Source organism: Pistacia vera, unplaced genomic scaffold (genome assembly GCF_008641045.1).
Source record: "Pistacia vera cultivar Batoury unplaced genomic scaffold, PisVer_v2 Contig393, whole genome shotgun sequence".
Classification (NCBI taxonomy): domain Eukaryota; kingdom Viridiplantae; phylum Streptophyta; class Magnoliopsida; order Sapindales; family Anacardiaceae; genus Pistacia; species Pistacia vera.
In genome coordinates, this window is record NW_022196216.1 from 291031 (window position 1) to 363119 (window position 72089).

At 40.5% G+C, this 72089-nt stretch overlaps 2 pseudogenes; both read right to left on the minus strand.

Moving 5' to 3' along the window:
• Window positions 1–18353: 18353 nt before the first annotated feature.
• On the minus strand, window positions 18354–19507 carry LOC116141138 (annotated as a pseudogene).
• A 269-nt stretch (window positions 19508–19776) lies between these two features.
• Window positions 19777–40773, minus strand: LOC116141119 (annotated as a pseudogene).
• Between the last annotated feature and the right edge of the window lie 31316 nt (window positions 40774–72089).

Genomic DNA, 72089 nt, shown 5'->3' on the forward strand with positions numbered 1-72089 from the left:
GCGAAACCTTATCTTTGTGGTGGCAGGCGAACGATGGGTGTAATGAGGGTGGAACCTTAGGGGTTTTGATCAATGGAGAATGGGGAAACAAATGGTGGTGATGGGGATGTCCAATGGCGCTAGAATCTAGCTTGAGCCAGCAATCGCGTGGGGTGGAGGTGGCTTAGGGGAAAGGGAAAAAATCGGTCAAAAAGATAGATCTTTCCATTTGGGTTGAAAAAGATGGTGGAGGAAGGTGAGGTCAACTGAAATGGGGAAGAAACTCGATTGAAAGTCGATAAGAGATGTTGACAGCGACAACTTTGAAGAAGAAAGGTGGAAGATGAAGAGTTTGGAGATGTCATCTCATTAGTGCATTTTTTACAATGTTTTAAAAATCGACCCAGGACAAAACCCGACAAGAGGGCCGGGTACCAGGTCGACCGGTTTAACAGGTTGAACCAGCTGGTTCATCCGGTGAACAGTAATTTGATGATGTCATCGAAATACTGTTCACAGAATACATTTCTTCCCCAAATATGAGCATGCATGCTTATTTCTTTTTGATAGACAATATAGTATAGAGGTATATATGCGAACAAACACATTAATCATCATGCTTCTTTGACGTTGTTTTCCTTGGAAGGAACAAATTGAGGTTCAACAATATAATTGAAGATCCTAAACTGATTTTCCCTTCTAAAGTGTGAGAAAACGTAGGATAATAATTTCTTAGAGATGATTTTAAAAAAGGTGTTTGCCCCCTATTGACGATTGGTTTTCTTTTCTGTGTCCTAAATGGTTTCAAGAGGATAAAATAGTTTTCCATCTTCTTTTTAATATATCAATATCTATTAAATTCACCTTAAGAATGTTTTAAGTTTCTAATTAGGGAGAACGACTTACATATACCCAAGGTTTGTCGAAACAATAAGTTGGTACCCAAAAGGTTTTGAAACGACAAATAGGTACCTTCTGTCATGTTCTGTTACTGATTTCTGTTTATTAACAGTGAAAAGACTAAAATGCCCTTGAAAGATTAATATTTTAGTATTTCATAAATTTAAAAATTTCTAAAAAACCCCTTAGGTTTGCTAATTTGACTAAATACCCTAATATATAAAATTTTTATAAAATAACAAAAACACCCCCGCCACCCGCAGTACCAGATTCCGGCCACCACCGTCGGAATCTAGCCAAAAAATTGTTTTACAACACAGACCCATCGGATCTGTGTCTGGTCTTTTTTGACATCAATGGCCAGATCTGGCCTTTTCCGGAAATGCCAGATGACGTGTTACGACATAGATCCGATGGATCTGTGTCATAACGTAATTTTTTGACAAGATTGCGGCCTCGGCGGCCAGATTTGGTCGTAGATTTGGCCTTTTTTGGCCAGATCAGCCGCGGATCTTGCCAGAAAATGCCAGATCTACGCGTTACGACACAGATCCGATGGGTCTGTGTCATAACGCAATTTTTCGGCCAGATTCCGGCAGTGGTGGCCAGAATCTGGCATTGCGGGTGACAGGGGTGTTTTTGTTATTTTATAAAATTTTATATATTGGGGTATTTAGTCAAATTAGCAAACCTAGGGGGTTTTTTAGAAATTTTTAAATTTATAAAAAACTAAAATATTAAACTTTCAAGGGCATTTTAGTCTTTTCACTATTATCAAATGAAAATCAGTAACAGAACATGACGAAAGGTACCTATTTGTCGTTTCAAAACCTTTTGGGTACCAATTTGTTGTTTCTGAAAACCTTGGGTATGCTAAGTCATTCGGCCTTCTAATTAAATTGATTTTAGGTGCAAAGATGGGTGTGATCACTACCTACGAAGGAACCCACAACCATCCACTTCCCATTTCAGCCACGACCATGGCTTCCACCACTTCTGCTGCTGCTTCAATGTTACAATACTTTCCACCCCTAACTCTACCTCTTTCCTATCTAACCTCCATGGATCCAACTACTCTTTCTCCCAAAGTGAAAGACCATATCAATTGTATTTCCATAACTCTACAATCTCTGCAACCAACTCTCACCCAACGGTTGTTCTTGATCTCACCACCTTCTCTCATTTAAATAGACTTAATCTTCAACTCCAAGATTTTCTTCAATAAGTCTCAAATTGTCCACTCCAACATATACTAATTTCTTGGATTCTAATCATGGGAGACTCTCGTACAATAAGAACCCTATTGGGTCTTTAAATTTAAATTTTTGGAAAGCAACATATTTCCCAATCAGCACCTTACATGAACAATCTTCAGCAATCCTTAACTGAGACAACGAAAGTTATCACATCAAATCCGAATTTCCAATCGGTTGCAATCACCACATATATTGGTAATGGAGGCAGTAAAGCTCATCAAAATTAGAGTGCAGGTGATAATTGTTGATTGAACTTGAAATGGAGTGAATCAGGGCAACTATAAAGAGCTGAGTCAGATTCAAGCAATGTGAAGAAGAGTGTGTGCAGCTCCAAGATCCAGATCGATTGTGCACTGTGCAGCTCCGAGAAGAATCAAGAATGAAGACGATGGATTACGGCATAGATCGACGGTGATGAAGAGTGGACGCCAGAGAAGATCGTGTAATGAGCGGCACCCCAACTGAGACGAAGCAAACCGTTGACGGTGAAGGCTGCAGCGACGAGTTTCGACGGTGAAGGGAAGACTCCGACAGTAATTTTCAGAGTTCAGTGAGAGTGAAGCTTTAGAGTTTAGACTTTCAAAGCAAAGGTGGGAAACGCGTGAAAATGGGTGGGAAACACATGAAAATGGGGGGAAATGAGGGAAAGGAAATGATATTGGGGTTTACTGTTTAAGTATATATTATTAAATTTAATTATTTTATATTATAAATGTTGACCCGAATTTTTTAAAATGGACGGTTGGACCGGTGGGTGCTATAGTATATCGATCCAACCGCGGGCGCCAGCAGACAGAACAAAAACACCGGTTTTTAGGCTCACCTGACCCGGCTTATCAGCCGGGTCCCGGTTCAACCGGCCGGGTCGTGTCGGGTTTTAAAACATTGATTTTTTATGCATGACACCCTAAACTTGATCTCTAACTGATTTAAGGAATTAGAGAAGACTTCAAAAGGAAACAGTTTTAGGAAGTAGGGTTAACAATTTTTTTCATGGGTACTCGCGGTATACCTAGCCCACCTGCAAAAAAATTGGGCTAGGCCAAGTACGAGTTAAAAAAAAGGAGTCCAAAAAGTTGGACGACCCTATATTTTTTAATGGGTACGGGCCTATTTTGCCAAGTCTACATTGGTCCCCTAAATTTTTTCGAATGCATGCTAAGGGTGTTTGTTATGACTATAACATGCTAATAAAGATAAAACTGGTGAGTTGTAAAATAAAAACCCTTAAATGAAGTCTATTAAGTCACATACGCCTTCCATCATCATGACTTTAATCAAACCACTGTTTGTTGGAACCTTGTTCGCCAGACAAAGGGTACACTTCTACCAATGAGAGGTTAAAGCTTATTGGAGTTTTCCTTAATGGTGATGGGTCGACTTAAAATGACGTGTTTTGCTCACCAAAGCGAAGGTTGATAAGCATGTCATAGGCATAGTAGAGAAGTACACTTATTCTGTGTACGTGGTGACATGTAGTGTCTACTCTACTTATATTGAAAATCACACTTGAGGATGGTGGTGTAGGCCATTGAATTGTGCGATTGGCTTGCTTCGCATTTGAGGTTGATAGTGGAAGCTATCAAATGGTGTGAATTAAGTTTGTTGGCCTACCTAATCAACCCATTTTGGCTAGTTCACCAAAGAGAAGGTTTGAAATGGGCTAGATGGGATCTCAGTCCACTAGGAAAGCCAACGGGCTTTTTCAAGTTAATGGTGAGGGCTATTGGCTTGAGGAAAATAGTGGGAGCGATTATATGATGAAAGGTCTTATTAAATAATAATAATAAACATTGTAACAACCTTTACTTATTCTGCACTTGTAGATTCACTTAAAAATTAAGCAATATGATCTCATCATCACTACAACAAATCATCGAATTGGGAAACAAATGGAATGGTGAGAATTTCGTTGATTGGTATAGAAGTACAAACAATATACTTCAGTCAAGCAATAGATTATACACCATTGAGTAGGCTTTGTCACCAGAGCCTGTTGATAGTTCTATCCATCAGATTGGGTATGTATATATGAATCATACACATGATGCAAAAGCAGAAATGAAAAGATACATTATGCTTGCATCAATGACACCATTATTGCGACAGCAGTGCCAGAAAATGGACTTAGTTTCTATTCTTTATTTTGTCTAGAGAAATGAGAAGCATATGGTGTCTCGGTCACTATTCAGATGCAAGATGGAAGAGGGTATCAAAATTGGTGATCATATACTCAAGTTGATCAAGTATATGAACAAGCTTGAGATTTTGGGATGCAGACTTAATGAGGGTTTAGCGATGGACCTATTATTACAGTTTTTGCCAGATTCTTACTCTCAATTTGTCTATGACTTTATTGAGGATGATAAGAAGAATACCATTTTTGAGCTTCTGGATATGTTGAAGGCTACTGAGTGAGGCATGAAAATGTCAAAAACATTGACGTTGGTTAAAGCTAACTCAAGTAAGAAGGAAAAGGCTCAGAAGTCGTTGGAAGAAACTATTGTAGATAGGAAGGGCGTTTGTCCTCACTGTGGGAATCCCAGCCACTAGAGGAAACTTTACAAGGCCTTCCAAGGAAAAAGGAAGAAGAATGTTACTTCTTCGTCAGGTACGTTCTTGATTGAGATTAACTTCTCATGTCAACATCTTGCGTCATTGACACATGATGTTGTACTCACATTTGTTTTGATGTGTAAGGACTACGGCAGACTAGATTGCTCACCGAGGGAGAGGTTGACCTACTAGTTGGAAATGGAGCATTTGATGCCGCATTTGTTGTAGGATCTTATCGTCTAATTTTGCGTACGGGCTTATTACTTGGAACTTGTGGATTATTATGATCTTTCTTCAGTTTCTAGAAATTATATTTTTGTGTTCACTTAGGATAAGTGAGAATATTACTTTGCTTATGGATTGTTGTCCTTAAGTATAAATAATATTCTTTATGGAACTATTTCATAATAATATGCTCTTAAAATAGACAACGAGGATATTCTCAAAATAACAACTATGCCAAGTGTGGTAAGTTGAGTTAAACATACCTAAAGGAATGTGGGATAGTATCAAAACTCACTTATCCGTATACACCCTAGCATAATGGTGCGTCTTAAAAGAGGAATAGAACCTTACTTGAAATGGTTAGGTTCATGATCAGTCTTAATGATTTGCCCACATAATTTTGGGGTTGTGCCCCAGAGACTATGACTCACGCACTGAATCATGTGTCATCAAGGTCTGTTGATAAGACTCCCTATGAACTATGAAGTGGGCAAAAGCCCAACTTGTCTTATCTAAGGATTTGGGGTTGTGAAGCTTATGTTACGTAGGTCTGGCAGAATATGTTGTGAGCTCGAGGGATATGGTTTTCTCGTGACTCAACATGGTGACGTACTAGTCTACCAAGACAATGAACCCAAAACCTATAAAGACGTTATATCAGATCTAGATTATGTTAAATGGCTTGAAGCCATGAAATCTGAGATGGACTCCATGTACTAAAACCAAGTATGGTCTCTAGTGGATCCACATGAAAGGGTAAAACCCATAAGGTATAAATAGGTCTTCAAGAAGAAGACTAACATGAATGGCAAGGTGCATACTTATAAGGCACGACTGGTTATCAAAGGTTTCAAACAAATTCATGGTATTGATTATGAAGAAACCTTTTCACCAGTTGCCATGACTAAATCCATCCGGATTATGCTTGCGATTGTTGCATATCATGATTATGAGATTTGGCAAATGGATTTCAAAATGACTTTCTTGAATGGAAACCTTAAAGAGGATGTGTATATGGCACAACCCGATGGTTTCATTCTTGATGGATAAGCTGATAAGGTATGCAAGTTGTAGAGGTCTTTTTATGGACTCAAGCAAGCTTCAAGGAGCTGAAACATTTGTTTTGATGAAGCCATAAAAGAATTTGTTTTTATCAAGAACGAAGATGAACCCTATGTTTACAAGAAAATAAATGACATACTTCTAATCGAGAATGATATACCAAACTTGCAGTCAGTAAAGACTTGGTTATCCAAGTGCTTCTCCATGAAGGACTTAGGAGAAGCAATCCACATTCTCGGAATAAAGATCTATCGTGATAGATCGCATAGGTTACTTGGTCTAAATCAGAGTATATACATTGATAAGATACTAGAGATTTAGAATGGAAGAATCCAAGAAGGGATTTCTTCCAATGGCACATGGTGTCTATCTCTTTAAGGAAACCACATGATAAGGGAGATAGAATGAAGAAGATCCCATATGCGCTAGCAATTGGATCCATCTTGTATGCTCGGATTGATGTCTCATGTGCATTAAGCACTTATAGTGGATATCATTCGGATCCAAGTGAGCAATGCCATCTTATGCTCAGATTGATGTCTTATGTGCATTAATCACTTGTAGTGGATATCAATCAATTTGAGTGAGTGATACCATGTTATATACTCAGGCTAATATCTCATGTGCATTAAGCACTTGTAGTAGATATCAATCAGATCCAGGTGAGCAATGTAATGTTATGTACCCAGATTGATGTCTTATGTGCATTCAACACTTGTAGAAGATATCAATCAAATCCAAGTGAGCGGCACTAGATGAGTGTTACGGACATCCTTAAGTACCTGAAAAGGACTAAAGATATGTTCCTGGATTATGGATGGAAAGATGAGCTCACTGTAAGAGGATATAGTGATGCTAGTTTCCAAACGGATAAAGATGATTTTCGCTTGCAATTCAGGTTTATATTTTGTCTCAATAGAGCTGCAGTGAGCTGGAAGAGCTCAAAGCAAAGTACTACAGTGGATTCTACAACTGATGCTAAGTATATCGCATTATTTAATGCAGCCGTGTAAACGGTTTAGACAAGAAGTTCATTGCTGAACTTGAAGTTGTTCTAAGCATTGCTGGTCCAGTAAAGTTCTACTACAACAACAATGGAGCCATTGTTGTGGCTAAGGAATCATAGTCTCACCAGTAATCCAAATATTTAGTTAATTCAATCTAATCTAAGAAATTGATCAGAAAGGGAATGTACAAATTTGCAGAATACCTACTAACCCACTACTGAAGTTTTTGTTACAGCATAAGCATGATGGACACTTAAGGTCATTCGATGTTAAATACATGAATGATTGGCTATAGTGCAAGTGGGAGATTCTTAGAGTAGGTGCCTCATAGCCAATCAATTCTTGTGGAATTGACTCTTTGCAATATTGTTTATTAATCAATAAAAGGTGTTTTCTACTATATCATGTAAATCATAATTGTATGTATTGATATATATCCTTAGGATGGTAGAACTGTGACGAGAGTATCAAGTGTTTCAAATCTTGATAGTGAGGACCCTATGATCACATATGGTGGCCATTCTAGAAATCTCCGTAGCCCTAGTATTATTCTGATCAAGGACATAGATAATACGGTAAGGCTATCATAGTGTTGAACGTCTCTATCGAAAGACAGTAACTAATCTCACTTGTCAAGTTATTTGTCAACAACCTAGTGCAACACATGGGTGCTTGCTGTAGGCAAGTTCACTAGACTGACCCCCCAGAGGATTCCATATAGATGGTAACCTCAGTGTCTATGGAACAAATCCTCTAACGAATGGTGGTGCATGTGATCCTTAGACTTGAGATCACCAGAGTGCCTTATGCATCGATTAGTATAGTTTGACACTAGCCTAACGTAATTCTATTTAGAGCTATCAGTACGGTAGTGATTGGCTGCATCAAGGAGTGTATCAAGACTATGGTGGATCGACAGAGGATTCACCACTCCCAAGTACGGAAGAAGTTATCTCACGGTTCAACTCAGTGAATGGCAATGACACTAAAGCTATGGCCACAATGGGATTGAGTTGTTGCTCAATCTAATTTATTATTCCGTTCATTAGTCCAGTAATTGAATACAAAGAACTCGAAAATAATTAAGGTTGACACTATTTATGTATCTCAGCCTCGATGAGATAACAGATGGTGAAAAGATTTGATTGCACGGTAACCATATCGTTGATAGGTAGCTGTTTCGCTAAATCCGAATCTATCAGGTGGCCATGATCCCTTGTTAGGGGCCAATCTTAGTTTGTGTGTAGGGAGACGATTAATTGGTGTTAATCGCAATACTACTCACTACCGATATGATAAGGAGTTTACGGGTCACACATAGAAGACAATTTAAGGATGGTAAATTTTGAAAGGGCATATTCATCTTTTAGACGAACGAGCATATTGGTAATTTTGTTTTGTAATTAAATTTACTGAGGTTGTAGCCTAGTCCAATTTTATTATTGGAGTAATTTAGCAAAATTACAAATTTAATTATTAGGGTTAATATTAATGTTTAACTAAATAATTAAATAAGGACTAATATGCGATTCCACATAAGTTTGGGTTGTTGCTAAACTTTGGGGTGGAATGGAAATTTGCTTCATTATTTAAATGAAGCAAAATTAGGTGTTATTCACCTAGGTTCATTTGCTATTGTAGGTGAAAATTTTGAGAGAAAATTTTTTCTCTTTTCTCCTCTTCACTCTATCTTCCTAAACACCATCCTTAAAGCCAAGAATTAATTCTAGCAAAATTAATTCCTGGTCTCTAACTTACTATCTTAGTGTGGACAGCGTGTGTTCAATTCCGTTCTCGAATCGGTAGCGAATCACATTCAAAGACACTGACAAAGCCTCCAATCGATGGTATAACCTAATCCTTGCATGGATCTTTATTGTTTCAATTTAAGCATGTAAAGTGTATATATATAAGACCTTGATCTTGGCAAAATCAAAGTAATCGATAGCCAAATTTTTGTTTTTCCTCTACCTCTGTTCATCGATATACTAACACCAATGCCCTAAAAAATTGTTGTGCTATTTTTTTTTTTTCCTAATTTCTGTCTTGCAAGACTTCGCTTCGAGGAGGATGATTGGCTTGGGTAAATAGCGAGGTGGTCTTTATTACATGTCCCTGCTACAACAAACAACTACCTCTCACCAAGTCTCTCAACACCCAAACTTGTGGCACATGCGCCTTGGTCATCCATCTCAATTTTGCCTTCAGTTAGCTTCTTCTTTCTTATCTTCTAATAAAATTTCCTTTAATAATAATTGCAATGTTTGTCCTATTGCCAAACAAACTCGATTGCTATTTCCTTCAAGCTTTATAACGACTAAGTCTCCATTTGAATCATTGCAATGTGATATTGAGGCTCCTCATAAGGATCCAACTCATTCAGGGGCATGTTTTTTCTCCTTACAATTGTTGATGATTTTAGTAGATGCACATAGGTCTGATGCAATATAAGTCTAAAACTCAAAAAAAATCTACAATCTTTCATTACCATTGCAAAAACCCAATTTCATGCATGTTAAAGCTATCCGGGTTATAATGGTTATGAATTTGTTTCAATGAAAAATTATTTCAAAACACATGACGTAGAATTCCAACGAACTTGTGTTTACACTCCACAACAAAATGGAGTTGCTGAACGAAAACATCATCATATCTTCACCATTGCTCGTGCTCTTCTTTTTCAATCCAATCTTCCTCTTATTTGTGGGGGTGAATGTGTTTTAACCACAATTTATCTTATTAACCGTCTTCCCTCACCATTACTATCCAATAAATCTCTTTTTGCATTGCTCTACATCACCCTCCATCTCTTGATCACTTGAGAGTTTTCGGTTGCTTATGTCATGCCACCATGTTCATCCTACTCATAAATTTGACCCTTGTGCCAAGCAATGCATTTTTGTTGGATACCCAACTGGCCAGAAAGGATACAAACTTTATGACTTGGTGACACACAAATTTTTGTAAGCCAAGATGTTAAATTTCGTGAAACTACCTTATCTTACCCTTTATGTGCACCCACATATTCTCATAATTCCATATACCCACCTAACTCTCAAATTGTCCCTTTGTCATCCTTTGAAAATCTCACCGAACCATTTTCAAATGCAACAAATCTGCAAGAAAAAATCACCCAAACCACCAAACCCACCACAGGGGGCAACACTTCTTGTTGTGACGCCTTCAACTAGGTTTCTCTTGCTGCGGTACCCAACTTGCCATCTTGCGGCACTACCTCAAAAAACTCACAAATTTTTCCACCAACAATTTCTCCTCCCAAGAGCACTAACAAAACATCCTCTGAGACCGACAGTCCCCTCTCTAATTCCACAGACTCCACTAATCCTCCCATTCAATCCTTACACCATTCAGCCCATTCTAAGCAACCCCCGACATGGCATAAAGGCTACATTATGTCTACTCAAGTCAACCATTCAACCTCGACACCAAGATCTGCAAAAGGTACTCGTTATCCTCTTTCTCATTTTCTTTCATATTCATGATTCTCTTATCTACCCATTGTTCTTTTCTAGCTAACATTACAAGTCACAAAGAGCCTAACTTCTACGCTCAAGCTATCCTCAATCCTCATTGGCAAGACGCTATGAAAATTGAATTAGAGGCATTAGAACACAATAACACCTGAAGTATGGTGCCTCTTCCTCCTAGTCCTAAACCCATCGGTTGCAAATGGGTTTACAAGATCAAGTATGATTCAGGTGGTGCTATTGAATGATACAAAGCTTGTATTGTTGTTAAAGGCTATATTGAAGTTGAAGGTATTAACTATCATGAGACTTTCTGTCCTACAACCAAGCTCACTACTCTTCATTGCCTTCTTATCGTTGTCATTGCTCGCAATTGGTTCATTCATCAACTTGATGTTCAAAATGCCTTTCTCTATGGGGACTTACATAAAATTGTGTATATGGAACCTCCACCTAATCTTTGCTAATAGAGGGAGAACATTGTATGCGTAACAAATCTCTTTATGATCTTAAACAAGCATCAAGAAACTGGTTTTCTACCTTTTCAAACTCTATTCAGCAAGCCGATTATCTATAATAAAAGGCCGATTATTCACTTTTCACCAAAGCTAAAGGTACTTCTATTACTACAATCCTCATTTATGTTGATGATATAATTCTCACAGACAATGATCTTCAAGAAATAGAACGTCTCAAAGGGTTCCTCCTCATACACTTTCGCATGAAAGATCTTGGTAATTTGAAATATTTTCTAGGCATTGAATTTTCTCGATCAAAGAAAGGAATTTTTCATGTCTCAAAGAAAATATGCATTAGATGTGTTAGAAGATTCAAGACTTTTTAGTGCAAGCTTTGACAATTTTCCAATGGAACAGAACTTGAAGCTTACTCTCATGGATGGAGTAATGTTGAATGATCCAACCAAGGATAGAAGATTGGTGCGTAGATTGATCTATCTTACTGTCATGAGACCTGACATAGTATACTTTGTTTGTACATTGAGTCAATTTATGCATGAGCCCAGAAAGCCACATTGGGATGTAGCTCTATGAGTTCTTAGATATGTCAAGAGTATGTTCTTAGATATGTCAAGAGTATGCCTAGTCAAGGTTTGTTATTTCCTTCTACAAACAACCTTGCTCTTAAAGTGTATTGTGATTCAGATTAGTTAGGTTGCAACATCACAAAAAGATCAATTACAGGGTATTGCATTTTCCTTGGAGATTCTCTCATTTTATGGAAATCCAAGAAGCAAACAAACTTCACAAGATCGTCTGCAGAAGCCGAATACTAAGCCACGGCAAACACTTGTTTGGAGTTGACATGTTTGCAATACTTACATATTGACAAGAGATTGACTTTTTTCTGCTGGAAGGGTACCATTTAAGTTATTATTTCCAAGAAACCTGAGTAAAATAGAAGCAATTCGAGTTTCAATATAATGAGTACACTCTGTGAAGTAAATCACACAACAAAGCAGAAATGGTAGATTACAGGAATGTCAGCAAACCCAAATTGAAAAGCGGGCTGGGAATCTGTCCACTTATATTGTTGAAACTTAAATCACTGAAGAAAAGTATTAGAATTACACAATTATAAGATGAAGAAACTTGCTAACATCCAAAAAATAATGGAGTGAAAAATAAAAAAGAGACAAGGGAATAAATAACTTATAGAGGCATCAAACTCTGGTAGTCGCCAATGTTAGATGGAATTGAATCAGAAATTTTGTTATTCCTTAGTTCTTTGCAGCATATGGAACCAACAGTCTAGATCAAAAAAGGAAGAAGAAGAAAAACACAAAAAGTATATATAAGAGGTAACTGAGCACAAAATTTTTGAACTTTGACAGTATTGCCTTACAAGATAGTTAAAGATTTCATATTCCTTATAAATGCCAAGGACGAGCTCCCATTGGATAAATTGCTTATTCTCCTAGATTTTCACTTCTTATAAGATTAATAGCACTGGTTATTGAAAAACTCAAATATAATCAATGAAATATTGCAGGTGAATATTCACAACTCAGTTAGATTAGTCAAACTCTCAAACATTATAACTACAGTGTTTGAAACTGAATTCATAATGAAGAAACCTAACGCTAAAATAACTTGAGGATACAAATAACTTGAGGGTTGGGTGACCTAGATTTGACCTGAAAATTTTTTTGGACCTTTGCCCAAATTAATAAAATCGTATTAATTTGTATCGATATTTTTAAGGATACAATACTGTTTATATATTTCAGCATCCATTTTAAAGCTGTCCAATGCTCCATACCAGAGTTAGACATATATCTACTCAACATGGAGATGGCAAAGGCAAAGTCTGGCCTAATACTAATCATGGCATACATCAGTGACCCCACAACATTAGCATATTGGACCGACTCCATTCTTAACAATTCTGACTCAGTTTTGGGGCATTGGGACTTACTAAGTATAAACTAACTGGTTAGGGGCATTGAGACCAGTTTGGCACCAGCCATGCCAAACTTTGTGACTAATTTCAAAAAATAGGATTGTTGCTGCAACCTAAGTTCACACCTTCTCCTATCCCTATTTATCTCCATGCCTAGAATTTTCTTGGCATTCCCTAGGTTTTTCATGCTGAATTCAGAGTTTAACTTCTTCTTTGATTCACTAATCTGGTTTTTTTACTTGCTAATCAACAACATATCATCAACGTATAACAGTAAGTAAATAGGAATATCATTGTCCAATTTAAAGTAGAAGCAACTATCATATTGACTTCTAGTGAATCATATCCCCATTATAAACATGTCAAACCTTTTGTACCACTGCCTAGGGGACTGTTTTAACCCATATAAGGACTTTTTAAGGAGACAAACATGGTCTGGAACCTCAGGGTCAATAAACCCCATAGGCTAGCTCATATAGATTTTCTCCTCAAGGTTTCCATGAAGGAATGCAGTGGTAACATCCAACTACTCAAGTTCCAGATCTTGGTATGCAACTACTGACAACATCATCCTAATTCTTTTGTATTTGACCACAGGAAAGAAGACTTCATTGAAGTTTATCCTCTCCCTTTAGGTATACCTCTTTGCTATAAGTCTGGCTTTATACCTAGGTGGGTCTGCTATGGAAATGCATCTTTAAGTTTGAAAAGCCACTTACATTAGGTTAGCTTCTGGTTTCTTGGTTTTGGAACCAGTGACCATGTTTCATTTACTTTTAACGACTGCATTTCCTCCTTTATAGTTGTTCTCCATTTGTCTTTATCTCTGGATTCCATGGCCTCTTGATATGTCTCAAATTCAGACCTTGTCACCTCAGTACCTGCAAGAAGAGCAATGTAAATCAGTTCTGCATATGAGTATCTTGAGGGTAGCCTTACCTCTCTCCTTGTTCTATCTCTGGCCAGCTGGTAATCTGTTAGTTCATTTTATTGTGGTTCTAGGAACTCTTCAATTTCTTCATATGCACCTTGATCAGATTCCTCAGGTGTTGCGTCAATTTCAGGCTGCTGTGGTGCTTATGCTTGAGCTTGAGATGGATTTAATTGTTGGGTGGTGGGCTCCACCTCAATCTGAGTAGCACTTGTTTGAATGGTGGTTATTTCTGTGCTTTTAGTGGTGCCTACATCAAGGTTAGTTCCTTTGCATGGGAAAACTCTCTCATTAAACACAACATCCCTACTTACTATGATCTTGACCCCTGGTGACTCTCTATCCCATAATCTGTACCCTTTTGTGCCCTCAGGATATCCAAGGAACACACGCCTAGTAGATCTAGGTTCCTGTTTGGCCCCACTATGTGTGCATAAGCTGCACAGCCAAACACTTTTAGGTGACCTAGTTCTAGCCATCTTCCTGACCATCTCTCTTTTGGACAGGTTAGACCTATGGTTGTGGAAGGGCTCCTATTCACTAAATAGGCAGCTGTGGAGAGGGCCTCTCCCCAGAATGTTTTTGGGAGGTTTGATGTGATTAGTAAACACCTGACTTTATCTAGGAGTGTCCTATTCGTTCTCTCAGCAACTTCATTTTGCTGAGGGGTATTCCTGACAGTCCTATGCCTCAAGATCCCCTGTTCACTACAAAACTTATCAAACTCCAGGTTACAAAACTCAAGCCCATTGTCTGTCCTAAGGGCCTTGACCTTTCTACCAGCCTGGTTTTCAACTAAAGTCTTCTAGTCTCTAAACTTAGCTAGGGCTTGATCTTTGGACCTAAGTAAGAAGACCCAAACTTTCCTACTGTAATCATCTATGATTGAGAGAAAGTAACTGTTTCCACCATGAGATTTAACCTTTTCAGGCCCCCATAAATCAAAATGTAAGTAATCTAGACAGTTATTTGCTAGATGAACTCCCTTAGAGAAACTGTTCTTATGCTGTTTACCAAGGACACAATTCGCACAGAACTCTAAACTAGTGATAATATCTTTCCCAAACTATCCCTACCTATTTAGGACATCCATACCCTTCTAACTCATATGACCTAACCTCAAATGCCATTTTTCAGTTACAGATAAATTTGGAGAACCAAGTGTTGTGCTGTTGCAGTCAGAATAGAAACTCCCACAGAGTATATAGAGACCCTTTTTCTTCTCTCCAGTTAAGACTGGTTTTTCATTCTTATAGACATTTAACCACCCACTATTAGCCTTATAGCAGCAGCCTACTTCATCCAGGGTACCTAGGGAGATGAGGTTTCTTTTTAGGTTAGGGATATACCTCACTTTGGTTAACCTGATCAGTTTTCCCCCACTTAATCTAAAGGTTATGCAGCCTATTCCCTTAACCCTACATGCTTGGTTGTTTCCCATGAAACATTCTCATGTTTAGAATTCTCAAAGTCTTGGAACCAACTCCTATTAGGACTCATATGGAAAGTACAGTCTGAATCTAGTACCCATTCCTTTGTGGTGTCAGATATTGACACTGTTAGGACTTCTAGTTTATCTGTTTGGTTACTAGTAGTGGCTAGGTTGTTCTCTGTATTTCCTGATTTCTGTTTCTTCTTTCAGTCAAAATAGTTTTTCTTTAGATGGCCTGTCTTGTTACAGTAGTAACACTTCCTAGTTTCAGTCTTAGTTTTATTGTTCCCTTTCCATTTCTTCTTATTCTTATCCCCCGACTAGGCTGTATCCTTTACTGGGTTGACCAAGTTCTACTCTACCCTTCACAAACAGAGTATTGTTGTTCCTCTTAAGGGTTTTAAGCTCTAATTCCCTAGCCTTAAGACTTGCAACAATCAAATCAACACTGTGTACAGTACCTGAGTACTGAAGGGCATTCTTGACTACTTGGTAGTCATATGTTAAGGAATTTAGCAATATCATGGCAAGGCTTGTCTCTCCTAGTTCTTGGTCTGTGCCTTTCAAAATTAAATTCATCTTAAGGAATTCATCTAAATTCTCCTCAATAGACTTTGAATTATCCATTTTATATGAGAATAAGGCTCCCTTTAAGAAAGCCAGATTCGGTGCAGATTTTAAGGCATATAAAGATTCTAACTTACCCCATAAACTAAGTGGAGTTTCAAACCCATCTACCTTCCAAAGTACACTGTCCTAGAGATTCATCACGATCAAGTTGTATGCTTCTTTGTCAATCTTTTCCTTCTTCTTCAGTCTTTCCTCTGACCATTTCTTGGGGTCCCTTTCCAGTGCGATTGCAACCTTGTTATGTGAAAGGAGGGCTTTCATCTTCTTCTTCCAGCTTTTGAAATCCATCTTCCCATCGTATTGGTTTATTTCTAATCGTGTGGTGGTGTTTGTGGTCATTCTGGATTGGTTTTATAAAAGCCCCAAATTGTAAACCCTAGTTCCTCTTGCCCTGATCTTTGTGTGATTTCTAGAATCCTAGTCTTTTCCCAAGATTTTGTCAAGATTTGACTCCTTAGATCTATTTGAAGACTCAGAGAAATCAGTGATTAGAAAAGCCCCAAATTCCCGAAACCCTAATCTCATGAAACCCTAATTTCGTAAAAAAAATCCCAATTTCACGAAACCCTAATTTCTTCTACCGGGACTACGACTCGTTAATCACCAGATCTAAACTCCAAGAAAGGGCTCTGATACCACTGTTACACAACTAAGCACAAACACAGATCCTAAATCACACATTCAACCAAACAAGAACACCTAGGAAAAACACAGAGAGTACCGTGGTTCACTTATCCTTTTATGGATAAGCTATATCCACGTTGAGCTCAGGAAAGGTATGAGCTCGCTGCACTTACTATTACCACAAGAATCAAGATTACAACACTTCCAACCACACACCCAAAACCCATACAATATAACCTTTAATCAGCCAAAGAGAAACCCACTGAGAATCCTTAACCCGAGAGAACAACACTCTCACCAAAATGATTAAGACCCCTAACCACTCAAATCTGATTACACAAACAACAGCAAGAAACGTTCTCAACCCTAATTCCTCAATCGCACAAAGAAACCCAACAGTGTTCTATTTTTTGTTACTACAGAAAAGTGAGTTTATATATGGTTGACTAAGTGACTGGATTCTGGCTATTGGATCTGAAGTGGATCTTGCGGTCAGGATTTATCTGGTAGCTTGTCTAAAACAACGTCGTCCTTCTTTACTCAAAACGGCACTGTTTCAGGCTTCCATTTAACAGTTATGATACTTACAGATCAATAATGTGGCAACTGGCAAAGAGTGTTATTATTGTAAGAACAATTACATTTGATAAAAGGGTTGTAACTAGCGGCATCGATGGACAATGGTGATGGAGACATCAATGGCGGCTCCACTGCATGGCTCTCCACTTATATTCCATTGATTTTGATTTGCAGAAATCCCCCATTTTTCATAAAATGCATTCGATGTTCCCACTGTTATCAGAAAAAGAATGAGAACAAGAGAAAATCATCTTAAGAATTAGAAAAAAAAAAAAAAAGGAAGGAACTTAGAAGCAGACCTTCATGAGGGGCGGTAGTAGGTTGAGCTTGAGTTTGAGCTACATGAAGTACAAGAAGGTCCACGAAAATGCAACTCACAAACAAGCAGACAATTACTGAAACTGAAGCTGCTGTTTTCATGATTTCATCAACATTATCATACATCAAGAAATAGTTATCTTGTTAATTTTTGTTTCTTCAAGAATTTTAATATTTTTAACTGAATTAGCACCTATAAATTATAATGCAATGTGTGGTTCTTAAGAATTGTTCTTTGTCTCATATGAATTCACCAGTCAATGCAACTTGTTTTCTGGTTTTGATTATTCTATGTCAATCAGCTTCCGGGCAAGCGAGGGGATTCATTTCCAATCAAATTCTACATTTAAATGTAAAATTTTATTTATTTATTTGGGTTTTGTAAATGAAATATTTATTTTTATATGCTATTCCTAGCACATGAACGATTTTGTAGAATTTTATTTGGTAAAAGTTTTTGAAAGTATTCTATTCAATTTCATGTGGAACTTCCATTTTGGGGATGAAATCCTATCAAATTTCATCAAAAATATTTCCAAAAAATTGAAGTTAGGCCGAAATAGAGTAGGCCCAAAAAGAAATAAGGATGTTAAGTTTCTGGGCTTCAAGTCACTGTTCTCACTTGAATATCTCCACAAAGCATAGCAACTACACCAGACATCGATGGCCTTAATGAGGCAAAGTCTGAGCACATAAAAAAGTCTGAGTATATTTAATTCTTCCTCATTGTATTTTGATAATTTGGAGTTCACTAGTTGGGTGATCGTTCTCGTATAGGTGTCAGGCTTGGGAAGCATGAAATATAAGAATTATGATACGAGTGATTGGATCACCGTGTAAAAAAGGTATTGGCATGCACATCAAATTTGACTCATCTCATATATTCTAAAAGTCAAGAAAATTAACTGCTGGAATTATATCATTTCTTCCAAGTACTTCAGAATTCACAATTAACATATACCAGAGTTTTCATGAGATTGGCAATATTAAAATGTTCACTGGTGCTATTATCATGATGATGCAACCCAAAACACAAGACTATAAAGCATTAATTTCTTACAAATCAACAAGCTCGGATGACAGAGGACCAGAGAAACTGTTTGTTCCCATGCTCTAATTTTGACAATTTACCAAGCTTAGACGGCACTGTACCAGAGAAGTTGTTTGTTCCAATACCTCTGCAATCCTAGAATTTAGTTCTTCAGTTATAAAATTGCAATGCAAGTACAAAACAGAAGTCATTTTGATGAATCATTATAAGTCAAGAAGGGGATAAACTTTATGCATACAATACCAGTAACTTAGTTAGTAAGCATGCCAAGGGTTGATTTTGCAGCCAAGAACCCACAGGCACACATCCTCAAAGAAGGTGGGGTGGCTGTGTCTCCTCAAGATAACCAACACGGAAATGCGATGTTGCAGTAGAAAATCCTGCAAGATTCTTTTTCTTAGCACCAAGCAGGGATCTTAGCTAATTCTGAAAGACCACCTGCAGTTCCCATAAGTTTAGCTGCAACACCACTTCCAACAATTGCAGAAAGATTTGGAGCAATATATCCCGTATTCTGCTTTCTACAAAATCCAGGATTTTCTGCTTCGCTCACATGACTCAATTGTCATTTGGAGGACCTTCTCTGGAAGTGGCTTACCACTTATGGTTGAAGCTGTAACTGAAACCACCATAATAAAAGCTGAGGGAAAAAGCCCCTCCAGATCAACAACGGTCATTACCAATCTTTTTCACAAGACGGGCATAATCAATAGGGTGATGGACAAGTAATTCAAGCTCTGGAAATTTCAACCGATTATTGTCACGAATGATAACAATTTCATTCTCAATATCCACTGATAATGCATATTTCTATCCACAATCAACAGGTATTCTGGATCATCTTCTAATATTACTCCATGATCCTCAAGTGCATGTTCAACTTTCTGCATTACATCAGTATGTCTTTGGGTTTTCTGCAATTTTGAAACATTGTACAGGTCATCATAGTTTAGAGCTTCTACATCTTCCAGGAGATCACCGTCGACCTTATCTTCCATGTTTGCGTCGTCTAGGAAATCCGCAAGAGTAGCCATAACAACAAAAATTTACTTTATCACTTCAGGGATCTTCTTTTGAACTGCTGAAGGCTATTATGTTATGTCATTGAATGAATAAGGAGATTAGCTAGGTTGTATATATAGTCTCTAAACTATAACCCGTTTGGATATTAACCCTTTTATAGTATTTTTGCTACCTAGCCCTTGGTCCCCGTTGACAATTCTTTGTTCCAATATTATCTACTTGAGTTTATTTGTGTTACATTTCTTTTAGCATTACGAATAACACTTGTGCTGAACAAATATGAAATAAAAGTGGAATCAAGACTGAAAGTCAATCAATGGAGCAAGGCTGTAGCACCACTTATTGGTGGAGTTGTATCCTCGTTGCTTGCTGATGAGATGTAATGGCTAGTATAATCACTGCTTTCTTCAGCTGGATCATCATCACTAACAAAGCTGGTCACATCATCAAATGTCCATTCAGTCAAGTATCCTGGCTTGGAATTCACTGTACTCACTTCAATATCTCCACAAAGCATAGCAACTACACGAGACATCGATGGCCTTGATGAGGGCAATGTTTGAGTACATAAGAGAGCTACTCCGATCAGGCGTTTTACTTCTTCCTCGTTGAATTTTGATAATGTGGAGTCCACCAGTTCGAGTTGGCGATTGTTCTCGTATAGGTGCCAAGCCTGAGAAGCATCAAACATAGGAATTATGATGTTAGTGATTAGATCAGGAGGAATGAAAGAAAAGGTATTGGCATGGGAGTCAAATTTGATTCATATCTACTAGAAGTGACAAACTGGACTTATGTCAACTGCTCAAATTATTCCTTCTTTTGTTTTTCCAGGGACTTTAGAATTCACAATTAACATATACCTAACTTTTCACAAGACTGGCAATAATAAAATGTTCATTGAGTTTGTTTCCATGATGATCCAAACCAAAACACAAGGCTAGAAACCATTTAATAGACTCCGATGAAAGAAGGAGAATGATTTAATAGAGTTATGAAATTTCATTCATACCTAATCAAGACGATACATCTTCTCTTCTTCCAAGTTCGAATCTAAGTTTGGCCTCCCACTAACTACCTCTAGAGCCACTACTCCGAAGGCAAACACATCAGTCTTCTCTGTAAGATGTCTACGCATGGCATATTCAGGTGCTAGATAGTAGATATCCATTATGTCAATGCAAAAGAAACAAAATTCATTATAGTATATCCAATGAATGTAAGTATTATAAATTTATAGCATATTAACAAATTTAAGAAGGAAATGAATATACGAGTCAACAAAAAAATCTTACATTGTCCCTGCCACACAAGTGCTTATGTGCGTCTTCTTATCATCATACAGTTTGGTCAAACCAAAATCTGATATTTTGGGGATGAGATTACCATCAGGCAAAATATTATTGGCCTTCACATCTCTGTGTATGATCCAAAGCCTTGACTCCTCATGAAGATAAACTAGACCTCTTGCTACTCCCAAACAAATATCATAACGTGTTTGTCAGTCAACATTCAAGCTTCCATTTCCTACTTAACAAAAGCCATATAAAATTTTGAATTGTGATTTCCATGCCAAACAATACTAGGAACCTTAAATGAAAAGACAATATATAGTTGCATAAATGACATTCTCATACCAACTAATGCTTGATCAAGACTGTTGTTGTCCAGATACTCATAAACAAGGATCCGTTGTGCACCCTCATAACAACATCCATACAGTTTTACTAGGTTCCGGTGCCGCACAACAGATATAGTAGCAATTTCTGCAACAAACTGACTCTTCCCCTTGTTGGGATGCTACAGATAATTGCTTCACAACAATTACTTTTCCATCATTGAGTTTTCCTTGAGTAAAAAGTTCGAGTTTAATTGGTTAGAAAAGACAATGTTTCAAGTTGAATCTAAGTTTCATGATGCAATCTGTGTTTGATTATGGCTGGCTATGATAGTAAATATGTAAAAGTAGAGCCACTAAATCAAATAGACAATCTTAAGGCACATAAATGTTGTCAGCAGTTGTTTGGCATCAATTAGAACAATGACTTTACCTTATAAACTGGTCCAAATCTTAGCTCTTTAAGATGATTTATAGGACTGAAGCCATCAGTAGCAACCTTTAGTTCAACATAACTGAAAGTGTATGGTCTAAATCTATCCCTAGAAGCTCTGAAAATTCACCAACAAATATAGCTTACTATCGCAAAACTGTTTATTATCAAATACATTTGAGGGTATTTTGCAAGTAGAAAGATCTTTCAAATTACCGTCATCATCATCAGACTGTGGCCTTTTCTTTTCTTCGAACAATGAAGAAGAAAACTGCAAGAACTGATAGAAAATACAACCCCAACCCCAACAACCATCCACAATTAGGCCTGTTTTATTCTTCTGAGTTTTTAGACTTGGAGGTTACAGTAGGCTCGAAACTGTATCAAAGCTCAGCAGTTAACTCAACATCTTATATAATGCTGGGAAATCAACCAAAAAGAGGAAAAAGAAAATAAGGATGTTTCCATTTATTAACCTGGGGTAGCACTGATGGCCGAAATTGAAGGTCCATATGTACCACATAGGAATACAGCAGTCCCTTTCCCAGCCCAAAACAAGTGGATATCCAGGTAGTTTTCAGATACCTGAGCCGTATATTGTCTCTGAACTGCTGTTCTAAGGCATCCATTTGCTACCCTTTTTATGTCAAAATCCTTTTCAACGCGATTTCCCTGGAATAAGCACAATCAAAAATTGAAACAAAAACCAGTAACAGTTGAAAGGAAATGATATTGGGAAACAAAATACGTTTAAGGTCATTCGTCATGCTTTAACCAGAGCATAAACCATGTGATGTAGGTGAGGCTGTTTCACCTAAAATAAACGAATATGAAACACAAACCTGAACATATATATCGAAAAACAGCCTCCCATAACTTTTCCATCCTGTAGTATCGAAATCAGTATTTCTGCAAACTTGAGGTCACGGTGTAGTTTCCATTTTCAAGGCCTAAACCATAGTATCTTAGAGATGAAGCAGAAATTCGAGCTGTTTGGACAGTTCGATTGAGTATTTGTGATTCTAGATGTAGAAGAGCTGTTAACATGGACTGTGCTCTGCTAAATACTCCAACATTACTTACTCCCCAGCTGTTTTTGTCAGTCACATAGTATTTAGCTGGACCAAGAGTCTCATTATCCCTCTCATACACAATATCATTATAGATTAATTTCCGACCACACAATAACTGCGAAGCTAGAATCTGCATACCAAAATCGAGTACAAAATTAAGAATACATGTGTCTAAAAGGATGATCTATAATATCTATGGAACTCTTCCCGGATGAACTCATCCACACATGACCATTGCCTTTTGTTTCCACCTTAGTTAATATTACTGTGTTTAATTTGGAAATCACAATATGACAAAATGCAGTTGTACTACAGATTGGAGAACCTCGGTAGCAAGGAAAATTGCGTTGGAGACAGTTCATTCCATGCGACAAAGCACTGACAGAAGGAGAGGATAGATTATAAGACAGCAGGAACTAGCTGCTAAGGCACCCATTTCTATGAGTTGTCCATTATTATTATTTACTATTGTTATAGAAAGTTTCAAGCATTCAATAATACATAGAACAAGAGAATCACCTGCTGTTAGAACTTTCTAGGGTGAAGTTGTTGGCAACTAATACTGCACATTGCAACAATAAAATTCTGAATGCTAGTTTCATCATAGTGTAAATACTAAAAAATGTGAAACATAGTACAGATTTTACAGAAATTTATGTTTAACAGAATTTAAGGACTTACAGTTGTAAACTTTATCGCCGATCCCAGAGGAAGGCTTCCAGATAGATATTATAGAGACATCTCTGCAAGCATCAGGTGAAGAGACTGTTAGTTACATAATGCAGTACTGGAACGTATAAAATTCAGGCATTATTCAAATCACACTGGTGTCATATATATAAGCTTTTGAAACCATCTAAAACCTAACTCCATGTTTTTGCAAGAACACCACAAGTCCAAGTTACAAGCTTAGATGGTCATGTTAGTTTACATTTAGCAAGAAGAAGTGTGCACTTGAAATTGTATGATTCAAAAGCAAGTTTAGTCTTTCCTTCAAGCGATTTTTGCATCAAACTGGGGTCCCAGAAAAACTTGTCCTGCAACTATTACTTTTTCACTTGATTCATTCACTAGTAGAGCAGTCCATTTTGGTATATTAGTGAAATGAGATTGATGTATATGTTAAAAGTACTTACATATTGACAAATTGACTCTCTGCAGGGAGGATACCATTTAACTTATTATTTCCAAGAAACCTGAGTACAAAGCAGCATTACATGTTTCAGTATAACGAGAACATTCTGGGAAGTAAGACGAACAAAGCAGAATTGGTGGATTACAGCTGAGTTAGCGAACTCAAATTGAAAGCAAGCTGGGAATCTGTCCACTTAGATTGTTGAAACTCAGATCCCTAAAGAAAAACATTAGAAATACACAATTATAAGATGAATAAACTAGCTAACACCAAAGGTAAAGGAGGGAAAATAAAAAGGTGAAAAGAATAAATTACAGATGCACCAAACCTGGTAATCGCCAATGTAAGATGGAATTGAATCCGAAATTTTGTTATCCTTAGTTCTCTGCATATATAAAACAACAGTCGAAATCAAAGAAAGAAGGGGAAGAAAAGACAAATGTAAAAATGAGTAATTCCACACAAGATATTTAGAACTTTGACAGTGTTGCCTACAAGGTAGTTAAAGATTCATATTCCTTATGAATGCCAATGACGATGAGCTCCCATTGTATAGGTCGCTTATTCTCCTACATTTTCATTTTTCACGAGATTGTTGCATTGATTTTGGAAATGAAACATGATCAATGAAATGTTGCAGGGACACTCACAATTCAGTCAGATTAGTCAGACTGGAAAAGGATGATGGTATCGACCTTCAAATGAGTTTCCTTGAAACCTCCTACATTAACATATAGAAAAGAAAGGAAAAAGAAAATTGTGAACTGTATTGGCATAGCATTCAAAGTAGGAACCTTCAAGTACCTGAATACATATCTCAATCTCAAACATTATAATTACAGTGTTTCAAACTGAATTCATATGGAAGAAGCTTGAAGCTAAAGTAACTAAGCATGACTCAGAACAAACTAAAGATAAATATAAAATAGTTTTCTCACAAGGTTTAAGATTTGACCAATTTCCTATAAAGTCAGGGATCCTTCCTGTAAGTTCAATGTCAAAAGCCCACCTGAGCACAATAAAAGAATTTGTTTAAGATCTGATCCAAAGAATTTCATCAGCAGAATGTATATCTATTTTAGAAATTTTCCAATTAGCTGATTAACATAATCAAAAAGTCTTACAATGACTCAGGTTCCTTAGGTTAGCAAAGGTTGAAGGAATCTCACACTCACTCCAGAACTGTCCATATATCTGCCAAGACAAGAATAATTATAAAATCTATCACAATTCAGTAACTTGTCTCCAATAAAGCCACCACAACTAAACGAATTACCCAACACAAGATAGTAAAATCTCCAATAATAAAGCCAGGTGGGTTTTCACGTTTTGCATTCTGTCCACAATTATAGAGTAGGATAAATGCTCAATATAAGAAAATTTTGCATCGAAAATGAAAACAGAAAGTTTCTAAAAACTTACAATGTCTTTAATTTTGTCAAATTACCAAGTCAGAGGGCAGAGGACCAGAGAAGCTGTTTGTTCCCATATAAGTTGCTCTAATTTTGACAAATTACCAAGCTCAGGTGGCACAGGACCAGAGAATTGTTGTTCCAATACCTCTACATACCATAAATTTAATTCTTCAGTAATAAAGTTATGCAATTACACAACACAGCTCATTTAGATGAATTATTAAAAGGTTAAAAGGGGTAAACTTTAAACTTACAATACTATTAAGTCAGGAAGCGTGCCAAGCTCTTTTGGAAGTTGCCCAGATAATGTATTAATGCCAAAGTTCCTAATCAGAATGAGAACTAATTAACATCAGAAAAGAAAAAAAAAATTGTAAGAGCTTCAAAATCAAAACTTTATATTAGCTGCTTACAGGTATTTAATTGCCGTTAGATTGCTGACGGATGGAGACAGTGGACCGGACAAGAGATTTAGTCCCACGTTCCTATTAGAAACAGAAAAAAACGGGAAGATAAATATTATGAACACAAATGATTTTTAGACATTGATACAAACATACAGTGTCGTGTCGAAAGAGTTCAAAGATATTAAAATAAAATGAGCAAATGACATGTTTTCCCGAGGTTTGACAAAATCAAAGTTAATACCTCTCTGGTTGCATTTATTCCATATTCCACCCTTAAACTAAGGCAGTTTCCTTTATTTTAACAGTTTAAAGGTTAAAATGGCGATTTACTATTTTTATTTTCTGCAAATCTCTCATGCCCACGGCCGCCTTCTTTTCTTCTACCAATTCTTCTTCTTCTTCTTCTTCTTCTTCTTAATCACACTCAAAATGTGCCCAGATTCAAAGATTAAACCCTTTCTTCATTTACCTTTTCCTTCTGAGTGGGTATTATGACATTCCTTCTTCTTCTTCCTTGGCTAAAATATGCCTAGACTTCATTTTATGCTAAAACCATCTCTTCACCCACTGCTGCTCCCTTTCTTCTACCCATTCTTTTGAATACGAATGCACCCATTTTCCTAATTCAAGCGCCCAAGTCGCGAAATTGGAGGAAGAACTAACCAAAGTCACATAATTCGGACGCACATCTCCCATTTGCCTCCGTGAAATCTCTATGCCTCCTTAAATTTCCCATTTTGTGCATACCCAGATATCATAGCATTCCACGAAACCACACTTCTTTGAGGCCTTTTTCAAACAAGTTCATGAAGCTCTAAAATTTCCAATTCTAACTACCAATCAATCTTCACATTCACAAAAACTACAAGCTTCTTGCCTCCTCTTATCTCCCCCTAACTTACTACCATTACCAAATTCAACAATGTTTTTATAGAACAAAATATGAGCATCATCAATTTCGCCACACACAACAAACATTCTAACAAGATTGCTGACAATAAACTCATCATAAACAAAACCAAAATTCACAATAACCCATGAACCTGTTTTCCTTCTAAAAGCCCCCCATTTTAGCGCAGGCTCAGCTTTAACACAGAGGAAATGTATACTTATTAGGTAACACAAACCCATCACAAATCAATTGATAAAATAACAAGGCATGTACTCATGTAGAGCTTATCATCATTACTCTCATGAAGCCTTATAGAGTGTTATAAGAAAAGCAATTGGGTTCACGCATTTGGTTAAAAACCTTACGCGCGTAGTCTAAGTCACGGCAGTCAGAGAGAGAGCAGAAGCGAAGAATCTCGGCGGTGGCAACTGGGTCGTGGATTTGGGCAGTCTTGATAAAGTGGGCGTTGACTTGGGTTAGATGTCTCATGTTCTTGCATTTTGTGATTTCTGGGAACAGTGAAGATGGGTGTGTGTATTTGTGGGAAGAGTGAAGATGGGTGTTGGGTTAAAAGAGAAAGAGAATGGGTAGATAAAAGAAGAGGCGGCAGTGGGTGAGTGGGATGGTTTTTGCAGAAAATGAATCTGGGCACATTTTAGCCAAAGAAGAAGAAGAACAATTCCCATAAAATACCCACTCAGAAGAAAAAGGTAATGAGAAAGAAGAAAGGTTTAATCTCTGATCTGGGCACGTTTTGAGTAAAAGAGGAGATCAGAAGAAGAATGGGTAGAAAAATAGAAAAAAATATTTAATAACTATGCTCTAAAATAAACACAATTGAATACTGGAAACCATACAGATTGGTGAGGAAATTAAACTCCATAGCTCGCTGGGATCACACCATCAACTTGCAGTGAGTAAACTTGCCTGTAATTAAGAAAATGTAACTTAAGCAACAATGAAATTAGAGAAAGGTCTTTAGTGTCCCACTGACTAAAAAACATGTAAATAAGGTGTTTGAAAAAAGTGTAGTTTGATTAAGGATGGACAGAACTCACTACGGCTCTACCCAGTTCGCAAAATGTATCTTTTTCTACTTACATCTCGGTAATGTGGCAAAGAGTCTATTATTGTACGAACAATCACATTTGATGAAGGGGTTGTAACCGTCGGACCAATGCTGATGGAGTCGTTAATGGCGGCTCCACTGCATGGCTCTCCACTTATATTCCATTGATTTTGATTTGCAGATATCCCCCATTTTCATATAATGCATTCAATGCTTTTACTGGTATTAGAAGAAGAACGCGAAGAAGAAAAATAAATAAGCAAGAAAATCATCTAATAATCAAAATGAACACAAAATTAGAAGCAGACCTTCATTAGGAGCTGTAGTGATTGACTTGAGTTGAGCTACATAGGACAAGAACCTCCGAGAGAATGCAAATACATACAAACAAACAAATACTGAAAGTGAAGCTGGTGCTTTCATCAAAATTATAGATTTAATACATAAATAAACCAATATCAATTGTTTGTTTATTCAAAAACATATCGTTACTGATTATAACTTAATTAAGATCTCACTTCAAGTCTAAAATATAAGTCTAATCCCTGTGAGACTAGTCTTGTTCGGCGACTACTCTAGCTTAATTAAGATCTCCACCTCAAGTCTAAAATGATAGTCTAATCCCTGTGAAGAGTATCTTGTTCGGGCATACTTCATAGAATATTAACCAAAAGCTAGCTCTTGGTCCAGCTGACGTCCACTTTGTCAACCTATTGTTTTTCCTTGTTCCCTTATTTATGATTGTTCTATGTTAAACAGATTTATAGGCTGCTGAAGGGGTAAGCAAAAGCAAGTAGGTAAATTATTTCCAATTTGATTCTACTTTCAATGGAAATTCATATATTTTTACATAAAATTAATTATAAATAAGTATGATTAAGGATTAATGTTTACTTTATTTCAATAATTTTCTTATTCGTCTGCCTCTTAATAATTTCTAAATACCGTGTTTGTTGTTATATATCTAATGAAAAATAACACCAGTCCATATAAAAAAAAAAAATAGGCCATGCCGAACTAGTTCTGATCACATTAAAACATTAATTAATGGGTTAGGAGATAATTAACTGTAAAGAATATGGACGTGTGCGTTAATACTGAGTTCATAAGCTGTCATCTAAGGTTAATTAATTAGTTGAAATCTTGACAAGTACAAAATTGTATTTGATCGATGATGAGTATTATTAATATAAGACGGTACATTGCATTGAGCACATCCGAATTGCATTAGTGGCTCTCACTAGTGGCCTAGTGTCTCTATCTAACAATTAAATTAATCACCCTCATTGATGTGTGTTAAATCATGTTAATGCTCGATTTTGACACCAATTAAACGCACATGTGAAATACTAAGCTATTCTAGAAGACACGCATGGATGAGGGTATGGAATTGAGCAAAAGCTGGAGAAACAACATTTAAAGTGGTTCGAATACTTAAACAAGCGACTCCTACGTCCACTGGTATCCTATTAATATGAGGGGTCAGGTCGCGCTCAGCGAGCTGACTTACAAGTGATTACAAGAGAGAGAGAAAGAGTATATATGCTATTCTAGGGAGAAATTAGCTAATCAAGAGTAAAATTGGCCAATCCCACAAACGGGAGAGGATCTCTCTATTTATTGTGAGATGAACTGAGGTAATGATCGCTGAACTATTTATTGTGAGATGAATTGAGGTAATGATCGCTGAATTTGGGAGTAGGTCAGGTTGCCGTGCAAATCCTTCCTTGTGTCCCGTTGTTTACATTCATGCGACGTGTGCAGGGATTAGACACGTGGAGCAACTCTAGCCTCTCGTCATCATGGCACGCACCCACTGTATTGGCAGAAGCATGCTGCTCACGTCAGCACGCAACGTGACTGCGTTTGAATGACTGTAGGACCTACCTAAACTCTGTCCACTTGCGTTAACAGGGCATCGTGTCAGCCCTACTTTTTTAGGCAAAACAGAAGTCCCTTAGTTTTTAAGGTTTGAGAATCGAACCTTGGAAACTATACAATCATGCCTTGATTTGATGTGTTTGAAGAGATGCTGGTTGATCCGACCTGGTTGTAAAGAGGTCGAGAGAAGATTTCCTCGCAGGCTACCTAGGATGATCTTTACCTTTTGGGTCAGCAACCTGTCTTTAAGTACCCAGTGCCACAATGATGTTTTCGACCTGGACTGAATTTCATGTCCTGATTACACTTAGAAACTTTTGCTAAGGGTGAAGAGTCACGTCGCTCCGCGACCGATGCTCATCAATGTTAAAACGTCACGCCGCCTCACGACTATCATGAGATGAACTCGAATGATCACGTCACTTCGTGACTGGCGGGATGAGCTCAAATCGTCACGTCGCTTCACGACTGATAGGATGAGCTCAAAGGGTCACGTTGCTTCACGACTGACATAAGGTGAAGAGTGTTTTATGTAATGACCTCTTTAGATGTTATCAGTTGCACTTTTTCAACTGACGCATTGATGGAACACCTTCTGTTTTGACAGACGTGTCTTTTGCGCAATAAGTGCCAGCCATGCACATTAATGGGAGCCATGTTGAAACGACATTCCCCATCAGAGCATTAAATACAAACGTGAGCGCATTAAATGTGGTGGAGGGAAACGAGTTGTCGCTTGAGTGTTTCAACGGAAGGGAATGACTATCTGGTTTCTCGAGGTGTGACGATCACTTTCCTCGCTGATTCGCGACACGTGATCACGATCAATAGTCAGATGCGTTTTCTGCCCAAACATCATTTGACTTCGGGAAAACCAAGCACCACTTCCTTCACTATAAAACCCCAAGCTCTTTTCAGGCAAAGTCACAATACTTACATTCTCAGAGAGAGTGAGAAGCTTTCGTGAGCCTTGGTTCTTTGCCTTCCAGATCAATGTTCGCTTGATACTTGAAGCAGAAGGATTAGTCTCCTCACCTCAAAAGGTAAAGATGGTTCTCCTCTCCTACTTTTGTTATTTTTGTTCTCAATGGTTGCCATGCGATAACAGTCCACCAGTAAATGATCAGAGATGAAATACTCTCCTTTGGGTTAGAGCCATTGAGGGTGGCTTTTAAATATTCTGTTAGGGTTTTATTGAGGTTCAAGGGAGGAAATATTTACTTTTTCCCTCCACCTCATCGTACGAAACAGTGTACGAAGATTGAGTGATTCTCTGCATGTCGCTTTTCTTTCTAGACCGCAGAAGAATGGACTCCCCTACGACCAGAACTGAGGAAGAGATCAGTTCACCCATGCAGGATGCCTCCATAGGTCCCCCTCAAGAGATCTTGTCGGTAATTACTACCGAGGAGCTTCAAAGGGTGGGAGACCAATACGCTCTCAACGTGGAGGTCTTCCGAGATAGGACACACACAACTCAGAGTCTGCCACTAGGGATTGCTGTGATCTCCAAGAACATATTCAAGAGTGGGGGGTTGATCCCTTTCCACCCTTTGTCAGGTCGGTCCTCGATCATTTCGGGATTGCATCATTGTAGGTCACGCCGAACGCATGCATGATAGCCATGGCCATGCACATTGCGTGTGGCGAAAACGGATTGGGCGAGCTAACCACACTAGAGCTCAGTTTCTCATACCTTCTGAAAAAAAGTAAGGACAACGATTTTTACTACCTTTCCAGGCGACCTACCATTGAAGTGGGAATACATAGTTACCCGAGCAATGTAAAGGCTTATGAGACAAAGTTTTTTTTCTTTCATCGTGATGGCAGTTGCTATTTTCAGGAGCCGAGTAGGTTCTCCTTTCCTTTGAGTTTGCGAGCTTAATTTTTATTCTTTGCTAACGAGCTCTTTGTTTCTTTGCAGTTAACAAAACGACTAGGTTAGAGCTCCTCAAGGATCTCGACAGGATCACTACCTTCAGCTTTCTGTCGGAAGAAAGTAGTGACGTGAGACTGCTCGTGACAACCACAAATTTGCGGAAGTACGGTTTCTTCAACTTTGAAGCAACCTTAGAGATCACATTGAGTAAGCTTCGTAACCTTAGCTTATTTTCAAATTTTGCATGCAGCGAAATGTTTGACTAACGATGTTCGCATGCAGCGACTATACCTCTAAAGGTACCTAGATCGTTGCAACCAAGGCAATTTTCCTTCTCCCAGTTAGGTGCAATCGGGCCAACTAGAGAGACTTCCCGCGATCCCCCTGTCAGAGGAACACCGGTGGGTGCTCCTATCCAACCTGCGGGCACTTCCTAGCCTGCGGCTACTCACCCGATACAGAGAGCGGCGACCTAGAGGCCCAAAAGGAGGAGGCAACTTTGGACTGAAGAGTCATAGTCCGAAATGGAAGGCTTGGGCATTCAGCTCGAGAGGTCGCAGCCCTACAAGTCGTTCCACTTGAAAGGGCCACCTAGGGGCGCTACTGGCGTCTCTATTGCCTCCGAGGGTTCGCAGATGAGGCAAATGGAGGCCAGAGTCCCCAAGAGGAGGTCGGGCAAAGAACCTGCGAGGGAGACTCCACCTGCGAAGGGTACTGACATACTTGTGCTAGAATCGATGGGCCAACTCCCAAACCATCTACAGTCGGTAGTTTTAACCCTACTAGAATGCAGGCTCGCAAAGGCATTCGAGCAGTTCATGGCCTCTAACCCCATGGACCTGATGTCCATATCTTTCCAACACTTGAGCCAGGTAAATGAGCTGTCCCCAACGAGGACTTTTATATTTGCTTTCGTACTATAAAGGACTAACTTTATTCTCTTCGTCATGCAGGCCTTGTTTTCCCTGCACATGTCCCTGCAAAAGGTCTAGCTGGGGGCTGCTGAAGGACTGGTCGAGCTGAGGGAGGAGAATGTGTGGCTTAAGCAAGAACTAAAGGCCATGCGAGCAAACAAAGACTCGTCCATTGTTCAGGCAAGCCAACGTTTGTCTGAGAGGGATGCTGCCTATCGCACGGTAGACTTTTAGAAGGCCGAGCTGGACAAGCACAGTGAAGAGGTAAAGGAACTCCAGAGGACCGTGGCTAGACTCACAAGGGAGGCTGGCGAGAAAGACCAGGCACTGCAAACGACCTCTGAACAGGCCTTACGAGCAGAATAAGAGTGAGTTATGGGAGACTACAGAGAAGCAACGATGGGCACTTGAGGCCGAGCTCTGATACACCCAGGGCTGCATCACTTCGCTGATTGTGGAAATGCAGTAGCAGGAGTCAAAGCTTGAGAGTAAGGCTTCTGAATGGATGATCCAGTCCATTTATGCCCTTCAACTGAAGAACCCTGAGATAGACCTGACTGACCTCCCTGACGAGTATCGGGAAGCTCTTGCCGCCATGGCACGGACCTAGAACGCAGAAGCGGCTTAGGGCCCTGACCAAGAGGAAGAGCATCCGAAGTATATCTCGGAGGAGCATCCGGAGTACGTCCCGAAGGAGCCCACACCCGAACAAGAGGTTGGCGACCAGCCTGGGGATGTCGCCCCTTCGGGGCCTGGGGACGAGGATCAGTGATCCGCTCTTGTAGCCTTTCTCTTGCTTGTTTATGTACTTTCCCTTTTATTACAAATAAATAAAGACATCGTTTTTTGTTAATCGTTCATGAGTACTTAACTTTCATACCCTGTATTACATATGAGATCGCATGCTAACTATTTACAATTACATTGGAACAAGTCTATGTGAACAGAATTATACATGTAAAAATGATTGCAAAAGAACAGAATTACACACTTGTTATTTACATTTGCAAGGACTAAGAAAAGTAAAATCTTTACAAGTAAAAATTGAGTTAGAAATTACTGATAATATGGTCAGAAATGTTCAACATTCCAAGCTCGCGGTACTTCGGAATCATTCAGCCTTTTGAGATGATAAGTCCCCGATCTTATCACTTTGGCGATGCGATATGGGCCTTCCTAGTTCGGTCCCAAAACTCTGCACTTGATTCTTTAGTACCGAGAAGGACTTCCTTCAAAACGAGGTTGTTGACTTGGAAGTCTCTTCTTTTGACCTTAGAGTCGAAGAACCTTTTCGCGCGTTACTGATAGACGGCTATTCTTAGCTGAGCCTTGCTGCGATGTTCTCCAACTAAATCTAGACTTGCACGCATAAGCGTTTCATTTTCGACTTTGTTGAATAGGTCCCTCCGAAGTGAACCGGTCCCTATCTCCACAAGGATCATCGCTTTGCAGGCATATGCTAGCGAAAAAGGGGTTTCTGAGGGAGAGGTTCTCAGAGTTGTCCTATATGTCCACAGGACTTCAGGAAGGTCGTCGGCCCAATTTCTGTTGGCTACGCCAAGTTTGGCCTTCAGAGTGTGCTTGATGGTTTTGTTGGCAGCTTCAACTTGACCATTCGCTTGTGGTCTTGCAACTGAGGTAAATTTTTTATGAATACCCAACTCGTCGCTAAATTGTTTGAAGTCCTCGTTATCAAACTGCTTTCCATTATTAGAGATGAGGGTATGAGGAATCCCATAGTGGCACACAATGTTTTTAAAGACGAAGTCCTTGAGCTTTTTGGTGGTGATCGCAGCCAATGACTCTGCTTCGACCTACTTAGTGAAGTAATCTATCGCGACCACTACATACTTGACTCCCCCTTTACCAACTGGCATGAGACCAATGAGATCGATTATCCACATGAAAAATGGCTAGAGGCTAGTCATGGTTATCAACTGGTGGGAAGAAGCTCACAATATGTTCACGAACGGCGGGTACTTGACACATTTTTTGAAAAAATTGTAGGTGTCTTCTTGGATCAAGGGCCAATAATACCCTTGATGAACAACTTTGATGGTGAGAGATCGTGCGACTGTGTGATTGCCATAGATCCCTTTATGTATCTCCCTCATGATGTAGTCTGCTTCTTCGCCGGTTACACATCAAAGGAGATGGGTGCTAAACTCTCGTCTGTACAGTTAGTCTCCTATAAGTGTGTAACGAGCAGCTCTCGTTCGCAGGGTCCTTGCTTTGACTTTGTCGTTAAGCAAGGTCTTATCTCTAAGATACTGAATGATAGGGGTCATCCAGGAAACTGATTCTGCAGTATTCACGGCATGTTCAGTCGAGCTGACACTGGAAGCCTCTATGAACCGAACAGGAATGCTTTCCGATGCATCTGAGTCTAGTGACGAGGCTTCGTTGCCAAGGCATCTACCACAGAATTGCTATCTCTAGGAATTTGTGTGATCCTGAAGTGCTTGAACGACTCGAGCGCGGCCTTAGCTTTCTTCAAATAGCTGATCATATTTTCTTCTTTATCCTGGTATTCTCCCAAAATCTGGTTAACAACCAGCATGGATTCATTGTGGATGCTGATCGCGGTTGATCCCATTTCTCTGGCCAACCACAACCCAGCGAGCAAAGCTTCATACTCAGCCTCATTGTTGGTCACTTTGAACCCAAACCGGAGGATGCCATGGATACGAGTCCCTTCGGGACTTAAGAGGAGACGACCTGCCTCGGCCCTCTTCCTGTTCGATGATCCATCGACGTATAGGCTCCAGGTCGATAGATTCTGAATAGTTTTCTAGTTGACTTCGCTGGCTTGTTGCTCAAATTCCTCGGTCGGATGATATGAGAATTCCGAAATGAAATAAGCAACAGCTTGCCCTTTGATGGTTGCTTTTGGTCTGTATTGCATATCGAACTAACTTAATTTCATAGCCCATTTGAGTAATTTACCCGATGCCTCTGGCTTCTGGAGGACCTTCCTGAGCGGGTAACTAGTCATTACATGGATCGTATAGGCGTGGAAGTAAGGTCGCAACTTTTTGGAAGTGATCAGTAAGACATAAGCTAACCGTTTCATTTTTGGATACCATATTTTGGCATCCAACAAACATTTCTCGCGTAATACGCTGGCCATTGGACCCTGTTCTCTTCCTGAACTAATGCTGCACTGACCGCTTATTGAGAGACGGACAAATACAGGAGGAAAATTTCTTGCGAGAGAGGCTTGGACAGAAGATGTGGCTTTCCAAGGTGCTCTTTAATGCTTTGGAATGCCTGTTCGCACTCGGGAGTCCACTCGAACTTCTTGTTGGCCTTGAGTACATTGAAGAATGGCAAGCAGCGATCTATTACTCTCGATATGAAGCAACTGAGTGCCCTATTCGCCCATTGAGGCTTTGAACCTGCTTTTTGTTGGTCAGGCTTTTCATATCGAGGAGAGCTTGGATTTTCTCAGGGTTGATCTCTATTCCCCTCTGGTTAGCCATATACCCCAAAAATTTTCCCGAGGAAACCTTGAAGGAACATTTAAGGGGGTTGAGCTTCATTCTTTACTTCCGGAGGATGTCAAACATCTCAGCGAGATGCGCTATATGATCTAAAGCGACGTGCGACTTGACTATCATGTAATCGACATAGACTTCCATCGACTTTTGGATCTGCTCAGAAAACATTCGGTTAACCAGCCGCTGGTAAATTGCACTAGCATTCTTTAGGCCGAAGGGCATAACTCTGTAGCAATATAGCCTCTAATCTGTAACAAATGAGGTAAGCTCTTCGTCTGATGGATACATCTGAATTTGATTGTACCTTGAGTATGCGTCCATAAAACTCAACAACTCATGCCCGATGGTGGCATCCACGAGCTGGTTGATCCTTGGTAGAGGAAAGTTGTACTTTGGGCATGCTTTATTGAGGTCGGTGAAGTCAACACAGGTCCGCCACTTATCGTTGGGCTTCTTTACAAGAACTAGGTTAGTACCCTAGCTTGGATAGAGCGATTCCCGGATGGATCCATTGTGAAGAAAATTATCTACCTCAAGTTTTAAAGAAGCATATCGCTCAGGATTCATTGCTCTTTTCTTCTAGCGAATCGGTATGGCTTCACTATCGATGTTCAAGGCATGGCAGATGACATTCGGGCTAACCCCAACCATGTCAATATACGTCCACGCGAACACATCGATATTTTCTTTGAGGAAGCTTGTCAGGTCACTAGCGAGCTAGGGGTTGAGATTGCTTCCAATCCTCAACACTCAACTCAGCTCTGTCTGATCAACTGACACTTTAGATAAATCCTTAACTAGCCCATTGGAAGGGCATTCCTAGATACGAGGATCCATATTATCCTCAGTTGGGCTAGGCTATGGTTCGATCTAGCTGATGGCTATTACCTGTCTGGGAATGCCACGCGAGATGCCTTTCCCTTTGCACGCCATCTGCACTACCCTTATGTAGCAGTCGCGAGATGCGCGCTGAGATCCGTTTACTTCCCCTATCCCCGTTGGGGTGGGGAATTTCATCTTGAGATGGTAGATCGAAGTGACTGCTTTGAAGTTCCTCAATAGAGGTCGCCCTAGAATGCCATTGAAGGCGGATGGGCAATCCACTACTAAGAATTAAGTTATCTTGGTCACCTTGTCAGAGTCACCCAACGTGACTGGAAGCGAGATCGTTCCTTTGGGGATCAGGTGATCCCTTGTAAAACCATATAAGGGGATCGAGGCGGGCTTTAGGTCGGCCTCATCCAATTTCATTCTTTCGAAAGCTGGCTGGAACAAAATGTTCATAGTGCTTCCGTTGTCCACCAACATTATGTGGACGTCGAAGCGCCTTATTTGGGGCGTGATGATGAGAGCATCATCATGGGGATGGTGCAATCGAATTGTGTCTTTCTTGGAAAAGGTGATTTCCTCCTCTCTGGGAACCTTTGGTGGTCGTTGCGTCATGTTCATCACGCTGATGGGGTCGTGATAGGCTACGTGAGCATATCTTTCCTGGGCACCTCGCGAATTTCCTGCGAGGTGCGGCCCTCCAAAGATTACTCCCACGCTGCAGATACCCTTGCGATCACGACGCTTCTTTCCCGGTTCCTCTTGATTTTTCTCCCTCATGGGAGTAGAGTCATCAATATACTCTTTGAAATGCCTCTGCTTGATAAGGTCTTCAATTGCTTGCTTGAGAACTCGGCACTCATCGGTGTGATGCTTATTGTCTCGATGATAGCGATAATATTTCTTACTGTTTCTGGATGAAGGGGGACCTTTCATGGGCTCAGGCTCTCCGAGCAGACTGGCCTCTTTTGATTTGTCAAGAATGGCCAAACCAGATGCATTCAAGGGGGTATATTGGCTCCTGTCGCTATCGCGACGAGGAACCAGAGCATAAGACTTCTTGGGCTTGAACCGTGGTTTCTTTCCTTTTCGCTGATCATTATTAGCCCATCTGCGATCAACTCTCCTATTTCCCCCCCGACCAGGTGCACTACCTGAAGTGTCGGGGTCATGGCGGTGGAGCGTCGCCACAGGGTTTTAAATACAGAGGTATTTCTCCGCAAGTATGTTTCAATTGGATATATTGCATGCACTTGCATTATTGGACTTGTTCAAAAAGGAGGAAATGTAAAGGCTGAAAAGACGATTAAATCCTTGACTTAACATTAGCTATAAAAATGTCAAAGATCTTGGAATATAAATTTACTTAGAAGTTTATATGGAACATGAAAATCATAAATTTATTTTGTTGTGTAATTTCCACTGTCCATTTCAAATCGTATAGAGATTACGGGATCTCTGGGATAGTAACAAATTTTTGGCAAAAAAAAATTTGGATCCAATGAAATGTGTAAGTGATACTACAGTCCTTGTCAATCTCTGTTAGTTACGTATAATGATTAATGTTGGGCACTAAACAGAGCATTAATGACTTGTTATAATAAATATTGCAATGACTTTGTAAGATATGAAAAACAAGGAAGGTAGAAAGACAATCACACAGCAAATTTACGTGGTTCAGCAAATCCTTGTCTACATCCACAAATGTGAGTCGAATGACTAAAATAGAAAATAATAGTATAAGTCTAACACGCTAACGTTATGGCAACTAACATGTTGTCTTTTATTTTTTAAGAAATTTCCCAAGTAATCACAATCATCAATAGTTTCAGAAAAATTAGACTATTTCTAAATTTTTGGAATTAATTAACTTAACCAAGACTTGCATGTTATGGTCCACTATTATCTAATAAGCCTGATTTTTTTTTTTTTTATTGCGCTATTCAAAATCATTTTTACAACAAAGTAACAATTTAATAAGTGAAGAAGATTCGTAATTATAAGAAATACAAAACTAAAAGTTTTTAATCACTTCACATATAAATTTATGGTTATTTTTTCTTCAAAGTATTGGTAACTATTTTTAATCTATATATCTTTGATAGTGTTTAACTGTATTATGTTGTTGATATTATTTATAAGAGTTTTTTTAGTTTTTTTTTTTTTTTTTAACTTTCAATTCAATTATCTAATATTTTATTTTATGAATAATAATGGTGGAGTATATAGTATGAGTGCAGAGTATGAGATATTAATTTTTTTCGTAATATAAAAAAAACAAAAAATGAAGAGCGTTTATGAAATTTATGAGGTGCCATAAAAAATAAAAAATATATATATATATTTAAGAATGAAGCTTCATAAATCCATCTGGATAGTGTCGATCACTTCATTCAAAATAAATAAATAAGAGCTAACCTAACTAGGCAGCAAGGCCCACACAAGCTGAGCCTAAACCCCTCAGGCAAAAATATAATACTCCATGCGGGCCTTCATAACCTTAAAAAAAAATATATACATATATACATATATTTTCAAATATATGTATATAGAAAAAGACAGGAAAAAGAAAATTGTGAACTGTATTGGCATAGCATTCAAAGTAGGAACCTTCAAGTACCTGAATACATATTCTCAATCTCAAACATTATAATTACAGTATTTCAAACTGAATTCATAGTGAAGAAGCTTGAAGCTAAAGTAACTTAAGCATGACTCAGAACAAACTAAAGAATAAATTAAAATAGTTTTCTCACAAGGATTTAAGATTTGACCAATTTCCTATAAAGTCAGGGATCCTTCCTGTAAGTTCAATGTCAAAAGCCCACCTGAGCACAATAAAAGAATTTGTTTAAGATCTGATCCAAAGAATTTTTCATCAGCAGAATGTATATCTATTTTAGAAATTTTCCAATTAGCTGATTAACATAATCAAAAAGTCCTTACACTGACTCCAGGTTCCTTAGATTAGCAAAGGTTGAAGGAATCTCACCACTCACTCCAGAACTGTCCATATATCTGCCAAGACAAAGAATAATTATAAAATCTATCACAATTCAGTAACTTGTCTCCAATAAAGCCACCACCAACTAAACGAATTACCCAACACAAGATAGTAAAATCTCCAATAATAAAGCCAGGTGGGGTTTTCACGTTTTGCATTCTTGTCCACAACATTATAGAGTAGGATAAATGCTCAATATAAGAAAAATTTTGCATTGAAAATGAAACCGAAAAGTCTCTAAAAACTTACAATGTCTTTAATTTTGTCAAATTACCAAGCTCAGAGGGCAGAGGACCAGAGAAGCTGTTTGTTCCCATATACAGTTGCTCTAATTTTGACAAATTACCAAGCTCAGGTGGCACAGGACCAGAGAAATTGTTTGTTCCAATACCTCTACATACCCATAAATTTAATTCTTCAGTAATAAAATCGTTATGCAATTACACAACAGAGCTCATTTAGATGAATTATTAAAAGGTTAAAAGGGGATAAACTTTAAACTTACAATACTGTTAACTCAGGAAGCGTGCCAAGCTCTTTTGGAAGTTGCCCAGATAATGTATTTATGCCAAAGTCCTAATCAGAATGAGAACTATTAACATCAGAAAAGAAAAAAAAAAAAAATGTACGAGTTTCAAAATCAAAACTTATATTAGCTGCTTACAGGTATTTAATTGCAGTTAGATTGCTGACAGATGGAGACAGTGGACGGACAAGAGATTGTCCCAGTTCCTATTAGAAAAGAAAAAACAGGAAGATAATTTATGAACACAAAATGATTTTATGACATTGATACAAACATACAGTGTCGTGTGAAAGAGTTCAAAGATATTAAATAAAATGAGCAAATGACATGTTTCACCCGAGGTTTGACAAATCAAAGTTATACCTCTCTGGTTGCATTTATTCCATATTCCACCCTTAAACTAAGGCAGTTTCCTTTATTTTACAGTAAAAGGTAAATGGCATTTACTATTTTTATTTTCTGCAATACTCTCATGCCCACTGCCGCCTTCTTTTTCTTTACCAATTCTTCTTCTTCTTTAACACACTCAAAATGTGCCCAGATTCAAAGATTAAACCTTTCTTCTTCATTTACCTTTTCTTCTGAGTGGGTATTTTATGGACATTTCTTCTCTTCTTCTTTGGCTAAAATATGCCTGATTCATTTATGCCAAAACCATCTTCTCACCCATGCTGCTCTTCTTCTTCCACCCATTCTTTTGCATACAAATGCACCCATTTTCCTAATTCAAGCGCCCCAAGTCGCGAAATTGGAGGAAGAAACATAACCAAAGTCACATAATTCGAGCACATCTCCATTTGCATCTCGTGAAACATCTCTATCGCCTCCCTAAATTCCCATTTTGTGCATACCCAGATATCATAGCATTCCACGAAACCACACTTCTTGAGGCATTTTATCAAACAAGTCCCTAGAAGTCTAAAATTTCCAATTCAACAAACCATCAATCATCACATTCCACAAAACTACATTACCTTCTTGCCTCCTCTTATCTCCCACTAATTACTACCATTACCAATTCACAATGTTTTTATAGAACAAAATGAGCATCATCAATTTCGCACACATAACAAACATTCTAACAAGATTGCTGACAATAAACTATCAAAACAAATCCAAATTTCACAATAACCCATGAACCTGTTTTCCTTCTAAAAGCCTCCCATTTTAGCGCAGGCTTTAACACAGAAGGAATGTATACTTATTAGGTAACACAAACCCATCACAAATCATTTGATAAAATAACAAGGCAGTACTCATGTGAGCTCTCATCATTACTCTCACTGAGCTATAAGAGTGTTATAAGAAAAGCATGGGTCACGCATTTGGTTAAAACCTACGCGCGTAGTTAAGTCACGTATCATAGCAGACGGTTAGAAAAGCATGGGTCACGCATTGGTTAAAACCTTACGCGCGTAGTCTAAGTACGGTAGCGAGAGAGAGCAGAAGCAAGAATCTCGGCGGTGGCAACTGGGTCGTGGATTTGGGCAGTCTTGATAAAGTGGGGGTGACTTGGGTTAGATGTCTCATGTTCTTTCATTTGTGATTTCTGGGAAAGTGAAGATGGGTGTTTGATTTGTGGAAGAGTGAAGTGGGTGTTGGGTTAAAGAAGAAGAAGAATGGGTAGAAAAAGAAGAGGCGGCAGTGGGTGAGAGGGATGGTTTTTTGCAGAAATGAAGTCTGGGCACATTTTAGCCAAAGAGAAGAAGAAAAAATTCCCATAAAATACCCACTCAGAAGAAAAAGGTAAATGAAGAAGAAGAAACAGGTTTAATCTTGAGTCTGGGCACGTTGAGTAAAAGAGGAAGATCAGAAGAGAATGGGTAGAAAAATAGAAAAATATTTTAATAACTATGCTCTAAAATAATACACAATTGAATACTGGAACATACAGATTGGTGAGGAAATTAAACTCCATAGCGCTCGGGATCAACCATCAACTTGCAGTGAGTAAACTTGCCTGTAATTTAAGAAAATGAAACTAAGAACAATGAAATTAGAGAAAGGTCTTTTAGTACCCACTGAATAAAAAAAAACATGTAAATAAGGTGTTTTTAAAAGTGTAGTTTGATTAATGGATGTACAGAACTCGCTACGGCTCTACCCAGTTCGCAAAATGGTATCTTTTCTACTTAAATCTCGTAATGTGGCAAAGAGTCTTAATTGTAAGAACAATCACATTTGATGAAGGGGTTGTAACCGGCGGGACCAATGCTGATGGAGTCGTCGAGGGGGCTCCACTATGGCTCTCCACTTATATTCCATTGATTTTGATTTGCAGAATCCCCATTTTTCATATAATGCTTCAGTGCTTTTACTGGTATTAGAAGAAAGAACATAAATAAGAAGCAAATCATCTTATAACAAAATGAAATATGAAATTAGAAGCAGACCTTCATTAGGAGCTGTAGTAGCTTGAGCTCGAGTTTGAGCTACATGAGGACAAGAAACTCCAAGAGAATGCAATCACATACAAACAAACAAATACTGAAATGAAGCTGGTGCTTTCATCAACATTATAATACATACATAAACCATATCAATCTTGTTTGTTATTCAAAAACAATATCGTATACTGATTATAGATAATTAAGATCCTACCTCAAGTCTAAAATGATAAGTCTACTCGCTGGGAAGACTTGTCTGTTCGGCGACTCCTCATTAGAATATTAACCAAAAGCTAGCTTGGTCCCAGTTGACTGCACTTTGTAACCTATTGTTTTTCCTTTTTCCTTTATGATGTGTCTACGTTAAACAGATTTATAGGCTGCTGAAGGGGTAAGCAAAAGCAAGCTAGGAATTATTTCCAATTTGATTTACTTTTTCAATGGAAATTCATATATTTTACATAAAATTATATATAATAAGTATGATTAAGGATTAAGTTTACTTTATTTCATAATTTTCTATCTGTCTTCCCGTCTAATAATTTTCTAAATTACCGCGTTGTTGTTATATATCTAATGAAAAATAACACGTCCATATAAAAAATGCCAGAACTGGTTCTGATCACATTAAAACATTAATTAATGGGTTAGGAGATAATTAACTGGAAAGAATATGGAAGTGTGCGGTATACTGAGTTCATAAGCTGTCATCTAAGGTGTAGACGTAAAAATACTAGTACGGAAGGGGAGTCTGATCCCATGAGGTTGAGGCCACTAGCGATCTGCTTTACCTGCACACGTGAAGCGAACGGAAAACATCGGGGTGGTGTTTGCCGTAGGCACTCCGACTCAAGTCAGCAAGGTGAAAGGCTAATATAGTGAGAGCTAGGGAGGGAAGATTACGGAAGTCTAGTCGGGGACTGTGACTACGGTGGGGAAGCGAAGCTCTCAAGTAAGAGTTCGGGTGTGAAGGTGTAATGTCCTTTGTGAGAGGGCTGGCTCTGCTTATATAGTGGTCGTCTGGTCTCCCAATCCTGGTAGAAGTAAGGAGTCCTAGTATGACTCTGATGCAAACCCTAGAAAGAATCAAGGCCGTGTGAGCTGTCTTACTGTCCAGATAGGAAGTGACTCTGAAGGAGAGCAACTCTGAGTAGGAAAGTGATCAGGAATAGAAAGGCGACCTTGAATAGAGGTTGATTTGGAGTAGGAAGTACTCTGAGGGGTTGTGGCTCGGATTCACCAGGACCAGAAAATGGACTGGGATTAAGAGGCTCGCGCCCACGTGGTTTGGGCCGACTATACACGTGTCAAATAGGACTAATCTGGCTTGGCCTCGTAGGATAGGCCGTGGTCTTTTTCACTAGTGTCCTACTTCTATTTGGGCCAAGGACAATTTTTTGCCCTAACAGTTTGTCCCCCACTCTCTGAGTTAAGAGTATCTTAAGTCAGAGAGTAGGCTGCGCTAAGGCACGACTCGGTCTTCCCTCATGGACGAACGATCATTGGAGTGAATGATCTGACCGTCGCAGGTGATCCTGATTGGGCATCGTTCGGTATCCACTCCTGACCCACAGTATGCCATCATGCGATGTGCCTGATGGTTTGAAGGGCGAAGAGCAAAGAACTAGATGTGGTCGTTCGGTACATCCGCGCGACTAGCATGGAGACCGTTAGAGGAGGCGTTCACTCTCATGCCAGACGAACAGTTTTAGGAAGTTTACTAAAAAGTTTCAATCGGTCGGGATGTTGGACGACCAAGTGGGTGAGCCATCTCAGCTACACGTTGTCCACTCGTTCTCCACGGACTGATGAATGGGCGAGGTTTTCAATTCTGCTTGAAGATGGCTCGACCCGGGCTATTCCAAGCTCATGCATGCGTCGACCAGGCCTTCCGAGCCGACTGAGCATGGGATGCTTGGGAGGGCTCTGAACTGAAAAGCTGAGGCGGTCGGGTGGATCGAGTGGCCAAGTGGATTTGTCGGCATGTGGAAGATTGGATGCGCGTTGGACTCATTTCGGGAGGTCGAACTAAGTCGGTCGGAAGAGCCGGCGACGAGAGACGTAGCTTCCGTACGGGACCACGGTTTCCCAGGTGGTCCGGATCGCTACACGTGGTATGCTGACGATCGACCGTCGTTTCGAGAGCGGGAAAACGAAGAGAAACCCTGACAACTGGCCAATCACAAACTGCCACGTGTTGCATTTTCTTTACAAAATTGAGGAACGACTGTTCATCTTCCATTCGCATTGTTTTGTGTTTTCATCCAAAAAAATTCTCTCCCTTTTTCTTCTTTTTTGTCCCAGTTTCTTGAGCGACGGTGGTTCTTTCTGCAATCATCCAAGGTAACCATTTTTTCTCTTTAGGCCGATTTGCTGTTCTGTTTTTGGTTTCTTTGTTGTTGAAACTTTGGAGGTAGGATGAAGGTTTTTGAACTTTTGAGTGGGTTTAAATTGGGTTTCCAAGTGTTTTGGTGTTAGGATTTGAAGAATAGCATAGATTTGAATTTTCTGGTGGATTCCGGGAAGAATCCGCAATTTCAAGTATTCTCTAGGTTTTTTGGTCGAGATCGGGAAGACGAAGTGTGTTTAGTATGGTGTTAGTGTATATAGTGTATGCCCTAGAAACCATTCGTTGTTGTCGGTTTCAGAGCATTTTGTCTTGTATCTATTATATCATAAATAATAGAAGAAAGAGTTCTTCAATTCATATATGTAAATTGCTTCCTTTATTCAGTCATGCATTTAAATAAAGTATGTATATGAATTGTCCAGATGATTCATTACTAGGTAAATGAATTATCGAAAAAGGTTCCCTGCAGAAGCAATATAAATTTGGGCAAATATATGTACTAGTAGGCATACCGGATGCTTCCGAAAGATATCTGAGTTGATATAGTACGGATGACGATGATAGTCAGTCACTAGGGCATTGGTATGGATTAACGGTGGTGAACTGTTTTTCGAACGGAACTGACCGAATAACGAAATCACTTGGAAAAGCAGTAGTCAATGATTTATCGTTTGGTTATATCAGTGCACGATGTAGTCCTTTGACCTGAGACATTGTAGTCGGATCCGATATGGATGCGTATGGTTCCGGTGTATAAGTACGAGACTAATATGTTTGTACAATAAAGCCTATTTGGTCATGCGTTGTTCATATGCGGAAACGAACGATGGTCAAGAGGGGATCATTGACCAGAAATATGGATCGGGAGAAGTACCGTGACACCATCCGGATTCGAGTTCCTAGACGAACATCGATAAATGTCGGAAAACTGAATCTCTGGCCAGAGTCTATTATTAGTCATACAAAAGTAAGTTTGTGATGACAAGTTCCGGACATATTGATCGACAATTCGGTAGAAGATCGAGTTTAGGATTTTGACGTTCCATGAATCCATACTCGATTAGGATATCTCAATGGAGGGACTTTACCTGCATGGTACGTATGATCTGAAATGGGTTCGATGAAGTATTTCTTCATCGTGGTTTAGGGACTATGGCACATTGCTAGATGTTTACCATAGTCGTTGGGCCTCCGGACGGGTTTCCGGATTCATCCAGAACCGGCTCACGGCTAATCCACGGTGGACCTACATGGTCACACCAATAGCCTTGAGAAGTTAGAGAATGATGAGAGAGAGAAATGATTATCCGAAGAGGGCTAGCACCTTCCGAGGGTAATAACGGGATTTCTATAGTAATAGTTACATAGAAAACAATTTGTGACATTTTAAGGGTTAAAATGGTCAAGCAATAATTAATTATATTTAATTATTATATCTTAAAGTGTTAAGATTAATGAGATGAACAAAAATAACCTTTTAATAGTTAAAGGGTAAAAAGGGTAAATTTATGGGTTGTTAATGTAAACTAGTTTAGTTTACATGGGCCCTTGAATAATATTGATTATTCAAAGGGTAGCATATTAAATTCGTGGGGTCCCTTTATAAAATAAGATTTTATTGGGCTTGGAAGTGAAAAATAAATAATTGCAAAATAGCCCAAGTATATATAAGTGCAAAAGGTTGCATTTTTGTTCATTATTCACTTGTTCACTCAAACACAAACTAAAAGCTCTCTCTCCCTAGCCAAGGCCACTCTCTAATCCTCTCAAGGTGGTGTTAAAGTGTGGAGGTTTCATCCTTTTGAAGCTAATCTTCATCAATCCAAAGCAAAGGAGTAGGTATAATCTCATATCTAAGCTTTGCATGTAAACCGTTTTTTTAATCCATGCTTTCATGCTCTCATTCTCCATCTCCACCACTCTTCATGCATGCTGAATTTTTCAATTGGTTCGGTCGGTCTGTCTTACCGAGTGGTGAGAGGGTGTGTGGCATGGACTAAATAGGCGATCGGTCATCCAAGGCGAGTGGGAGTTTTTAGGTTGGTGGGTTGGTGAGCAGGGTGAGTAGGTAACTTGGTTTGAGCTTGGAGGTGGGTCGGTCGCCTGGGGCGAGCGAATTGGTGCTCTGCTGAACCTGGTACTAGGGTCAATCGGTTGGAGGGGTCGACCAAGGGTAGGGTGCGATCTGGTTATTAGGCAGGTCGACTAGTAGCGAGCCTCTTCCTTCGGTCGGTGAACAAGGACGAGTAGACTGTAGAGTTGTCTTGGGGGTCGGTCGCCCGGGGCAAGCGAGTGAATACTCGGTGGATTGATTGGGCATTACCGGGGGTGAGCCAAGGAAGATTTAGGTCGAGGGCCGAGTCGGTCGACTGGGAGGGTCGACCAAGGTTAGGGAACTCGTTTCTAGGTGATAGACCGGTGCTGTGGGGCGAGTGGCAATTCTATTTCTGATTTTGTGCGGTCGGTATCCCCGGTCGGGTGGCTACTTCATACTTGGCGTTTTTGGCAGTTAGGAGCGAGGCTTGGGTCAATCTGTTGGGTTGGGCGACCGAGGCAACTTGTCGGATTCTGACACGGTTAGTTCGAGCGGGGTTGCAGCAGACCTGGGGGATGAGTATGAGCGTGTCCCTACTATAGTGATGATGCCTGAAGGGAGCATCCCGGTGGGCGTGCCGACTGGAGTTAGTGTAGCCGCTTCGGGGGCGAATCAAGCTGGGCCGAGTGGCTCGGGCAGGCATGGTAGGAGTGGGGAAGACTCCGAAGGGGCCAGCAGTCCATCTTCGTCTGGTAATAGCTCCGAGGAAGAGCCGAGCCAGAAGGGCAGTGGGATTCTGACCAGGGATTATCCGCCCATGCTGAAGGATAGTGACGTGTGGCGCATCCGTACATTGTATCATATCCCTGGTTCGGTCAAAATCCAGACTCCGCGGTCGTATGAGCGGGTTGATTGGGAAGCTGAGGGTTGGGTCTGTGTTTATGAGAAATGGTTTCATGACGGGTTGAGGTTGCCTGTGCCTCGCCTCGTCTGGGAGGTGCTGAACCACTTCATGATTGCCCCTTCCCAGCTTATGCCGAACGCTTAGAGATTGCTGATGGCCCTGGAGGATCTGTGTGTTCGGCACCAAATTGTGTTCAGGTTGCACGAGCTGCTGTACTCATACTTCCTGAAGGAGAACGATAAGGAGAAGGGCTGATATTTGCTGAACTTGAGGCACGACCGGTCTCACCTGGTGACCGACCTGTGGTCCAATGATAAGAACTGGAAAGATTGCTACTTCTTCTTAAGGGGTCAGGGCGTTTACGGAGAGAGGGGCCCGGGCGAGATCCCGATCGGCTGGCGAGCCACTGGTGAGAACTTAGTCGTTTCTTTCGTACTTTTGATTACTAAATCTTGATTGTGTTTTTTTTTTGCAGAGCTTGATTTCAATCATGCTAGGCAGAGCGACTTAGACGTAGCTACCCAGAGGGTGTTAGCCATCCTACTAGAGCAGAGGGATTGGCGAGTAGTGCTAGCAGAGTCCAACCTGAGGACCAGCATTCTTTGGGCCGGAGTAGAGGCTATACAGAGAGGTACTCCCTTCCCCTCGCTGAAGAAGACATGGGATGTGCTTCTTAGCCGATATTGCAACCATATCATTTTTGGTGAGTCCAGGCTGAACCCACTAACAGTTAGAGAATTTGCACTTGCAGAATCGTTGATGAAGAAGTTGACCGTTCCGAGCGCGAGTGAATCTATCACCCGACGCCGAGAGAAGAAGAGAAGGGAGTCCTTGGCCAGGGAGGATAGGAGGGTAGAAGATATGTTGGCGACACCGCCGAATCAGCAACCGCCGAATCAGCAACCGCCGAGTCAACAGCCTTCAGTAGGAGCCGGGTCATCCCAGGCTGCCGTTATGGATGAGGAGGCCGGGACTATTACTATCACGATTCCGGCTACTATGTCGACTTATTCCGACGCGACATCTATGAGTAGGTTGGCCGACTCTTTCTTGTTCCCGGCGGACGAGGTGCACCTAAACCAGATGGGTGCAATTGCTGCCGCTGATTGGGGTGTATCCCGCGCCGTTCAGGTATGGCAGTACTTGTTCATTTTTCCTGTTTTTGGCTTTGTTCTCATTGCTGAGTTTTGTTGTGCAGGTACTCACTAGCAGTCTTCATCTGAGGAAGTCTGTCGTGGCACAGGAGAAGCGGATACAGGATGTATCCAAGGCCAACACTGGTTTACGGCAGAGGGAGGCAGCATCCTGGAAGGCTGAGCAGGAGAGTCAGCAGCGCCTCAGGGATAGTGAGGCCGAGGTCGAGAGGTTACGACGCGAATTGGCCGAGAGGACCGCGGAGGTCGAGTCCCTCAAGGAGCAGTGCATCTCTATTGCTGATGACACCATCATTAAGGCCCGAGGCGAGCTCATGCTGGAGTTCAAGGAAGGGCGGACCTCTCATTGGGATCCGGATGAAGACATTCTGCTCATGCAGGAGTTGTTGGAGGAAGGAACTGGTCATCCGGGGGGGCAGGACGAGGAGCAGGCGCATGACCTTAGTCAGTCAGGGCAGTCGAGTGTTGGGGACGTGAGCGACCGGGCTGCGGGGCTGAGCGCTAATGGTGCAGACATGGCGACTGATTTGGTGATGGAGGATGAGGCTCGTGTTGAGGATGCTTAGCGCGTTCTTGTTTTTGTATTTTGGGGCCTGCGATGCCCTTTTGTCTGGCGTCTGTGCCGATTTTTTGTATTCTGAATTGGGGCGCTTGATGCCATATATACCACATTTGACTGCCTTGATTTCTAGTATTGTCTCCTTAGTGTATTGTCTCCTTAGATAAATGAATTGTTCTTTTAGTTCTCTTCTTGTGGGTGCGTTATGTTTGTGTATGTTACCTCAGCGTGGCCCAATGGCTAAGGCATGTAGGCCTTATGTTGGGCTGGGTTGATGCTTTGTTTGTCAATGGTGTAGGAATCATTCATTCAGTCTGGCCGACCGAGTGTGTAGTCCCCTGGATGAATGACGTTGCATCTTCAGTTCAGTTTTTAGGTCGAATGGGGCCAGTCCTACGGTGCCAAGTCTTGGATTGGACAGGGCCGATCTGAAGGTGTCATCGTGAGTCGAACGGGTTCGATTCACGGGTGTGAGTAATTCATCGACCGGAGTCGATTTGAAAGGTGTCCGTATGTATCGGGCAGGGCCGATTGAAGGTGTCCGCACGTTTTATCGGGTGGGGCCGATTGAAGGTGTCCTACGTTTTATCAGGCAGGGCCGATTGAAGGTGTCCGTATGTTTATCGGGCAGGGCTGATTTGAAGGTGTCCGTACGTTCATCGGGCAGGGCCGATTGAAGGTGTCCGTACGTTCATCGGGCAGGGCCGATTTGAAGGTGTCCGTACGTTCATCAGGCAGGGCCAATTTGAAGGTGTCCATACGTTCATCGGACAGGGCCGATTTGAAGGTGTCCTTACGTTCATCGGGCAGGGCCGATTTGAAGGTGTAAGCAATTCGTCGACCGGGGTCGATTTGAAGATGAGAACTTCTGAATAATACTTCATTAAATATCTGGTCATGAGGCCGACTGTCTAAGAGGAGGTGGATAGGCCCACTCATCCTTTGTTTAACAATGAAAAGAAATGAAAAACAAATCCTAAAAAAAAGACAGGGTTCACCTAGGAGTAGTAGCGTTTGAGGTGAACGGCATTCCAACTGTTGTTGATGTCTTTGCCCTCGGGGGTCTGGAGTTTGTAGGCGCCTTTCCCTGCTTCTTTGATTATCTTGTAGGGGCCTTCCCAGGTGGGGCCGAGTTTGCCAGAGTTAATTTCCTTGGTTTTTTGGAAGACCCTACGAAAGACCCAGTCGCCTATCTTGAAAGTACGAATCCTCACGTTGCGGTTATAATGTCGGGCGGCCTATTGCTGGTAGACTGCGTTGCGGATGCTCGCCTGTTCCCGTAGCTCGTCCATAGTGTCTAGGTTCTGGCAAAGGTTTTGACTGTTTGATTTCTCGTCCGCCCATTGGAGCCTGGTGGACGGAACTGATACTTCAGCTGGAATGACTGCTTCGGAACCGTATGTCAGGGAAAAAGGGGTTTTGTCAGTTGATGATCGAGCCGTGGTTCGGTATAACCAGAGGACTCTGGGTAGCTCGTCTGCCCATGCGCCCTTAGCTTTCTGCAATCGCTTCTTCAATGTCTGTATGATGGTCTTGTTTGATGACTCGGCCTGGCCGTTAGACTGGGGGTTGCGGGGTGTTGAGAAGCTCAACTTTATTCCCCACATGTCACAGAAATCCCTGAAGCCTAAACTAATGAACTGGGATCCATTATCGGTGACAATCTCCTTCGGTATTTCGAACCGACAGATTACATTCTTCCAGATGAAGGCTTTTACCTCTCGATCTCTGACTTGTGCGAAGGCTTCAGCTTCGATCCACTTGGTGAAGTAGTCTGTCACTACCAACATGAAGACTCGTTGCCCCGGTGCAGTAGTTAGCTTTCCCACGATGTCCATTCCCCACTTCATGAATGGCCAAGGTGTGAGAATGGAATAGAGTTGTTCTGGTGGGAGGTGTGAGATATGGGCAAACCTTTGACAACTGTCGCACTTCTTCGCGTAAGCGGTCGAATCGGTGCGTATGGTCGGCCAGTAGTATCCAGCGGTGATCGCCCGGTGAGCAAGACTGCGCCCCCCTGCATAGTTGCCGCATTCGCCTTCATGGAGTTCGGCTAGAACACTTTGGGCCTCTTCTGGGCTTATGCATTTGAGATAGGGGCCCGAGAACGACTTTTTGAGGAGTTGGCCCTCATGTAGGGTGAATCTGGAGGCTCTTGCTTTCATTCAGCTTGCTTCGTTCTTGCCAGCCGGGAGCTCATCGTCTGCCAGGTATCTTATTATTGGGGTCATCCAGCAGTCAGCTTGTTCAACGCCCATGGCTTCTACGGGAGACTTGTTTGGTGGCGGTTCCTTCCAGTTGGCCAGCCACTACATGAACAAGAGGGGAATAGACGACTGGGAAGAACATGGGAGTGCCGAGCCAAGGTTGGCAAGGGCGTCGGCATAGCAGTTCTCGGCTCTGGGGATCTGTATGATTGAGAACTCTTCGAATTGGGCCTGTAGCTCTTTGACCATGCTCAAGTAGGATGCTATCTTCGAGTCGCGTGTTTGATACGTGCCTTGTAGTTGGTTGACCAGAGTTGGGAATCTGACTTCACTTCCAGCCTTTTTGCTCCCATTTCTCTGGCCAAGGAAAGTCTGGCTAGGAGGGCCTCATATTTGACTTCGTTATTCGTGCACTTGAACCCACACCGTACTGCTCGCTGGACTATGTCTCCCTCTGGTGAGATTAGTACTATCCCAAGTCTGCTCCCATTCACATTACTCGATCCGTCCACTAGGAGAGTCCACTTCGAGGGTGGTGCATAGTTCATGCATAGTAGTTCCCTTTCTGCTTGGGTGGTGGTGCTTGGGGTGAAGTTAGCAATAAAGTCCGCTAGTGCCTGGGACTTGACAGCGATGCGTGGTTGGTAGGATACGTCGAACTCGCTGAGCTCTACCACCCATTGCATGAGTCGGCCTGACAGTTCTGGTTTGTGCAATATTTTCTTAAGTGGGAAGGAGGTGATCACAACTATAGGGTGGCACTAGAAATACGGTCTGAGCTTCTTGGATGCATGGATGAGGGCGAGGGTAAGCTTTTCCAGTTGGCTGTATCGAGTTTCTGCGTCGAGGAGCGACTTGCTAATGTAGTAGATCGATGATTGCTTTGTTTCTTCTTCCCAAACTAGCACCGCTGATATGGTTGTCTCTGAGACTGCTGGGTAAGTGTAGAGCTTCTCCCCGTCCATAGGTTTGGAAAGAAGCGGGGGGTGGTCAAATACCTCTTCAGCTGTTGTAGGGCTTCTTCGCACGAGGGGGTCCAATCAAACTTGTTAGATTTTTTGAGGGCATGGAAGAACAGGTGGCACTTATCAGCCGACCTAGAGATGAAGCGGCTCAGGGCGGCCACTTGTCCTGCAAGGCATTGGACATCTCTGATGCACGTCGGGGATGGTATGCCGAGGATCGCTCTGATCTGGTCGAGGTTGGCTTCTATCCCTCGCTGAGTGACCATATAGCCCAAGAATTTACCTGATGAAACGCTGAATGAGCATTTGGTTGGGTTCAGCTTCATGTTGTATTTTCACAGAACGGCGAACGCCTGGCTGAGGTGTTCGAGGTGTTGTTCGGCAATCAGGGACTTGATAAGCATGTCGTCGATGTAAACCTCCATAGTCTCTCCTAAGTAGTCAGAGAACATCTTGTTAACCAGTCGTTGGTAGGTGGCCTCGGCGTTCTTGAGTCTGAACGACATTACTTTTTAGTAGTAGGTCCCTCTCTTTGTGATGAAGGCTGTCTTTTCCTAGTCGTTCGGGTGCATCAGGATCTGTTTATATCCAGAGAAGGCGTCCATAAAGCTAAGGAGCTCGTGGCCTGTAGTCGCATCTACCATCATGTCGATGTGTGGGAGCGGGAAAGAGTCCTTGGGGCAGGCCTTATTCAAGTCAGTGAAGTCGATGCAGACTCTTCATTTCCCGTTCTTTTTCTTTACTACCACGACGTTTGCCAGCCAGTTGGGGTAGTGGACTTCTCTGATCATGCCATTGCTTAAGAGTGTGTCAATCTCTTCGTTGACGATTCGGCTCCGTTCTGGTGCAAACTTCCTTCTCCTCTGCTTTACTGGTGGGTGACCCGGATTTACCTTTAGCTGATGGACCATTGCTTCTGGACTGATTCCGGTCATGTCTGCGTGGGACCAGGCAAAGCAGTCTTGGTTTTGTCTAAGGAACTATATCAGTTTCTGTCTTGTCTCGGGCTCGAGGCGGGAACCTATGTGGGTCTTTCTCTCGGGGTCGTCCAGGTGTATCTATACTTCATCCAACTCCTTTATTGAGGGCTGATTTGGCTCGGTTGGAGGGGTTGGATGAGACTGTAATTGCTATGAGGAGTTGCCCTTGCTCTTGAAGGCATTCTTGTAGCAGTCTTTGGAAGCTTTGGGGTCACCCTTGATCTCTCGTACCCCCCACTTGGTTGGAAACCTAATCGTCTGGTGGAAAGTAGATGGGACTGCCCGCATGTCGTGGATCTAGGGTCTCTCCAAGATGGTGTTGTAGGGGGATGGGCAGTCGATCACCAGGAAGACTGACTGTTTATTTACTCCGCTGGCATAGATAGGAAGGATGATCTCCCCGATAGTGTATTTCTGCTCCGAGCTGAATCCAACTAGCAGTGTAGGTCGTCTGTTGATATTTGCTTCTTCCAGCCCTATTGCTTTTTCTGCTTCGAGGAATAGGATATTTGCTAACGAACCTCTATCTACAAACACCTTTTTCACTAGGATGTTGGCTATTTGCAGGGAGAGGACTAAAGCATCGTGATGAGGAATGGCCAGGGTGACCGGTTCGTCATCTTCGAACTGAATTACTTAATGAGAGTATGACCTCGAGACCGGATGGATGGACTGGATTGGACTTCATGGTGGTTGTTGGTTCTAGCATACCGCTTGGCTGATGAGTAACTTACCCCACTGATTTCTGATCCTCCAGAGATGAGCGAGCAGAAACCCTTCGGTGTGGGTTCTCACGGAGGGGGCGATGGTTCTTTAGAGCCCTTCTGGCTAATGGTGTTCTTCCCCTTGTCAGTGAGTAGATCACGGAGATGTCCCCTCTTCAGAAGTGCGATAACCTCGAGCCGCAAGGCGATACAGTCTGTGGTGTTGTGCCTGTGATCGTTGTGGAACTCGCACCACTTGGTTGTGTCTTTCCTTGCCTCGAGATTGAGCTTACCAGGCCACTTGACGGCGGACCCCATTCCTTTCATTATCGCTACGACCTGGGTTGGTTCGACGTTGAGGTTGTACTCTGGTATTTTGTGCTAGTTCGATCCGAAATGCCTGTTATCATTTCTCGCGGGTTGGCGATCATAAGGTTTTCTGGTTCTGCCCATATTGCATGCTAGAGGTTAGTAGCGGTGTTCTATCGGTCTAGGCTCTGGCTTCCTGTCGCTCCGCCTTGGTTCATATCTGGAATGAGCAGCTCGGTTCATCTCATCTTCCTCCCATCTTATCTGGATGACAGCTCGGGCTAGAGCGTCTTCCATTGTGGTGCAACCCAGCTTTGTAAGTTCTTTGTATAGTTCTCCATCCGGGAAGAGGCCTTTTCTGAAAGCGTCCACAACAGTCTCGGGGTTACATGAGGGAATAGAGATCTTTTCTTTGTTGAATCTGCTAATATACTCTCTTAATGGCTCTCCCCTTCGCTGGTATATTCGGTACAAGTCGGCCGACAAATCCTCTAGCTTCTTGCTACTGGCGAACTGTTCCACAAAGGTGTTGGTAAGTTGAGCGAATGAATCAATGGATCCGTTCGGGAGGTTCGTGTACCATTGGAGCGCCGAGCTGGACAAACTAGAACCGAAACTTTTGCACATGCAAGCCTTTCTAAGCGGTCGGGGTATGGAGACAGTGAACATCCGCTGCTTATACAAGGCTATGTGGTCATCTGGGTCGGTGGTACCATCATATGGTTTCATGTTGGGGATGGTGAATTTCTGGGGCATGTCGGCCAGGGCGATCTCATCCATAAAGGGTGAATCGGCATAACAATTTGGTCTGCTCTTCTTAGTTGGGATTGGCATTCTTGGAATGCGTCTCATTACTACCTTAACGTCGGCCAATCTCTTGGCCAGTAATTGTTCCATAAGGGAAGGGGATACTATCGGGTCATCCCGTCTTACCGGGTCTAGTACATTTCGTTGGGTCATCCCTCAGAGGGTAGTTTGATAAATCATTCCGTCTTGCATTCCTTGGTAGCATGGGTCTTCATTCATCCCTCCTGGTTGGATGACTCCCACTGTCACTGTTCTATTATTCTTCCCTACATGAATGGTCAGGGAAGTCGTCTGGTAGTCGTTTGGTCCGTCAGGATGGATGGACTCAAGTGTTGGAGTTGGTTTGGTTTGGCCGTTCAACCCGCGAGGGTGAGCCGAGCCGGATGGGGTTTGTGTTTGGGTTGACTAGAGGTGAAGTGGGATGGTGGGGATGGGTTGATCCTGCGGATGCGAGCTTTCTGTTGTTGGATCGTTTTGATCATGAGGCTGGGATGGGTCGATTGGACAACGCGCTGTTAACATATCTTTATCTCCATTATTCAGGACGGAGTAGTCTAGTGCCAGTGCGTTTAACTGACGCGGCCCTTTACCAGAATCTGAGGGCCGATGCTCAGGTGTGGAGAGAGGTTGCATGGATGGGATAATGGTGCGGAACCGATTGAGGGGTGCTTGGTTGGGTAGAAACTCGAGATCGTAGAATCGACTTACTTTTTCCTTTAGCGACTGGTTCTCGACCTTGATGGAGGTGTTTTCAGCTTCCAGCGCGGCCACCTTGTCCAAGTTTTGTTGCATGAGAGCAGTCAAAGCCTCCAGTCTGGCCTCGAGGCCGAAGTTAACGTTATCGGGGTTGTCAGCCATGGAATGCTCCTCCACTTAGCAAGTTTCGTCGAGCCCAATGATTGCTAGAGGCCCCACGGTGGGCGCCAAACTGTAGACATAAAAATCTACCTATACAGAAAGGGGGTCTGATACTGTGAGGTTGAGGCCACTAGCGATCTGCTATACCTGCACACGTAGAGAAACACACATGAAGCAAACGGGAAACACCGGGGTGGTGTTTGCCGTAGGCACTCCGACGCTCAAGTCAGCAAGGCTGAAAGGCTAATATAGTAAGGGCTAGGGAGTGAGAGATTACCGGAAGTCTAGTCGGGGACTATGACTACGACTACGGTGGTGAAGCGAAGCTCTCAAGTAAGAGCTTCGGGAGTGAGGTGTTGGTAATGTCTTGTGAGAGGGCTGGCCTCTGATAATAGTGGTCGTTGGTACTCCAATCTGGTAGAAGTAGGAGTCCTAGTATGACTTGATGCAAACCATAGAAGAACAGGGCGTGGTGGTGAGCTGTCTTACCAATGTCCAGGATAGGAAGGTGACTCTGATAAAGAGAGCAACTCTGAGTACGGAAAGTGATCAGGAATAGACAAAGGCGACCTTGAAGAGGAGGTTGATTTGGAGTAGGAAAGTACTCTGAGGGGCTGTGGGCTCTGGATTCGCCCATGGACCTAGAATGGAATGGGATTAAAAGGCTCGTGCCCACGTGGTTTGGGCCGACTATACTCATGTCAAATAGGACTAATCTGGCTGGGCTCATTAGGACTGGGCCTGGTCTTTCTTCATAGTGGTCCAATTTCCTATTTGGGCAATGACGATTTGGCCCTAACATAGGTTAATTAATAGTTGAAATCTTGACAAGTACAAATATTTTATTTGATGATGATGAGTATTATTAATATAAGAGGGTAGTTGCATTGAGCACATCCAAATTGCATTAGTGGCTCTCCCTAGTGGCATAGTGTCTCTGTAAACAATAAATTAAGGGGGCGTTCACCACCTGAAGGTATCTACGAGATAAACTGGGATGCAAGTGTGAGAAAAGAAGATGCACATTGGTGTGGAATTGCGCAATTCAAGATGCAAGGCAGGTTATGGCACCATGAGAATGAAGAAAACCCATGTTCCCAGATGCATACTTGGCTAGTCTTTCGCAGCTCTTCAAGCAGTCATTCTAGCAACAGATATTGGTATTAACCAAATTATCCTGAAGGGGGAGCACTTCAAGTAGTCAATGATCTCCTTAGGGATGAAGAGAATTGGGGCAAGCGGTCAATCTCTATGGATACTAAAGCGTTCTAGGAATTTCAAAACTTTTTGGGCATCTGTTAATAGAGTATACCAATGTGATTGCTCATACTCTAGCTAAAGATGCTCTAACCATAGATGATGTATTGGTAGAGCTTGAGATGTTCCAAATTGTATTGGATCTTAGTCAATCCTATTGAATGAATATAAAACCATTTGATTTCAAAAAAATAAAAATAAAAAAATTAAGGGGGTGTTTAGATCATATAATGTTTTTTTTACTTAGTAATAAGATTATCGGAAAGAAAGATTACCTTGTAGCATACCGGGTTTAAATATTATTGTGCTTGGTTCAATTGGGATGTATTAAAAGTATAATGGGCTTGGTTGATAGTAAAAAGATGTCCTTAAATATCATTTTACTATAATGCCTTGCAATGATTACTGTATTACTAATTAATCTGTTTGGTTGCTGTAATAGCAGATGTCTTGATTACATTTATAAAATGCCCTTTAAAGATTGACTAGGTGTAAATAATAAACATGTTGGTTAATAAAAGAAATATCAATTAACTAAATATTTTTTCTTGTATTTTAGCCAAGTATTTATTATTAAGTTATTTATTGAGAAATTTACACAGACTATTGAAACTCCAAAAAAACCTATTGTATTTTCGTGGATAACATTCAACACCTGATCTGGTGTTGCAACAAATATAGTTGGCCATCTCCAAATATTTAAACTCTATCTAAACTTTGAATTTGTATTACCCATAAATATAATTCATATATGTTATTTCTACTTTAATTAATTGAATCCGAGTCAATTTTAGTTTTCAAGGCAATAGAAAAATAACTTTTTTTTTTTTTTTTTGTGGTTTAGGACCATGCCTGGAATTAGAAACAATTTTGCTTATTGAGGAAATCTTGTAATACTTTTTCCACTTATCCTAGCCGAAACTATGTGTGAAAATTGTGAGAATATTGGTGGCATTTGTCATATCACATATTTCGGAGTACCTGTGCATTTACATTATGTGAATCAAGTAATGGTTCCATAAGATTAACTAGAAGATGAATAATGATGCTCTGTAAACCTGTGAACCAATAATATCTAAATATTTGCACTCGCAACAGTGAACATAATCACCACCATTTTGTTACAGAAATCCATTTTACATCCGCAAACTAATTACAAATACTCAATACACAATAAATATACATAAATGAATAAAATGCAGGCTATGGTACTGAACTTCACACACAGTTTGTCACGAAAGGCTATAAATTCAACTTTTGTAAACCAATCATGCGTCATCGGGACAATAAAAATCAAAACAATAATGCACATATTATATTGAATAGAGACTAAACAATCAACCTGATCAATTAAAAGACTACAGTACTCACAAAGTAAGGATACCCTCATAATTGAAAAATCTTGCGGGCAACTTCCACAAACTTCATTATATAATATAGTACGAAATATCCGCAATCAATCTGGTTCGTTGTGAGGGACTGTGTGAGTGCATTTATCGGTCACAACAAATACTGAAATATTGAAATATCAATCACTAATTACCATCAACCAAGGACAATATGTGTTATCACCTGAGGCACTAGCAAAGGCAATTTGTCAACCAATGCGGATGCTGGGGCATTGTTCTAATTCAATAAATATCCCTCACAAACCCATAATTAGCTTGGACAATTTGAAACGATCCCAGTACCACACTCTCCAAACAAAAATTTCATCATTTGCTAAAATGTGCTTGCAAATAATTGTGAAAAAATCAAAGTTTACCGTTGAATTAGAGGTTGCAAATCTTTTGTTTCTGATCCAAGCAAAATCAAGCCCACCATGATTGAGTTTTAATTTCCAAGTTTATCATCTCACCAAAGTTGCACAAATCAGTAAACTCCAATGACCCCTGTCAAAACTAATTGTGATATATCAATGTCAACTCTTAAGCAACCAAAATCAACTCATGTCCGCATTTGGTAAGTATAAAAACCAATGCGTACAACCACAATATGAAAAAAATCACCACAGGATACAAGGAATGAACATATTTTCTTGAGAATATGTTCAATTCGTGAATCCAATTTAGCACGTTCCGTTTTGTACACTTCTTTGTGTACATAAAAAACCACTGCAGTCAAGGTGATGAAATTGTGCAAGTGTTACTTTCAAACTCCTCAAAGTTCCTGCAGATTAGTACATATGCAGTCTCATATATGAGGTAAACATTATGTAAATATGACTAAGCATGTCAATTGTAAAACAGTTTGTACCCTATGTGCAGGTCAAACATAATGCTGCTAAACATGCCCCTCCCTTTTGTTTGCCAATCGCCTACTTGCCCTTCGTTGATTTGTGGCCACTACATATGTTCATCATTCATTACATTAGCAAACCATTCCATACATTTTCATAACTGAAAGCATTAGTCGGTTTAAGAGTTGCAAGGCTAGGTACCTTGCATTGCTGCCCTTTAAGGCTGAAGGCATCTCCTCATTTTCTTCATGTACAGAATGACTGGTCTCACACACCTGCACATCAATCATATGAGTACGGTAATAAGCATTATTCCCAACCATACAACAAATTGAGTCCATAATCCAATCGTAATACCTCCATTGCTATCGGTACAAACTGTGTGGCTCTCTTGACGTTCACGAACTTTGTGCTTTCTGTCGTCAAACTGGGCAACGTGGTGGTCCTCCATCATTCCTGCAAACAAACCAAAACAAAGCACACACAAGAGGGGGAAAGAAACTAAAATTCTTGAAAATGACAGTTGTATAAATGCTAGAAACCTTCACCATACTTTCTGGGGACCTAAATGCTAGTTTCCCATAAGTAAATGAAAATGCCACATTCAACATACTAAGACAACAAAATTAAACGCACATACATGTACACATCTTTTATACTTCACTACCAAGTTATAAAGTTTTTTACATCCATATTAGTGATTTCGTATCTTCCCGTAGTAACTGCAATCATAGACCATTACCATCTAATACTAGACAGACTTGGTTTCAAAAAAAATAACAAAAGACATCATCCTGTATGCTGTTAGACTATAGGCAAAATACAACTACGGGAATACAACCACATGTGCCTAATCTAATAACCCTGTGCACAAAAAAGAAAACCCTTTACAAGACTTCACTAGAAATCAAATGTTGGTCGGTACTCATACTTGTCCCAAGCTGCAATCTCACAAATTCTGTCTGCACATGCATTGGTAACCCAAAAAGATATCTATCTGTGAGGTTCCTTGCAAATCTTCAGTGGTCGATTGTCAGCATCTCAGTGGACTATGACCATCCAATTGAGAAATGAGGAATACACCTGCCTTTATGGTCTCTCTTGGGTTCCTTCTGAAGTAGTCAACAATACCCTTGAGCTTTGCTGGGCCCATCCAGGAGTCTCAAACCGCCAATGTGGTGTGCCAGTCTGTTGCTTTTTCAGAATCTTTTTCCTTCCTTTACTGCTGATCGCAACTCTGCTTTGACTGGCAAGGCCGTTGACAAGTAAGCAATATATACATATCCTTGGGTGGGGCAACGGTGTGCCCCTCGACATCGACTTGTAGATCGGTATCGATGTCCATCTGTTCATCATTGTTCTTGGCATGTCATTATCTAAATCCTCAACAGCATCAGCTGCTGTCTCTCACCAGCTCCATTAGCTTGTTCTTTCCGTAGATTGCAACAAAGGAAGCATAGTGCACTCACGATTTGTGTCACAGTGCTCTTACAAAAGGATGACTTTACAAAAACATTATTCATCAAAGATATGCGACATCTCTGTCAGAATATAAAGTGCAGTTTAGAATTTAACATTTACATAAATAAAACGAACAGAAGCATACTTACCACAGACCCAGTCATCAAAGACATCCTTGGTACATGTAATGCATTTCTCCTCATCATTCCACCCAAAACCCTACCCTTTTCAATCATCTCGTGATTGCACATTATATTGCCTCACAACATCGTCAACCTCGAGTCGATATATGTGTGCTTTCAGACCGCAATGAGGAAGCTTTTCCCACCTCACTTTTGCACCTCAGTTAGGTAAACCGCACTTGAAACTCCCGCTCAGTTCTCCAAAATGGTCTCTTTTCAGCTCAGCAAACACTCTACCAACACAGCGTCCTCTGTTTTGTCCACTGTCGCTTACTTCCCTTAGCCTTTGCCCTACCCTTTGCCTATTTCATAGGAAGGTTGTCTCATGCATGCTAATGCTCCTGTCTAAACTCCTAGGACAGATGCTGACCTGTCCATATGCTGAAACAAAACAAAAAAAAACCGATTAGTGATATTGTACAAAAAAAATCAGGTTACAAAGTTAGTTTATACACATGTGTCGATCAATGATATGCGTGAGTGAATAATTTTTGTCAATCAGGAAGAATAATACATGAACGGGATCACTTAACAATCAAGAATCCACATTACGATAAGTAAGTCAATGTACAAGTCCCCTAACAAAGGCAGATTAGTGTTGGGGTTCATTCATACATGCAAATTGAAAAGACATAAATTTAAAAGTCACAAACAATACACATAACTAAACAAAAGCACAATCATTCATTTAGCGCAGCATCCAAGTATGAACATTTCAGCTCCAAATTGTCTCTAAATGCAGTCCATGCAGGACTAGGCTCAACGTGCCTGTCAATTCACTTCGTCATCTCTTCCCCTTCATCGTTACCTTTCCTGAAAGCTCCGCTTTAAAGGGTCAATGGGTACTCAGACCTTATGAAAATGTGCAAAAGACAACATGCAGTAATATTCTACATGAGTTTTGACGAGGTAGTAAGATGTGTCCTTCAATATCCCCATCGAGCTTTCAAGATGACGAAACATCGCTCAATACAATTCTGCTTGAGAGTGTTTCATGTTGAAAAAATTCTTGTGGTGATGCCGGGTGGTGACCTTGTCGCCAATCACTCAAATGATATCGTTGTCCTCGATACGGGGCCAAAAACCCTTCCCCGTTAGTGTATCCAGCATCGTACAAATAGTAATGCCCAAAAAAAAACAATTTCAAGTCAATAAAAATTACTAAGTGCACTATTATGCCAGACCCTAAGATTAAAAATACAATTTTTTGGTTATATTACCTTGGGGGACCTTTAATCCATTTCTCCTAGTAATGGCATCCCTAAGAACTCTACCATCTGCAGCGGAACCTTCCCACCTGGCGAGGACATATATAAACTATATGTCAGGTGTGCATACACCAAGGACATTAGTTGCGATTTCACTTTTCCTTAACTAATACCTAGGTATATCGGCAGCCGACACATGAACCTTTATGTATGTTCCATCTAAGGCTCCCAAACAGTTCTAACATAGAACAACAACAACAATATTTTAGAGAAAACAATAACTCTGATTTTATTAAGGTACTGAACTACATGTGCATCGTAAACCTAATTATTACACTATACCTTGAACGATTTCCACCGCTCATCGGTTGAGTTCTCGGGAATGGCCTCTGGATTTTTAAACAGTAGGGTATGCAACCTGAACACGGCGTTCAGGACTAAGTGAAAATTGCGGCTTATCGTCTTAGTGGATCTATGCATTTGACGTTTCATTACTCTAGTCTTTTGGTTATGAGCAACGATGTGAAGAAAGGTCCCAACTAATTCTTCTACGGATGAATGACGGGTTGATTTTAAGTTGCCAGTATAGTAAGTAAATTGCATAATTTGTGAAATACAACCCTATTCATCCTACAGCTCTCAAAACATAATTCATCACTTTGGAAAAGCATTGTGTGTAAATTGAGTGACCTAACCTTAAACCTAGACGCAGACTCACTAGCATATAATATAGCAGCCCTACGTCTACCCCGTATATTAAGTGCATTAGCCAACCCAAGAAGGACCTGCATGGTGTACATGGTTTCCAACATGTCCAAATGGAAGACTAGAAAGGCAACCAAGTGCATCTTCTGCCTTACTGTTAAACGGGCCATAGCTGTTTCACATAATTCATGGATCAAAGCATAATGAAGTCAATCAACCATGTACAACAAATTCGAAATTGACTGTAAGGGGTACATTCAGAAATGATAGCATATGTTTTTACAGATACTCTTCAGCAAATTAAGTAATTTCCTTCCTTATCATATTAGAGAAAGTGCAGATAGAACGGGTTGAAATAGAAGATAAAGAGAAAGTTGGACAGGATACATTCTCTCATGCATTAAATTAAAAGCCAACAATTATAGCATAACAATGTATTAAGGTCATGTAACATCCAAACAAGTTAATTCCATTACAAATAATTACTACTTGGTGACAAAGTATTTTTCAAACAATCAGTTTTCACTATCAAAACAAACAGGAGATGTAAACTAAACAAAATATGAAGGCCAACAGTGTCTGAACAGGATGAAATTGAACATACTAATAGGTTATAAAATTGCACCACTGGAGGTGCAATATTCCCATAAAAAATTTCAGGACCCATCTCTAATTGTTCTTAACCATTTAACTTAACACCTAGTTTACTCAAAACGACAAACATAAATCAGTGAAACCAAAAAAGATCACTAGGTATATTTCCCTATTGGGCCAATGACGATTTTTGGCCCTAACATAAGGTTAATTAATTAGTTGAAATCTTGACAAGTACAAAATTTATTTGATCGATGATGAGTATTATTAATATAAGAGGGTACGTTGCATTGAGCACATCCAAATTGCATTAGTGGCTCTTCCCTAGTGGCCTAGTGTCTGTATAACAATTAAATTAAGGGGGCGTTCACCACCTGAAGGTATCTACGAGATAAACTGGGATCAAGTGTGAGAAAGAAGGATGCACAATTGGTGTTGGAATTGCAATCAAGACTGGAGGCAGGTTTATGGCAACCATGAGAATAGAAGAACCCATGTTCCCAGATGCATACTTGGCTAAGTCTTTGCAGCTCTTCAAGCAGTCATTCTAGCAACAGATATTGGTATTAACCAAATTATCCTGGAAGGGGACGCACTTCAAGTAGTCAATGATCTCCTTAGGGATGAAGAGAATTGGGGTCAAGCTGGTCTAATCTCTAGGATACTAAAGGGTTTCTAGGAATTTCAAACTTTTTGGTTCATCATGTTAATAGAGATCCAATGTGATTGCTCATACTCTAGCTAAAGATGCTCTAACCATAGATGATGTATTGGTAGAGCTTGAAGATGTTCCAAATTGTATGGATCCTTAGTCAATCCTATTGAATGAAATAAAACTCATTTGATTCAAAAAATAAAAATAAAAAAATTAAGGGGGTGTTTAGATCATTAATGTTTTTTTTATCTTAGTAATAAGTTATCGGAAAGAAAGATTACCTTGTAGATTACCGGGTTTAAATTATTATTGTGCTTGGTTCAATTGGGATGTATAATAATTAATGTGCTTGGTTGACAGTAATAACAGATGTCTTAAATATCATTTTAATAATGCCTTGCAATGTTACTGTATTACTAATTAATCTGTTTGGTTGCTGTAAAGCAGATGTCTTGATTACATTATACTAAAATGCCTTTAAATTGTTACTAGGTGTAAATAATTAACATGTTTGGTTAATAAAGAAATATCAATTAACAAATATTTTTTCTTGTATTTTAGCAGAGTATTTTATTATTAAGTTATTATTGAGAAATTTACACAGACTATTGAAACTCCAAAAAAAACCTATTGTATTTTTGTTGGATATACATTCAACACCTGATCTGGTGTTGCAACAAATATAGTTGGCATCTCCAAATTTAAACTATCTAAAACTTTGATTTTGTATTACCATAAATATAATTCATTATGTTTATTTCTACTTTAATTAAATTGAATCCGAGTCAATTTTTATTTTTCAAGGCAATAGAAAAATAAACTTTTTTTTTTTTTTTGGTTTAGACCATGCTGGAATTTAGAAACAATTTTGCTTATTTGAGGAAACTGTTAACTTTTCCATATACCTAGCCGAAACTATGTGTGAAAATTGTGAGAATTATGGTGCATTTGTCATATCACATATTTCGGAGTACCTGTGCATTTACATTATGCTGAATCAAGTAATGTTAATAATAACTAGAAGATGAATAATGATGCGTCTGTAAACCTGTGAACCAATAATATACATAATTTTGCACTTCGCAACAGTGAACATAATCACCACCATTTTTTACATGAAATCCATTTACATCCGCAACTAATTACAAATACTCAATACACAATAAATATACATAAATGAATAAAATGCAGCTATGCTACTGAACTCACACACAGTTTGTCACGAAAGGCTATAAATTCAACTTTGTAAACCAATCATGCGTCATCTGTGGACAATAAAATCACACAACAATAATGCACATATATAATTGAATAGAGACTAAACAAATCAACCTGATCAATTAAAAGACTACAGTACTCACAAAAGTAAGGATACCCTCATTAATTGAAAATCTTTGGGCACTTCCACAAACTTCATTATATAATATATACGAAATATCCGCAATCCATCTGGTTTCGTTGTTGAGGGACCTGTGAGTGCATTTATCGGTCACAACAAAAATACTGAAATATTGAACATATCAACACTAATTACCATCAACCAAGACAATATGCTTTTTATCACTGAGGCACTAGCAAAGGCAATTTGTCAACCAATGCTGGAGCTGGGGCATTGTTCCTAATTCATAAATATCCCTCACAAACCTCATAATTAAGCTTGGACAATTTAAACCGATCCAGTACCACATCTCCAACAATACAATTTCATCATTTGCTAAAATGTCTTGCAAATAATTGTGAAAAAATCAAAGTTTACCGTTGAATAGAGGTTGCAACATCTTTCTGTTTTCTGATCCAAGCAAATCAAGCAGCACCATGATTGAGTTTAATTTCCAAGTTTATATCTCCACCAAAGTTGGACAAAATCAGTAAACTCCAATGACCCCTGTCAACATAATTGTTGCATATTATCAATGTCAACTCTTAAGCAACCAAAATCACACTTGTCCGCATTTGGTAAGTATAAAACCAATGGTACAACACAATATGAAAAAAACTACACAGGACTACAGGAATGAACACATATTTTCTTGAGAATATGTTCAATTCGTGAATCCACTTTAGCAAGTTCTTTGTACACTTTTTGTGTACATAAAAAACCACATGCAGTCCAAGGTGATGAAATTGTGCAAGTTGTCTACTTTCAAACTCCTCACACGTTCCTGCAGATTAGTACATATGCAGTCTCATTATGAGGAAACATATTATGTAAATAGTTAAGCATGTCAATTGTAAAACAGGTTTGTACCCTATGTACAGGTCAAATAATGCTGTCAACATGCCCCTCCCTTTTGTTTGCCAATCGCCTACTTGCCCTTCGTTGTGTTTGTGGCACCTACATATGTTCATCATCATTTACATTAGCAAACCATTCCATAATCTTTCATAATGAAAGCATTAGTCGGTTTAAGAGTTGCAAGGCTAGGTACCTTGCATTTCTGCCCTTTAAGGCTGAAGGCATCTCCTCATTTTCTTCATGTACAGAATGACTGGTCTCGCCTACACCTGCACATCAATCAATATGACTACGTTAATAGCATTATTCCCAACCTACAACAAATTGAGTCCATAACATCCAATCATGTAACCTCACATTGCTATCGGTACAAACTGTGTGGCTCTCTTGACATTGCACGAACTTTGTGCTTCTTCGTCACAACTGGGAACGTGTGGTCCTCCCATCATTCCTGCAAACCAACCCAAAACAAAGCACATCAAAGAGGGAAAGAAAACATAAATTCTTGAAATGCAGTTTATAAAGCTAGAATACCTTCACCATACTTTCCTGGGGACCTAAATGCTAGTTTCCATAAGTAAATGAAAATGCCACATTCAACATACTAAGACAACAAACATTAAACGCACATACATGTACACATCCTTTTTACTTCACTACCCAAGTTATAAAGTTTTTTACATTCCATATTAGTGATTCTATCTTCCCGTAGTAACTGCAATATAGACCATTACCATCTAATTACTAGACAGACGGTTTCACAAAAAAATAACAAAAGACATCATCCTGTATGCTGTTAGACTATAGGCAAAAACAACTACGGGAATACAACTATGTCAGATATCTAATAACCTGTGCACAAAAAAGAAAACCCTTTACAAGACTTCACTAGAAATCAAATGTTGGTCGGTACTCATTACTGCTCCAAGCTGCATCTTCACAAATTCTGTCTGCACATGCATTGGTAACCCAAACAAGATATCTATCTTGTGAGGTCCTTGCAAATCTCAGTGTCGGTCAGCATCTCAGTGACTATGAATCCATCCAATTGAGAAATGATGGAATACACCTGCCCTTTATGGTCTTTCTCTTGGGTTCCTCTTGAAGTAGTCCAATAACTTGAGCTTTGCTGGGCCCATCCAAGGAGTCTCACAACCTGCCCATGTGGTGTGCCAGTCTGTGCTTTTTAGAATCTTTTTTCTCTCTTACTGCTGATCGCAACTCTGCTTGACTGCAAGGCGTCTGACAAGTAGAATCAATTAATCATCCTTGGGTGGGGCACTGGTGTGCCCTCGACATCGACTTGTAGATCGGTATCGATGTCCATCTGTTCATCATTGTTCTTGGCACGATTATCTTAAATCCTCAACAGCATAGCTGCTGTCTCTCCACCAGCTCCTTAGCTTGTCTTTCCGTAGATTGCAACAAAGGAATCATAGAGCACTCACGTTTGTGACACATGCTCTTACAAAAGGATGACTTTACAAAAACATTATTCATCATAAGATATGCGACATTCTGTCAGTACAAACAGTGCAGTTTAGAATTTAAATTTACATAAATAAACAACAGAAGCATACTTACCCAGACCCAGTCATCAAAGACATCCTTGGTACATGAATGCATTTCTCCTCATCATTCCACCCAAAGCCCTACCTTTCTCAATCATCTCGTTGATTGCACATTATATTGCCTCCACAACATCTTCAACCTCGAGTCGATATATGGTTGTGCTTTCAGACCGCAAGAGGAAGCTTTTCCCACATCATCTTTTGACCTCAGTTAGGTAACCGCACTTGAACTCCCGTCAGTTCTCCAAAATGGCTGCTCTTTCAGCTCAGCAAACACTCTACCAAACAGCGTCTCTTTTTTTCCACTGCGCTTACTTCCCTTAGCCTTTGCCCTACCCTTCTGCCTATTTTCATAGGCACAGGGTTGTCATGCATGCTAATGCTCTGTCTACTTAGGACAGGATGCTGACCTGTCCCTATGCTGAAACAAAACAAAAAAAAACCACGATTAGTGATATGTACAAAAAAATCAGGTTACAAATGTTAGTTTATACACAGTGTCCGATCAATGATATGCGTGAGTTGAAGAATTTTATGTCAATCAGGAAGAATAATACATACGGATCACTTAACAATCAAGCATCCACATTACGATATGTAAGTCAATGTACAAGTCCCCTAACAAAGGCAGATTAGTGTTTGGGTTCATTCATACTGCAAATTAGAAAAGACATAAATTAAAAAGTCACAACAATACACATAAACTAAACAAAAGCACAATCATCATTTACGCAAGCCATCCAAGTATTGAACATTTCAGCTTCCAAATTGTCTCTAAATGCAGTCCATGCAGGACTAGGCTCAACGTGCCTGATCAATTCACCTTCGTCATCCTCTTCCCTCAGCGTTCACCTCTTCCTGAAGCTCCGCTTAAGGGTCAATGGGTAACTCAGACTTATGAAATTGTGCAAAAGACAACATGCAGTAATAATTCTACATTGAGTTTTGACGAGGTAGTAAGATGTGTCCTCAATATTCCCCATCGGGCTTTCAAGATGACGAAACATCGCTCATACAATTTCTGCTTGAGAGTGTTCATGTTGAAAAATTCTTGTGGTGATGCCGGGTTGTGGAACTCGCACCACTTGGTTGTGTCTTTCCTTGCCTCGAGATTGAGCTTACCAGGCCACTTGACGGCGGACCCCATTCCTTTCATTATCGCTACGACCTGGGTTGGTTCGACGTTGAGGTTGTACTCTGGTATTTTGTGCTAGATAAATCCAAAATGCATGTTATCATTTCTCGCGGGTTGGCGATCATAAGGTTTTCTGGTTCTGCCCATATTGCATGCTAGAGGTTAGTAGCGGTGTTCTATCGGTCTAGGCTCTGGCTTCCTGTCGCTCCGCCTTGGTTCATATCTGGAATGAGCAGCTCGGTTCATCTCATCTTCCTCCCATCTTATCTGGATGACAGCTCGGGCTAGAGCGTCTTCCATTGTGGTGCAACCCAGCTTTGTAAGTTCTTTGTATAGTTCTCCATCCGGGAAGAGGCCTTTTCTGAAAGCGTCCACAACAGTCTCGGGGTTACATGAGGGAATAGAGATCTTTTCTTTGTTGAATCTGCTAATATACTCTCTTAATGGCTCTCCCCTTCGCTGGTATATTCGGTACAAGTCGGCCGACAAATCCTCTAGCTTCTTGCTACTGGCGAACTGTTCCACAAAGGTGTTGGTAAGTTGAGCGAATGAATCAATGGATCCGTTCGGGAGGTTCGTGTACCATTGGAGCGCCGAGCTGGACAAACTAGAACCGAAACTTTTGCACATGCAAGCCTTTCTAAGCGGTCGGGGTATGGAGACAGTGAACATCCGCTGCTTATACAAGGCTATGTGGTCATCTGGGTCGGTGGTACCATCATATGGTTTCATGTTGGGGATGGTGAATTTCTGGGGCATGTCGGCCAGGGCGATCTCATCCATAAAGGGTGAATCGGCATAACAATTTGGTCTGCTCTTCTTAGTTGGGATTGGCATTCTTGGAATGCGTCTCATTACTACCTTAACGTCGGCCAATCTCTTGGCCAGTAATTGTTCCATAAGGGAAGGGGATACTATCGGGTCATCCCGTCTTACCGGGTCTAGTACATTTCGTTGGGTCATCCCTCAGAGGGTAGTTTGATAAATCATTCCGTCTTGCATTCCTTGGTAGCATGGGTCTTCATTCATCCCTCCTGGTTGGATGACTCCCACTGTCACTGTTCTATTATTCTTCCCTACATGAATGGTCAGGGAAGTCGTCTGGTAGTCGTTTGGTCCGTCAGGATGGATGGACTCAAGTGTTGGAGTTGGTTTGGTTTGGCCGTTCAACCCGCGAGGGTGAGCCGAGCCGGATGGGGTTTGTGTTTGGGTTGACTAGAGGTGAAGTGGGATGGTGGGGATGGGTTGATCCTGCGGATGCGAGCTTTCTGTTGTTGGATCGTTTTGATCATGAGGCTGGGATGGGTCGATTGGACAACGCGCTGTTAACATATCTTTATCTCCATTATTCAGGACGGAGTAGTCTAGTGCCAGTGCGTTTAACTGACGCGGCCCTTTACCAGAATCTGAGGGCCGATGCTCAGGTGTGGAGAGAGGTTGCATGGATGGGATAATGGTGCGGAACCGATTGAGGGGTGCTTGGTTGGGTAGAAACTCGAGATCGTAGAATCGACTTACTTTTTCCTTTAGCGACTGGTTCTCGACCTTGATGGAGGTGTTTTCAGCTTCCAGCGCGGCCACCTTGTCCAAGTTTTGTTGCATGAGAGCAGTCAAAGCCTCCAGTCTGGCCTCGAGGCCGAAGTTAACGTTATCGGGGTTGTCAGCCATGGAATGCTCCTCCACTTAGCAAGTTTCGTCGAGCCCAATGATTGCTAGAGGCCCCACGGTGGGCGCCAAACTGTAGACATAAAAATCTACCTATACAGAAAGGGGGTCTGATACTGTGAGGTTGAGGCCACTAGCGATCTGCTATACCTGCACACGTAGAGAAACACACATGAAGCAAACGGGAAACACCGGGGTGGTGTTTGCCGTAGGCACTCCGACGCTCAAGTCAGCAAGGCTGAAAGGCTAATATAGTAAGGGCTAGGGAGTGAGAGATTACCGGAAGTCTAGTCGGGGACTATGACTACGACTACGGTGGTGAAGCGAAGCTCTCAAGTAAGAGCTTCGGGTGTGAAGGTGTAATGTCCTTTGTGAGAGGGCTGGCCTCTGCTTATATAGTGGTCGTCTGGTCTCCCAATCCTGGTAGAAGTAGGAGTCCTAGTATGACTCTGATGCAAACCCTAGAAGAATCAGGGCCGTGGTGAGCTGTCTTACCAATGTCCAGATAGGAAGGTGACTCTGATTAAGAGAGCAACTCTGAGTACGAAAGTGATCAGGAATAGAAAGGCGACCTTGAATAGGAGGTTGATTTGGAGTAGGAAAGTACTCTGAGGGGGCTGTGGGCTCTGGATTCGCCCATGGACCTAGGAAATGGAATGGGATTAAAAGGCTCGTGCCCACGTGGTTTGGGCCGACTATACCTCATGTCAAATAGGACTAATCTGGCTTGGGCCTCTATAGGACTGGGCCTGGTCTTTCTTCACTAGTGGTCCTATTTCCCTATTTGGGCCAATGACGATTTTTGGCCCTAACATAAGGTTAATTAATTAGTTGAAATCTTGACAAGTACAAAATTTTTTATTTGATCGATGATGAGTATTATTAATATAAGAGGGTACGTTGCAT